At 40.9% G+C, this 72,089-nt stretch overlaps 1 protein-coding gene across 1 annotated transcript; it reads right to left on the bottom strand.

The window, feature by feature from the left end:
* Window positions 1-27,010: 27,010 nt before the first annotated feature.
* On the bottom strand, window positions 27,011-66,605 carry LOC139650191 (F-box-like/WD repeat-containing protein TBL1XR1). The gene is made up of 16 exons (XM_071526772.1): window positions 66,343-66,605; window positions 50,413-50,478; window positions 36,322-36,423; window positions 35,193-35,338; window positions 34,763-34,988; window positions 34,488-34,620; window positions 34,118-34,259; window positions 32,165-32,228; window positions 31,401-31,498; window positions 31,126-31,186; window positions 30,381-30,502; window positions 29,782-29,856; window positions 29,078-29,205; window positions 28,634-28,799; window positions 28,185-28,286; window positions 27,011-27,538 (listed from the first exon to the last, which is right to left on the bottom strand). Exons 3-16 carry the CDS (start codon window positions 36,377-36,379, stop codon window positions 27,512-27,514), a joined length of 1,548 nt encoding a protein of 515 aa, XP_071382873.1. The 5' UTR covers window positions 36,380-36,423; window positions 50,413-50,478; window positions 66,343-66,605; the 3' UTR covers window positions 27,011-27,511.
* Window positions 66,606-72,089: the final 5,484 nt, after the last annotated feature.

Raw genomic sequence — 72,089 nt, 5'->3', positions numbered from 1 at the left:
GAGGCAGGAGGCAGGAGAATGTTTTATTGTCCCACACTCTAGGCTGTTAAAGGAATAGTCCGCCCCAAAATGATGAAGTGTTGTGATGCTCAATGTCAGTGTCTCTCGCTCTGTCTTTCTCTCCCTCCCTCTCTCTTTCTGTCTCTCCTGTCTCTTTTCTTTCTTTCTTTGTCTGTCTCTCCTTTCTCTTTTCGTTCTTTCTTTCTCTCTGCCTCGCCTGTGTCTTTTCTTTCTTTCTTTCTGTCTCTTTTCTTTCTTTCTTCCTCCGTCTTGCTGTACACCTTTATGTCTCTCACCCTCTCCCTGACTCTCTCTCTCTTTAAGAGCTCCAACAGGTAGAATTCAATTCAACATTGTTTCTATTGTGGCTACACCAATATATTGGTTTGCTAATATATCTGGCCAATATTGACCATGTATTAATAATACAATAATAATAATAATAATAATACATATGTCTAAGTCAGTACAGTGATTTAAACTGCACATCTGAAGCTGTCATATTCAAATGCTGAGACCAATCTCATCCTGTCACTTTTCTTTTCTTTCTTTCTTTCTTTGTGACTCCTTTCTTTCTTTCTTTCTTTCTTCCTTTCTGTCTCTTTTATTTTCTTTCTTTCTTTCTCATCCACACACAAAAATGAAAATGGTGCTCAACGAGTCTCAAGTTTTCAATGCTGCCGGCTTGCAATGATGCTGGCTTGCTGCATCTCGTTGCTCCGCCATTTTTGAGCCCCTACTCTTTCCACACTACCTTTGGGTTATTTACGATGCTGCAATAAAGGCTCGGGCACACAGCGTGAGGTTTTGTACAGCGATTATTACTAACATAAAAAGGTTAAAAATTAAGGGTAAAACAACACAAAGAACTATGACTACTTGTAAAATAGATGAAAGCTTGATCTGCAAATCAGTAATGAAGAAGCATTCAGATCAAAAGTTCAGTTGATTATAGAGCCACTTTTCACACACGTCCCATTGGCATGCTGGGTAATACCAACAGAATCTCTATTTGTCTAGAAGCTGAGAACTAAAACTACACTTGTGATATTATCAAAACGATATAAAACTGGATGTATTCTTAGTCAGCTTGCCTGGGACAAGGACATGTTACTCTTTCAATCAGCTGCTCTGGTCTTTCTTGCGGCCAAATTTAGATTGCAGAGCATTGCACAAGGTTTCCTCTTTCTCTTTCTTTCTCTTTCTGCAGTGGATTATGCATATGCAGTAAGGCCACGGCCCTGCCTGATATTAACTCCCATACACAGGCACTCATTTGCATATTTTACTTTTTAAAGTAATGTGGCCCCACACAATATGCAGATGTTTCATATTAAATAAAAGCAGTCGCGTGCTTCGGTGTGTCTGGTGTTCTTTATTACACTGTGACCCCTCCACAAACTTGCATGAGCAGAGATTACACTAGTAAAACACTGGAGGCTTTCCAAAACTTGCTATTTTGTGTATACCTGATACATTACTGAAGAGACTTCAACCAGAGAGCTGGAACTAATCAGTGAGATCAGCTGCTGTAATGTGCGGTCTGAATGTAAACCTGCAGACTCTCAGGCCTTGATGGTACATAATTGAAAACCACTGATCTAGGACAAGACTTTATGTTGCTGGCAATCACTTCCTAATCCCCAGCTCATATTATGTTCCGCTTCCGCCAGTGTTTTGAGAATCAGTACGCATTTGCCAATAACATACTGTAACCTGTTGTCCTAAACCACTGTTGCTGAGTACTGGAACACATTTTTTCACCCTCATCCACTCTGAGTTTGTGAATTGAGAATGTAAACTTATAATGACACACATCTGATGGAGCAGCCGCCCCAGGACAAACCGGCTCGTGAGATAATGCTGGAGATCAGACAGCGGACTCCAAAAATGGATCCGTCACGGAGTCGAGTGAAAGGTTTCGAGGCTCGGAATGAATGATTTGAATTTGAATGAAATGGATGATTTCACATGGTGAAACAACACACTTCAAACAGCAGCAGGACAATGAGAACGCCTCACTGATGGCATCGTCCGCTCACACAGGAAGGGGAATAATTGGTAGAGGCAGAGTAGGCACAGTGCTAACCTTTTAACACATATATATATATATATGTGTGTGTGTGTGTATATAAATATATATATATAACATCATAACAGGATAACAAACTTACAACAGTTATTTCAATTTGGTTCATGGACCACGGATGGCTTGAGTTTGGTTTGATGGATGGTGTGTTTTTCTTTTTTCCACTTATCCACATCTCTCACTATGTATATTATTTATGATTTATTTTTATTTCTTGATAAAGAAAATATGCACTTTGTTCCTTGTGTGTTTATAATAATTCACCATGGGAGAAGAATAGAGTTGTGAAGATGCTGCTCTTGTCTTCAGTATATATTTTTTCTGTCTCAGGCTGTGGATTTTTTTTTTTTTTTTTTTTTCTGGTAATGAAAACTTATTCCCAGCCGTTTGGTTATGGCATTGGATGAGTTTCTGTGCAGCTTTGCCATAGACTTTATACTTGCTGAACTGTTGCTCATAAAGCAGTACAAGGCAACATGTCATTCTAAAGGCATTATAAGTACATTTATAATTATACATATATATATTTATTCAAACATGATAAACTGAACAACAAAATGCAAAGAAATGCAGTATAAATGCATATCATTTTAAGATATGGCCATAATGTAGGAATAGTGCATATAGTCTTATAAGGCAGTTACACAAAAAAGTTACAAAAAATGTCCATCTTAACAAGTCATTTAGTCTCAGCCTTCAAATCTTATTTTTCTTAAACCAAGAGAAAAATCCTGTCAGTGGGCTGAGATAACTGCATTGGAAACACTTGTTTCCAATGCAGCTTCACTTGTTTCAGGACTAGAAATGAGTGTCAGTATGTTGAAACCAGTCAGAATAAGGCAGATCACTACACTACTATCAAGAAAATGACACTTGATTCCACAAAATTCTTGAAACAAGTTGATTTGCACTGGAAACAAGTGAAAAAATTATATTATATTTTATTATATATTGTCATATTAACGCCACTGACCGAGTTTTTCACTTATTTTGAGAAAATTATGATTTTAGGACTCAATAATGTACCAAATGACTTGTTAAGATGGAGATTTTTTGCAGTGTATAATGTGCTTACAATAGCTCGCAATGCAATTCCCAAAAGAAGCAACTCACTTTACATAGAAAACATGTTTCTGTGAACGGAGTTGCCCCCATTCTAAATTCAAAAGACCTTATAATCTCCCACTGTCTATTTATAAATCAGTGTCCTCTTTATTAGAGTGGCATTTTGAAACGCTGTACTCCTCAGATACAAACAGAGCTCCACTCATCTCTTGGGAGGGACAGTTTTGAAACAGACACATATTGATTATTTTTGGAAAAGTCTCAAAACGCTTTCATCAGAAGTCATTTTATGGAGTTCAGGACTGTCAGTAATGGGGCCTGAATGATGATGTAGACTAAATCATCTTTAATTAACGTTCTTTTGTCCACATGTTTATTAGCTAAAAAAAAGGGTGAAACTGAAAAACAAAGCAGAAAATGTACATCTCAATGAATTAGCTGTAACCTGACAATAGACTTGTAAATGCCCAAAATGTAACGTTTAAGTATGAGTTTTTAATTTACAGTGTGTTATGAAATAAATTGGCAATGGAGTACTCTAATTTCCAGATCTTTAATCATTAATTTTCTCAATTAGATTAGCATAAGATGGTAGCTGGTATTACAGGTAAAATAGCATTAAACAACACTGATATTTGTTAAACTCAATCCAGCCAAACACTACAGCAGCTGATTAGCAAACCTTCAACCAGAGAGAACTAATCAGTGAAATCAGCTGCTGGACTGTTTGGCTGGATGGAAAACCTGCAGACTCTTGGCTCATGATGGACCGTGGTTGAGAACCACTGATGTAGGGTGTAATAACATCAAGTTGGCTGGCTCAGAGAAGCTGAAAGACGATTTCAGAATGCATATGAGCACTTTTAGAGAGTTTGGCAGGCGGTCTGTTATTTCAGGCCCTCTGCCTTCCCGCCGCCACGGTTCCCCCAGCTTAAGCCGCCGTCGCCAGCGACACATTTGGCTGAAATGCTGCTGTAACTCCGCTGATATCCCTTTTGTAGACAATTTTACTCTCTTCTGGAACAGACCGTCTCTATTTAAAACAGATGGAATCCACCCCATTGCGCTGCGTTCAAAACGTCTGGCGGCAAATATGGAGCGGATCCTTAAATCATGCAGTGTTTTCTGAAGACAAGCCAGTCCCAGCTGACTCAGGTTACTTCCAGTGTAGCAGTTTGTAATACAGCAAGGGGTGATTCAACAAGCTCTTGTTTTTATCCAAGTCTGTGCAGAGAAAAATTCAAACCCTTCCTGTACAGCATGGATCGTCAACTGGCGGCCCGCGGGCCACATCCGGCCCGCCAAAGCTTCCCATCCGGCCCGCAGAATATTAATGAATTCAGAAAATGTGAGGAGGAAAAAAAATGCGTTCCGGTATTTAGAATATCTAGCATTTTTTTTCTTCCAATATTGAAGCAACCCCAAAAACAATTTAGATGGAAATAATTTTATTAGGAATGATTTACCCAAATATGTGCGTTCGACCCGCGGGTTCTAAAGACGTTATAAATCCATCTGTCAGCTTATTATGAGCGAGTAGCCGACACAACCAGATGCAGGAGTCAGGCCAGCCTCACTCACAAACCTGTGCTTGCTTTGCTAGTTGTGCACTGAATAGCAGCAGCCTAGGATAGGTAAAGCTGAAACGAATTCATGTCTTTTATGAATGGAATGCGGTTGGATATAATGGATAAATAAATAAAACGGACAGGCCTTAGTTGCCAGAAATGTTGCTTTCAAGAGTCAGTCGAATGGAACGGTTCGAACGGTTCCTGCAAGGCATCTGTACATCAAATAAAACGTTAAGTAGACCATGTCATTTAACAGTGACATTTCTGCTTGCCATTGATGGACAACATGACAGCTCCCCTAAAGTGAAGCTAAAATATCTCGATCTCCCCCTGGTGGCTGGCTGCAGTATAGGTGTTAGGAGTCTGTTCACACTGATATAGGCTACTAAAAATAACATTAATTTTGTAAGAAAGTGAAAATATTAAACAATAATATGCTAATTAGGCCTAAATAAATGTATTTGTTTTTTATTTGAAAGTTCGGTCCCCACAGTGTCTGCTTAGAAAAATTCTGGCCCTTGGACAAATGTAGTTGATGACCCTTCCTCTATAGAGTCACAAGTCCTAGTCCTCCGTCAGGATATACATCAAAAGCTGGGCTTGATTTTTGTGAGGAAGAGGAATAAACATTGTTATCTTTCTTTGGTCTCAAAATCCATCAATGGGCATCAAATCATAATAAAAACTTCTATATCGGCCCTTTAACTATCATGCTTGGACATGCTGGGAGACAAAAAAGGCCAAAGTGAGATAAATAATGTGTCTAATTATAATGGGAAAAGCCTTTATTTAAAATCTGAAACAAATCGGCATTTAAACCTAGAACGTTTTGAAAGCTTTTTAAAGTATCAGTGGAAGTGAGAGAGCAATGTTACCAAAACAAAAGAATAAAACTTGAGATTTCAACATGGGTGAGATGCCATAGGCCAGAAGTTAGAAACATGAGCTTCTGACAGTCTTGGAAAGCTCCTTATCTTTTATTTATCAAGTGTCCAAGCACATAGTGCTGGAACCCTATTGTTCTTTCTCCTTTCTTTTTCTTTTTCTCCGCTAAAAGTGTCTGCAGATCAGAAACAGTCCTACAGCAGCCATATTTGGCAGGTGGGCTCCTACGGCCCCCCACTACTCAGTCAAGGCAGCGTACGCACATTGACCAGATGGTGGCGCTATAACAAGCAACTTTACATTTTGGCCAATTACTTCTGAACTGCGTGTCGTAGAGAGAAAATTCTTGTACCCATAGATTCTTTGGAAGGTGCTGAGTCCAATCCATGTATCACATGTTCTAGGGTCATGTCCAAGTCGATGTATGAAATTTGGTCATGATTGATGTAAGTGGGCGTGGCTGAACACCAAAGTGGTTAAGCTCATGTCTTTGGAGCATGAGATTGTGAGTTCAGGTCCCTGACAGGTTGTGATCCTTTTGAAGTTTCATGAAAAGTAAATCAACACTAAATCACATAAAACTCAAAGCAGGTGTTTGAAATCATCTGTCAATGGATCAGTTATTTTGCCAATAGAGAGCAGTGCAGCAGCAGTTTTCTGGCCCATGTGATTTAGTATTGATTTATTTGTTAATGGAGAGCACTACAAAGTTCTATAAAGTGGTTAAAGCTGTCTATCAGTGTCACAATACTTCTCCCTTTAGTTAGTTTCTCCTCAATAAAACCGTAACAGGAGTTTGGCTCAGTAGGTAAAATGTCAGCCTCTCTAGTCTAGTCTAGTCTAGTCTAGCACAATTTGTGTCTCAGTTGTCTGACAGTTTGAAATCCTTCTTTTACCCGTCTCCTGTCCGCCTTCATCTGCATCTCCCCTTGGGACTAACATGGATTTAATGGATGAAATCAATAAGAGATTAAAGCTTTCACCTGAATTCACCTAATTTCTACAGAGGCTATAGAGAAATAAATCCCTGCTAAAAGAGAAAACCAGTGTCCAGTGTAGTTTTTCTTGCAGTGATATTCCTGTATATCAACTTACAGTTTACCATGTGTTTGATATGGCCTGAATCCACAACAGGTACAGATATGAGAAAGGCTTTCCTGCAGAGATTGCATCTGTTGTTAAATGTCAAAGAAAGGTCTCGGTGCATTTTATTTCTGTTTGTTTCATAGTGGCAACGGCTGCTTTTGTGAATGCATTTTTGGAAACTTCTGAAATGCTTGGAGTGGGATAGAGAGAGACAGATGAAGACAGGGAGAGAAAGAGTGAGACAGAGAGAGAACAAAAAACAGTCTTCACAAACTACATGAGAATTGCAATCATGAAGCGCATCAAAGCACTGGAATAAACATTGTTAGTCTGGAGGGTGAGAAACTGTTCTAACAGCCTAAATCCAACAAATATGCCTGAACACATTATTGTACAAGGATCTGAACCTTCCACCCAACACTCTTACAGTAACTTAATAGCTCTCCCTAGTGGCTGTTTGGGCGCACTGCAGGTCATTTGTCAAAGGTGAATAATCTCCTCTATGCTGATGAATATATGGATGAGAACAAGCTCTGCCAGGGCTGAGAATGACTTTCCATACACAGAGACTTGTAGTGAGCACTGGACTTCTCACCTCTGTTGAACTCCAGTAACATGACCTTGATAGAGATTAAGGTTTGTTCTCTAAAGTGAAAAACAGAGCCTGTCATCCTCTCCGCTTGGTTACGAATGACATATTTAGTTGTTGTTGTTGTTGTTGTTTTTTTAACATTTATTAACCTGGCGAAGGTCGACTGCAACCTTCACACTGCTTCACACTCACACATGCATTCACGCTGGGAGCTGCCCAGCACTATCAGTTTGCTGCTGGCGGCCGCTGTGCAGCTCCACTGGAGCAGTCGGGGGCTAAAGTGCCTTTCACACGGGCATCACAGCGGTGGTTGTTGACGGAGGAGACTGGAACTCATTCGCTCCAACCCCCCAATCCAGATTTGTCCAAACACACCAGGGATTTTACCCTTATTGTTTTCCAGGTATAAACCCTAGCTAAAATGTAGCATTATAATGCTTTGGACAATAAATCTGTAATATAATCTGGTTACTTTTCCTCCTGAGCCTATAGAATATAAATTAAATTGAACATTCATCACAAGATCACAGTTAACCTCTATCTAATCCACTTTTTTCCATAGTAGTGTTTTATGAAGCAAGGCTCTTCACCAGAATATTTTGAGAAAAAAGAAATGCTATTAATGTATTATGTATGTATTAGTGCAACATTTTTACATTTTGCAAAAAAAGTCTTCTCCCTTAAAATATGGCATTTAAATCAATCTGTTTTGACACCAGAAAGGCCAAGCCACCGGCAATTGACTGCTAGAACTGAAATATCGCATCTTTCAAAATATCCCACCATGACTTTTTCTAGATCCACTTTACGTACAAACCAGTGTTGTTATATTTTCAGTTATGCAAGGAAATAGTGGTTATGAAATATTGCCAGTCTCCTCACTCTTCACTCCCAGGCTGCCGCTGACTCTTGTGTCCATGAAGAGAGAAAAATGGTCAACTGTCAACTTGCCACTGGGTTCGGAGAGACATTTTTAATTGATACTGTCACACAAAGGCAAAAGCCAGCGACAGCTCGGTGTGAGCGACTGAGAATAATTGCCTCAAAGTTTTTTTTGCTGCCCAGCCAAGGGCAACCAATACTAGCCATTAAGGATCGGTTCATCACAAGAGCAGTGACCATAAACCCCCCAATAAAATGTAAGTCAAATGTGACAATATTCTGATTAATTTCAGTGAGTGAGTCTAACATTATGATGATGATTATTATTATTGATGGAGGTTCCTCCCTGGCCACAGCTACAAAAAACAGTCTGTAAAACCTGCAATGACATTTTACTCTCTCAACACATTTTATTCATGTCATTGTTTGATAATGTTTTCTTGTAAATGAATAATTCATCTAAAGGCAGTAATGAATTCCAGAGTTTCACTCTGCCTTAAACGAGTTACTAACCTTAAACACATTGTTATTGTATATATACATTTGTATTGATTTCAATGGAAAGGCTTGCTCACCCTGACAAGAATAAAATTCATGGGGAAAACACTGAATACTTGTCATTTTGGGCCACAAAAGTGGTCAAACTGGTCATGCTGAATATGAACAAAATATTGGCTATTAGTGATTTTCAGTCTAAAAATATTGGTATCCATATCAACCTTCAAAAACCCCTATTGGTTGAACCATACTGACGAGTACAGAGATAAACTAAGGTTTTATGTTGTACTTGCATACATAATGTAATGATCAACTGATTCTTACATAATGTGTTTCTCTCTCTTTCTCCCCCCTCCCCTCCCCATCCATCTAGATTATCAATGAGCGCTACAGGACCTACTCCTGGGTGGCTGAGCTGATCCAAGTGTTTATAGCCATCAGCATCACCGTGTCCTTCCTAGTGATGGGGTCTGCCATGAAACACACCAGTAGGTTTATTCCTGGTTATGTGTCATACAGTGCTGTACTCTATGCTACCAAACACTCTAGGCTTAACCTTGATGCCACAGAAGCAGGGAGGGTAAAGAGGTTATTATTAATGTTATTAGTATTAGCAGCAGGAGAAGGAGAAGTACTACTAGTAGTAGTAGAAATAGTAGTAACAGTAGTGGTTGTAGTAATGGTATTGCAGAGGAATCTGAGTACTCAAGACTGTGACTAAAACTAAAAGGTAAAACTAGTTTTTCTCTTAATCAGATTCATAAATGTTGAAGTAGTCAGGTGTTTTATTGACTGACTGGCTGGCTGACTGTTTCTTCCAGTTGACGGCCTGGTGAGCTCTTTGTGGACCAGCAGACTGGAGTTGCTGTGTAAAGCCTGGGAGAGGCGTCTGCCAAACGCACTACACATCTGCTCAGCTAGAAGGTAAATCAGTCAGAACCAATGTAGGCCATGGGCCAAAGCCCAAAATTTCACTTTTCAGTACTAATCAAAGTGGCAAATTCTAATCAAAAATGTTGAAATGGTATATGTCTGTAGATTATATTTTGGTATGATAACCATTGCCACAGCTTTGTCACAGTAATCAGCACATAAAGTTAACCACCCTCTAAGCTAACTACCCTCTTTTCTGTTGGAGAGATATTTCTCCAGCTTAGTAGCAATTTCAGCCTTGTTGGTCATCCGTAGAGAACCATCATTGTTTGCCAATGCCCATGGTAGAGGCTCCAGTGGGTGGGCCAAGACATTCTTAATGTGCAGCTTTCTACTCTACGCATCACGGATGGGATGAGCCTGGTGCAGAAGACGAATGGCAACAACAAAACTTTCTCACAGTTGGCAGAATCTGCCGTGCACCTGGTCTTGAATGAGGGCAACAGTCAAAGAATTTATGTGGTTTTCGGTGTTTGTGAGATATCAATCAAAGATGCAGAGAGATGTAACCAGGGAGCTGCAAGCGAAACCCTTCAGTCTAAGAACCTTGCAGGAGGACACCACATCCAACAGTGGAGAAAGTTCTTGTGCAAGACCAGCCTCATCAAATTCTTGGTACAACAGCGGAAACTGCCAAGAGAAAGAGAGAAGCCAGGTGAAAATGCACTGTATGTCACCTGGTGAGGAAACCTGCTACAAGATAACAGAGGATGACTGTGTGGAAGTCTACCAGAGTACCAGGTCTACCAGAAGCGTGGCACACAGAACCGCTAACGGTTTGTCGACATCACCAATCTAGGAAGCACAATAGGAGAAAGCACCTGTCACAGCCTGATAGGATTACATGCCTTTACCCGCTGTGACATCATGAGCGCCTTTGCTGGTCGCAGGAAGCTAGGTGCCCTGAAGCTGCTGCTGAAGTCCATCAGCAGCAACAGGAGACCTTCAACCAACTTGGCTAGTCATGGGACATCTTAACAGAAATGTCTGAGAAGGTGCAGCAGCTCACTTGCCATATGTATGCTTCTTTAGAGTGTACATTCTAAAAGGGTTTGTCATTGTGCCAGAAAGGGTTCTGCAAGCCTAAAGAATCATTTTCTGATACCATGTCCTGAAAAGGTCTTGAAGACGTCTAACATCTAAACTCCAGGACTTAAAAACTCTTGAATACATTTAAATAAAGCATTTTTAAGTCTTAAATTCAGTTTTAGATGTCACCATGCCAGGCCTACATCATTATTTATTCAATGTCCATTGTGATCTATCACATAATTCTTTATCAGCAAAAAGTTTTTTCCGCTTCAAGCAAGTGTAAACTTTTTTTGCAATTGTGACAAAATTTAGTCAAGGCAGCATGTAAGACTAGACTTTCAAAGTAGCTTCCCCAACACTGTCTGGCTCTCTTTCCACTGTTCTTATGCTGTTTCTCTAGCCGTCAGCCAAAGCTATGGTCATTTCACAGGCTATTTACTGTTGGTTTCTCCCTCTCTCTCTTTCTCTCCCATTCTCTCTCTTTGCTTTTGTTTTCTTGCTGGTTTATTATTTTATCTATATTTTCTGTCTCCCTGTCTCTGGCTATTTGCTCAGCCACATAAACGAGAAGGAGGAGGACTATTTCTCCCCCGTGGCAGTGTAATAGGAAAGTTCTTGGAGCATTCAGGATGCTTACTTTGACTAATTAAGTTGATTTCATGGTACTGAACCAAAGTCTCTCTCTCTCTCTGTCTGTCTCTCTCTCTGTCTCTCACTCTGTCTGTCTCTCTGTCTCTCTGTCCCTCTCTCAGCATGGCCAATGGATTGATGTCATTGCTTGCATTCGGTGTCATCTTTATCGTGTCGGTTTGTGATCCCAGGGTAAATGGCTCATTCTTCAATTGCACACACACACACACACATAAACACATCACTGCTACTACTACTGCTACCGCAACTAGTACTATTACTACTACTACTACTGCTACTACTACTACTACTACTATTACTATTACCATGACTGCTACTCCTACTCTTGGCAGATCTTCCTAGTCTGCTACTCAGTCACTAAAGGTGTTTCTTTGTTTCCTCAGGGTTTTGTTGTGATGTTGGATAAAGTTGTGTCTTTCTCTCTCAACACTGAAGTGGGACTGTTTGTCTTCATTATGCTGAGAGCTTCCAGAGCGAACAGATTCCAGTGAGTACCCTGTGTTTTTCCAGATATATCTGGGATGTCTAGGGTTTGACCGATATATGGGTTGTTGATGTCTGATACTCAGTTTTTGGATTTTTGGCATTTTAAGCTGATATGCATTATCTGTCATTCGATTTTGTTATTTTCAGTTTTAATTTTTAAAGTATACTATTACTCCTACTACTACTACTATCGCAACTGCTATTACTTCTGCTACTACTACTCTTCCCTCAACAACAACTGTCAAGATGCCCTAAAGCAAGGCAGTGAAACCCCAGAAAAGGATAATGTACAGGGTCTGTCATTATTAGGTGCTTAGGGGGAGCATCTCTTTTAGAGCCAAGCTCTGTGTGTTTGTCATTGTGCCAAAAAGGGTTTTGTTTGTTCATGTGTAATGGTTTTTTGCAATGCACACTGCTTAGGGGAATTACAGTATACACTGTTTAGGATGCCCAGAGCCCCAGGAGCCCTGCAAAAGGAGAATAAAGTCTGCCTTCATATACCTGGCAGTCAACGCATTCATTAAATATCTTGCTACACTGTAGCAGAACAGTAACCATGGAAATGTATGTTGCTAGCATCCATGGGATACACTGTAGGAGAACTGTAAACTAGAAACTTGTGCTCTGTGAATAAATTAAAAGTAATATTGGAAAAATCTTCAATGTTCCTAACTTAAGTTAGTCGAGTGTTTGTCTGCAGTAACCAAGGAGTAACATCCTTTACCACAAGGTGTCGCTAGTTAATTTGATTAGAAATTAACAAAATAGCCCAGACTTATAGACCTTTTTCACAGCAGCAATTTTGACGTGTCATAGCAGGTAAACACAGGTGTAACTAATGACATTAATGATGGTTCCATACCATTTAGGCCTGGTATTGTGCATGCTGGCTCATTGGAATGGCTGTGGAACACCTAATTGGAATGGAACCATCATTAATGTTATTAGTTACAGCTGTTTACCCTGCCGTGACATGTCAAAATGGCTGCTGTGAAAAAGGTCTATTGACTGACATGAGATGTGAAACAACGGCCTCTTATTCAGAAAGACCTCAGAATGCCCTCATTGGCCAGTCATCACTGAGTATTCAACAAAGCTGTGTAATGAAACATGTTCATGCATACATGAGTGGAATATGATCAAAATGTCACTTTAGAATCAATTCAGGTTAAGGGTTTCCTGTAGTCAACAGTGTAGTATTGATCAATTCTACAATAAATATGTAATCGATCAAACTGCATCATACCCATCATATCAGAGGTGAACCACACTGATACTGGACCCATATAATGATATACAAGTCTAAACCTAGTGATGTCCCAAGGTGGTGCTTGGTCACTGTTGATGTTTGATGATACCTCTCTGATCCTCTCTCTCTCTCTCTCTCTCTCTGTCCATCCAGACACCTCTCCATCCCTCTGCCAGTCTGTGGGCGTGTCTTCAGCCTCAGTTGGCTTCTCCCTATCTACTTCCTGTTTGCAGTAGCCTATGATGTGCTGCAGACCCTGGTGGAGGCAGCTCATAACCTGCCCATCTACCACCACAGCAGTGGGCCAACCAATCACAGCCTACCTGAGAGCCTACCAGCAACCAATCCCTCCTCTCTGCTATGATCTGCAGGCTGCCAGATAGAGATGGACCACTAGGAGTCTACAATGCCAAGACTGAGAAGCTTGGCAAGTGCTTTTCTCTTGTATTCAGACTTATCGGGTTTATTTTAGGATATTTAAAGGTGTAATCTACAATATCCGTGTATTTTATTTTATTTTTTTAATCTTTGGCTCTAAGCGCTCATTGCTGTGGTGTTTCTTCACTGCACTTCCCAGAATTCACCTGTCAATCAAACAGTGTGTCCAGTACTGTGACAATTTACTTTTGATGAAGTGTGAGTTTCTGTAGGTGGCGCTCTTTTCTTTGTCTGTTCGGCCATGGTGGCTATCACTGCTCATGCTAACTACCCAGTTCTTCTTCTGTTTATTCCAAACAAACTGGAAACATAAAACGCATCACATGTGCACAAAGACTGGCAAAGACCTACCAGACACCGGGTGTTTAGAATAGCAAATGTAAAAGCCAAGTGTGTGAGTGCTGGTCTGCCACTGTCTGTTACGAAGTGGCACCTCCACATCACAGATGTTTCTTTGAATTAGGCCCATGACACCTGCAGAAGGCTCAACAGTGATTTCTGGCATCCTTGGTCCCACCTTTACCTCTAAGCTAACAAAAATCAGATCTGACTGTCCAGACAAATTGCATGACCCAAGTCCAGTCTCTACTGTTGTGTCTTCCTCTTGCATGACACCCTGAAGAACACTGCAGCACAACACATAGCAAAGGCAAACGGTGAGACAGTTGAGTCATCACTGGAGTTGAGAGTTGACCTGAAGATTAGGCTCAAACATACGCAGAAAACATTATTTCTACACAACATAAATGCAATTGGACACATCATGTTAGCTGGGGTCACTGGTGGTTTCACGTCTTCGGATCCCCATGGCCAGGCCCAGCCCATTGCTGTAATGTAATTGGGCCACAATGGTTTCTGGACTCAATAAAGACAGAACTCTCACTATCTGTACTGAACTTGAGCAAAGCACATGATGCTTTTACAACAGCTCAGGAACTTGGCTGGAAAGTGCACTTGGTTTAAAGGGACACCTTGACAGTTGAATTTTTAGTCATAGTGGCCCTCATTTACGAAACAAACGTACGACAGAAAACTGGGCGTACGGTCATTTCCACGCAAAGCTCGGCATTTATCAATTTGGACGTGAGTGGAGGCTACGATCAAATCTCACGTCAAGTCTCAACTCGTGTAGCAAGTTTTCCAGTCAGCGTGGACTTGCGGTGCAGCAGAGTAAATCTGGCTGAGTCGGAGAATTGTTATTAGACCATATATTCTGACTGGCATCTAAGCATATGCAGCCACATATGCATCACTTAAAAATATGTAGCCTATGGCAAAATATTCTATTTTATAAAGGCCTACATCGACTATGTGTCATATAGCCTATCCCTAACATAAATAGGTATTTTCAAATTGTTTGCAATTAACAGGGTTAACAGTTTTCTGGTGTAAGATTAATTTCTCTTTCATTTTGAGATAGCCTACTTGTTTGAGGTCTGGCCATTTTTTCTTCACCTAAATGTAAAGAATTGCGATACAAGCTTTATATTAGGCTACTATTATATATATAGGCTATATCACGGATGTATAAATTAAATATTCAAACCTCAGCTGGAGTTCGATTGTCAACGGCAACGCTGTTGACCGCGGCAGTGATTTCTTTCCATGCTGCATTTTTCCAACTTCCTTTGATGCCAATTTTCAGGCTGCCAAATAGAACTAATTGGTTCAATTGGACTTGGGACGTTAGAGTTTCTATTTCGAGGTCGGAGAAGTTTCTCTTCTTGGGCGTCTCCATGTCGTAAACTCTGGGGGCGAGGCCTCTAAACCGAGAATATTTAGAGGCGTGATATTTAAATGACGATTGTTTTCAGTCGCCACATTTATCAACGCCCGATCATTCTTACGCTGTGATTGGCGAGATACGAACGTTTCATGAATCACACGTGAACCCTGTCGTAAGATGATTTCTGCGCTCGGATCTGCGCTGGTTTCTACGTTAGATTGATAAATGAGGGCCATTGTGAGGAAAATGCTGTCCTGATATTCAGACTGAATAGCTATTTCGTTACCACTCCACCATTCAGCCTGAGATTGCCTCCTAGTTTTTCTGTGTGGGGACTGATTTTCCCCTTTGACTTTACTTCAGTCACACTGCTGAAATGCCAGTGAAAAAACGTTGCACAAACGGTTCAAACTTTAGTCCCGGACACAAAGGTGCTGATTTGCTTGATTGTTTCCCCGAGCGAGAACAAGCCGTTGACTACAGCAACACCAGACTCTCTGAATCACTTGACAAAATCTGAACAGTGGGTGGGACAACGATTCATGAGTCTGGAACCAGACTATAGGCAATAGGTGCTCTAACCATAAGATAGCTCACCTGCTACCTATTGGTTTCAATTAAGAAAGCCCAAAATCCTAACACAGTTTGTCGGAAAGCTGACGGACAAACTTCCTATCATCATGCAAGTAAACGTACAAATCCATGTCAAGGCATCCCTTTTTCCACGTTGAATAACTTCAGCCATGAAAACATCCAATGCAAATGAAGCATACCTCCTTACGTCCACAATGTATTCTGCTCGCTGCTGTGCACCATAGAAAGCACCAGCATGAGGACCTCAGCATGAGAGGTTCAAGGTCTTTTGAGTCAAACAATATTTTATTGGTTTATTAAAGCCATTAAAGCTTGTCATTTTGATTCACTGACATTAATAAAGATGTTAACATGGATTTGTCATTGACCGTGTTATGAGTACTCCTACTCCATGGTGTCCTGGTGATTTCAGCACTGACACAGCATTTCTTTCGCATGGAGCAAATGCATTCGCATTATTCAATTAGGGGGAGCAAAGTTATGGTTTTGCTACCCCACTTTTTGTCTTTTTAAAAGTAAACGTATCATCATACAGTCCCCGCAATCAGGTGATTATATCTAAGCAGCCTATATCAGTGATCATTTTACTATTTTCAGCAACTGACAAAAACAAGTAATAAAAAAATCACACATCGAACCCGTCGCTGATCGCCACAGCATGCTTTGGCTGTCAATCACAGTCTGTCAATGAATCCACACAGGAGTCTGTTACAAAGGTAAGAAACATGCCATTTAGCTTAACTGTGATCATTGACTGAAAATAGAACAGAGGAAAAGATAGGCTAGCATATGTTGAATGAACCTGCTTGGCCCACTGACTTTAAACTAGCTAAAAGTAGGATTGTACTGTCGCCAAAATGCCGAACCGATTTGCGAGTCAACATTAGCTAACTTTGCCAGCCAATCAAACATGTTTAATATTATCAGAAGGTAGGTGCGCTCTCTCCAGCACCAAACAGGAAGCAGCAAACCAGGTAGTTACTTTGGTAACGGCCGAAAAAACTCCTCAAATACCGTCTCACACACATGATAGACGGTGAATTAACAGTGTTATGAGTCGGTGTTTAATTCGGCGTGTATCTGATCCCCCAACCAGCACTTATTTCAGTGAGTAATCTAATTTTTGAAACGGTTCGCCTCTCATTCCCACGGTCTTTTCCCACTAAAATAGTGCAGCTAACCAACGAAGGCTGGTAGCGTGTTGAGGCAACAAAATCCAAAATGTAAAGTTTGTATGTAAATACAGTTTATCTTTATGGATTATATTGATGCCGCATTGACAAGAAGACTGTCTACATATGATGCCTTTTATCTTGTGTTTCTAGAGTTATGTGTTTTTACGGACACGTAATGAATTGTTAATATGTCATATTTCTTAAATTAGTTTGGCGTATTATTTTCCCCAGAGAGTGCAGGGAGCTTCAGTTCAATTCAAACTGCTAATATGTATAGTTTTTTAATGTTTTGTCACCACTACTACGGAAGCCGAGAACGGCCGTGCTTGCAATTATTTTTTTTAATGCCGTTATCTCGAGATCACAAGTTAGTTATCTCGAGATAACGAGATAATCAACCCGTTATCACGAGAAAACAAAATGTTGTTTCCTCTTATTACTTATAATTTTTATCAGAGATCAGGGAGTGCCATGCCAGCATGCATAGATGGCGTCTTGACAACTGACAACGTAACTGCAGCAAACAAAACTACACATTTATGCCTTGACTTACTGTTCAGTTATGAATCCTCCCCGACAGTCATGACAGTGATCTTGAAGGCTGAAATCAGGTGTGATCAAATGAACCAGACACTCATTTTCCAGTTCTCCATAATTATCCCGTGATCTCGAGAAAACAAAAGTCGTTTTCTCGTGATAAATTATCTCGTTATCTTGAGAAATCTGCCTTTTGTTTTCTCAGGATAACGAGATAAATTAACCCGTTATCTCGAGAAAACAAGCTTTGTTATCTCAAGATAACGAAACAATTAACTTGTGATCTCGAGATAACGGCATAAAAAAAATAATTGCAAGCACGGCCGTTCTCGGCTTCCGTACCACTACAGAAACACTAGGTAACTGCTAAAGTATGATAAGCAGGGGTGGACAGGCCATCTGCATCTTTGGGCCGCTATTTTTATTTTTTTAAATTTTTTTTTTAGTCCCGCCTTGGCTGACCGGCCAGCCCATACAGTAGGGAGATCAGTCCATCGGCGCATCATCAGCCCATTGGTTTGTTTCACACAACTGTCACTGGGCTGGCCCAATTACATCCTCCTATGGTCCTCCACGCCACGCCCCCAGCTCACGTTGTGAGCCGAAGGCGCCGCGCAAAAGGTCAGAGAGGAGAAGGTGAAAAAGATGGAGAAGCTGAAAAAACACCCAGGTGGCGCAGATAAGTTGCGGGCGAAAAAGTTCAGATCTCTTGAGGCGGAGGTCGCCAAATGTGCCAAACTCACTGATTTATTTGGGGCTGCAGCAGCAGTACCGGTGCAACAACAAAACATGGGCCGTGAGGGCAGCCACGGATTGTCCACCGGGCCGATTGGGCCGGTGCCCGGGGGCCTCCGACCTCTAGGGGCCTCCAAAACCCCACCAACTGTGGCCTCATCCTGTCTTTGCTTTTTTTTTTTTTTTTTTTTTTAAATCAAATCAAATAAATTATTTGAGTGCGTGTGTGTTGAAATACGAACCAATTAATGCAGAGTTACTTTATTTGCTAATAAAAAAAAAATATTATGATTGGTTTGCTGGCTGTGTCTGTATCATGATGATGACGATGACGAGAGCCGGTGACACGTGACCGTGGGAATCTTAGCTAAGACAGAACAGACGACGTTAAAGTTAGCTGCTAAGTAACAAACATGGATAAAAAACGATGGAGCAGTGGAGCAGCAAAGCGAAAGGCTGAAAAACAAAAGGTTAGCAGAGAATTGTACTTCGGAAAAACATACCGACTATCTAAACTCTTTTCAAAAGTCGGCTCGCTAGCAAAGAGCCTGACTAGGACGATGCTAATATTGATGGTGGTGATGGAGGAGGACTGTAACCCAGCAGCCACTACTAGTTCAGCTGTCCCACCTCGACTTGAATCAGACCAGCAACCAAGAGGACCTGACCATCAGCATGACACTGAGGCAGAGAACCAGAGCCCTGCGACAGCCACCTGTTCAACTGCCCCATCCCCATCTCCACTTGAGCCCTTCTACACCGACGCGGAGGCCCAGCCCGACACCGAAGCGGATGGCAGAGACCCGGTGGTGGGTACTAGATTAGCAGCCCCACCTCAACTTGAACCTGACAAACCGCAACCAGGACCTAAGCATGGATCACCAATGCAGGATTGGTTCAACAGTCAAGGAAGTACAGGTAACATATATTATTATTACGCATAGCAGTATGAATCGATCGCAGTGTGTGTGTGTGTGTGTGTGTGTGTATGTGTGTGTGTGATTGATGGAATAATCTGAATCATAGAACTGTATTGGTGGAGGTGGGGCAGTATGTGCTTGCGTATGCCATTGAGCTGCACACTGTAGGGTAATTCGTTAATATTGTTGCCGCTGGCCCAGGAAAGTATTGTTGCAATCATGTGGTGTAAATCCTGTATGATAGAAGATATCTACAGGTGTTGATATTGTCCTTAAGGTTGTGATCAAAGGCAAATCCTGTATAAACTACAGGTATTTCCAACAGATAGTACGCTACTACTGGGGGGGGGGGCCTCCAAGAGTTTGTGCCCAGGGGCCTCTGCATTCTTAATCCGTGCTTGCGTGAGGGAGAGCGAGAGGGACAGCAGGACTGTGTGACAGAGGGTGAGCCAGCTGAGGAGAGTGTAGGAGTTGTTGAAGTGGTAAGCAGTAACATAAGTATATAGGCTATTAAGGCTAACCAGGGAGTGTGATTGTATTGCACTAAGTAGTGGGACTGAACTGCTAGCTTAACAAGTTAGCCTTCTAAATTAAGCACTGCTAGGCGGCTAGCACCACTTATGCAGATAGCCAACTCTCACGCTTTCAGGTTCAATCTCACGCTCCACCTCACGTCAGTTTGAGTTTAACATATTATAGCAAGCATTTAAAATCTTACTTTTAAAATGTAGCAATATTCAGTGTGAGCAAAGTGAGCACACTATTTTAAACACGTCGGCTAGCACACAATATCATTTCCCTACATGATGAGATAATTTTTCTGAGAAGCTAAATAATTTCTAAAATGTAGCCTAATAATTGGCAAATATGTTTACATTCCGGACAAAATAGATAAATTTATATGGGAGAAAATAAATATTTGGCCTATTTTGTGGGCTACTATTTAGGATATTCAAGATGTAATTGTAACAGTAACCGTTTTGTTGTTTTTACCAAGTTCAGCAAATAAATTGAAGATGTTTTATTTTGAACCCGTTGTGTTCTTCTTAATTACAAAAGTAGAATTGAGGTGTACATGACACACACTTAAAACATACCTGAAATGAGTTCAGTATATTGGTGATAGTAAGTGTCTAATGGAATTCTACAAAACACCTAGGATATAAGGCTAAATACATGGCTCTAACTCAATGGGGGGGGACTGTGTTTTTGAACAAAAAATAATTCATTGAGATGTAAAGCAGCAGTATTTCACTTTTTTGTGAAAATTCCTTGCACTATTAATGTAATTGAGCTAAAAAAAAAACAATGTTTCATGTTAATCCCTCACCCAATAGTAATAAACTCTCTCCTCATGTCCGGTCCAGCCAGGTTCAGGTTAAGTCCAGGACAACTCAGGGAGTCAGAGAGAGCAAGAAGAGATTCAGCCCAAATACAGCATCACCAGCAGAGGAGAGAGTCAGGAAGAGCCAGGAGAGTTTCAGCCTAAGCCCAACTATAGATTACTTTGCCCGTCCTGAGCCTGCTAACCTTCAGTCATTTTTTGAATTATCACCCTCAACAGAAAACCCAGTGGTGCAGAAATTGTTTTGTTGTAAAGACGGCACGAGTAGAAAGTGGTTGACATATAGCGAGGAACGTCACACGTTTTGCTTTGTCTGCATGGCGTTCGGGAAGAAAACTGACAGTAGTATATACATAACTGGAATGTCAGATTGCAGGCATGTACACCAGCGCACAGAGGAGCATGAAAAAAGCATTGCACACCGAAACTGTGCCAAAGCTTACTTCTTGAAGTCTTCCAACGCTGATATAAACAGTTTGCTGGGTGGCAGTCAGATGTCGGCTCACAGAGAACAGGTCCGAAAGAGACGTCAGGTTTTGGAGCGTATAGTGGATGTCGTGAAAGTTCTAGGAAGAATGAGGCGGCATATACCCTCGAAGACAACAGCATAGACCATGGCAATTGTTTAGAGCTCATACTTTTACTGGGAAAGTATGATGTCTGCTTGAAAGGGCATCTTAATAGTTGCATTGAGATGAGCAAAAAATTGCATCAGTCTGGTGGGAAAAGAGGCAGAGGTTCCCTCGTCACCCTACTCTCAAAAACTACAGTAAACTCAGTAATAGATACAATTCGGCATGTAATTCAAGAAAGCATTTCCGCTGACATCCAGAAAGCTGGAATGTTCTCGGTTCAGCTGGACACAACGCAGGACATCACCTCTCAGGACCAGTGCTCTGTAATTCTCAGGTATGTCACTGATGTTATTGAGAGGCTTGTCACAGTGGTCAAGTGTAATGCATCCACTGGACAGTCCTTTGTCAATTTGCTGTCAGAAGTCCTGGAAAATCTGAAACTTGACAAGACAATGTGCATTGGAAATGCAACAGATGGGGCGTCTAACATGCAGGGTCAATACAAAGGCTTCTCTGCACTGATGTCTGCGCAGTCCCCCAACCAAGTGCACGTATGGTGCTATGCACACGTACTCAATCTGGTGCTGGCAGACACAACCCAGATCGTCATTGAAAGTGGGTCACTGTTTGCTCTACCAACGAGACACAGACGCCTTGCTCCAATCGGTGAGACACGGTGGTGGGCCAAGCACGAAGCCCTGAAGAAAGTGTTTGGCTCTTTTGGAAAACCTGAAGATGGTCTGTACATTGATGTACTGTTCACTCTGTCAGCCATACAAGAACAGGCAACAGTGAAACCAATTGTGCGTGTCAAAGCCAGGGGATACGCAGAGGCCTTGCTCAGGTACGAGACTATCCTGACAGTTCAAACATTCCCCCGGATATTTGAGCATACTTCTCCATTGTCCAAATACCTGCAGACAGGAGGGATGGAATGGTTGAGACAACACAAAGCAACCTCAAAAGCTTGGGAAGAGAGTTTCCGACAGTCAAGAAAGCAGCAGACAAATTTGTCCAGTGGACAAATGAAAAAATCCAAGAGCAGGACCAGGAGACAGAGAAGTTTATCAAAAGCAGACTCAGGAGCAGCCTCTCACCCGACAAACTGGAGGCTTTCATGTTGACGGCCACTGAGAAAGACACTCTTATGGCCTTGGACTCCGACACTGTGACTGACAGACTTGCAGAGAAGAGTGAGCTGCTGAAAAAGCTGCTCTTCTAATAAGGTAAGACAAAAATTATTATTATGCAATTAGTAATTAATTATCTAGCAACTTTCTGATTTTCTAGATTTGTGATCATGTGGGACTCAATCATTTATCAATCTCTCTCTCTCCCTTTCCCATCCTCCCTCTTTCTCTCTCTCTATTACAGGTTGCCCACACTTGTTTGAGGAGTTGTTTGTTCCAGTGTGCCTCATCCACCATACCTCTTGGGCCAAGAAGCCTTTTTTTGACTTAATGAGTATACAATCTATGCAACTTTCTCTGTTTTTGTCTCAGATTTAAGATTGTGTGATCATGCGGGACTCAATCATTTATCAATCTCTCTCTCTCCCTTTCCCATCCTCTCTCTCTCTCTCTATTACAGGTTGCCCACACTTGTTTGAGGAGTTGTTCTCCCTCTGATTTGTTCCAGTGTGCCTCATCCACCATACCTCTTGGGCCAAGAAGCCCTTTTTGGCAAGGTAAGACATAACAGTTAACACCACATGCATTGAAGGCGTGTGCAAGGATGGGTAATGTCCGGCTGTTTGTCGTGGGCTGGTCTGGGCCAATTTTTTTGTCCCAGTCCACCCCTGATGATAAGGTTGTCTGACATTGACTGCTGTTAGTTATTGGTTTGATTAATGTTTTAATAATGTGTGTTTGTATTGATTACTGACGGTGGCTGATCAGGCTAATTATCAGCTAATTGTACTCAGCTGTTTCTTGATTTAATCCAAGAGGTTAGGTGGTGTTGAAATGCAGGAAATTTGTTTTAAATTACAATTTTTTTGTAAAAAGACTCCCCTGCCAATTATGTATCTTTCCAAGTGTGCTCCCCCATTTTAAAACATAACCAGGCGCCCATGCACACACACAAAAACTCCAAATTCTTAATATCAAAATATATTTTATTCTGGACTTTTGTGTCACTGATCTGATTGAAATGATAACAGATCGATGTGATGCAAGTTGCAAAAACCAACAACAAAAAAAAAAAAAAAAAAGGCTTTGACCCCATCAGAGAGACGCTGCTGGGCTGACATGATGCTCTTTATTATGGGGGCACAGGTAAAGGTCGACTCTGCAATGTCATGTCAACACTCAGCAACTTTGGCCGTATTTACACAGGTGAAACAAAAGATTGTTTTTTAACTCTGGGGCACAGATAAGATGTTTTTTTCTGTTTGTCTGCTATGGGGAGAAACTTCTGCGATTTGACCTACGTAGACAGCCATGAAAACATCTGATTTGTGCGACAGAGTTAAAAAAAAAAAAGAGGATTTTGTCTTCCTGTGTGCATGCAGCCATTGAGATGTTTTCATTAATTTGCGATGTTTCATAAACTGTTGGCTCAAGTGCTTTGGATTCAGGGATGTAACCAGGTAAACATTAGAAAAATAATGAAATATTAACGCTGGAAATATAAAGGAGAATAGGAACACAGGAATCTCCATTAGAAATTTGTTGGAGATGGGTGCCACAGGGGAAACTAATGTCCAATAAGCGGATTAGACTTTTAGTTCTGCAAACATTTCCTGGAGGCAGAAATAATCTCATTGGTTGAGTTAAACCTCGGCCAATTTAGGTAAGTGGCAAAGAATGAGGAACTACAAGGAAAAGGTCAAAATATAAATGGAATGACTTTTTTACTCAGTCATGACCGTGGCATTCATGATGGAAGGTCAGCTAGGCTAACTAGTATCCCAGCTAACTTAGTATGGCTAGACTGTATTTTTCAGTTGGTACCAAGAACGCTAGTATTCATAATATTGGCTTCCTTCTGTCTTACCTCTTGTTTTTTTCACTGGGTTTCAGTCTAATACTACTTGTGGTAGTGTTTCTGCAAATTAAATGCCAGTCTCCATTTAGCAATGTAGAATGAGGGGTAAAAAATTCCCCATACACCGTCTAAATTTGCTTGAAAATATACAATTCCATTCAATTATGTGTTCTGTTGTTCTTGAACTAAACTGTGTATTAGCTAAGAGGAGCTGCTGAAGAAAAAAAACTCTCCCTGCACATTCTGGGACTAGGCTTCCCAAAAGATTTAAGCAAAAGATCAACTTTTTTTCTCCATTAAAACACAGACAAATTTAGTGGTAATTTGCTTCTGAGAAACCCATCCCAGGCAAGGTGCCTTCAGAGTGACACATCCCAGCTGAGCCTGACATCACAGGGTCAACCTTTACCATCTGCTGAAGCATCAAAGAAACAAAATCTTTCAACTTAAAGAACATGTAAATTATCGCCGCCAATAAATCATCAATTGACTTTTTTTCTTTTTTTTTAATCTACAAAGAAATTACAAAAATGTAACTTTTTAATCTTTCTTTAAAAGAGTATAAAATGTCTTGTCAGTAGGGAACCTCATAATAAAATGTGAGAAGAATTCAGGTAGTGAAAAGAACCGAGAATGAAGGCGAGAGGGCAGATCAACTAAAATGACATTAAAGTTATAGCTTGACATTTTCTGTTTCACTCTGGTGTTTTTATTCACCGAGACCTTGTCACATTATGGGAAAAAGTCTCTACATTTGACCTTCAGCTACCTAATAACAGTCTGTTAGCACTGGCACCGCTGAAACCAATGGGTACTGCTAGCCTTAAGCTAATGCCTCATTGGTTTCAATGAATATTTCCTCAATGCTTAACAAACTAGGTTACAGGCAGCACAGGCGTGATGCAGAAGGCTTTTTGCCACACTGTGTGCCTGGCAAAGAAAAACCACAAACAAAAATTCAAAATGTCCAGATATTGCTTTAATGCTGGATCTGCTCTGGGGCTGGTTTCCCCGACAGCATCCTAGTGCCAGAATCATCCATTCAGATTCAACAGAAGAAAGACAATCTCGGTGCCAAGATCCTCTTTGGCTGCGTTTACACAGGCACGAGATTGGATTTTTAGCTCTAGACGCAGGTGTGATCTTCTCACAGCCGTCTGGACAGGGAGAAAACACACACAGAATCTGACGTCTCTCTCTCTTCCTATGTAAAGGCAGCCGTCTGACAAACTGCAACAGATCAGTCCAGGTTCACTGATGGCTGGTCCTAGAAGTGCTGGAGAACACACTGAAGCCCTCCACTCCGTCAGGTAAATTCAGGATGGCTTTGCCTTGTTTTATTCATAAGAAAAAAAAAACTAAGCCTATTGGAGTTTTAGTTGTACAAACATTTCTCGGAGGCAGAGCTGCTCTGGGAGCAGAAATAATCTGACTGGTTGAGTTAAACCTTAAAGGGCGGAGCCAAAGAACCACAGCTTTTAGGAGCACAAGTTGGCTTATTGGCAAACTTGAATGGCAAAGGAACTCTGGTCAAAATATAAATGGTAAAGACTTCTTTTCATTTATGACCATGGCATTCACAATGTTGGAAGGTCAGCAGCTTAACTAGTTTACCTCCAGTTATAGACTAGTAAAGACAGTTTGAACTTGGAAGGTGAGCTAGGCTAACTAGCTAACCTGGATACTTAGTATGGCTAGATTGCATTTTTTCAGTTAGCAGAATACTAGGCTTCATAATGTTAGCTTCCTCCTCTTACCTTTTTAATTGGGCTTCAGCCTAAAAACTGTGGTTCTTTGGCTCCACCCACTGAAGTTAAACTCAACCAGTGAGATTATTTCTGCCTCCAGAGAAGCTCTGCCTCCAAGAAATATTTGTGTAACTAAAACTCCAATCTGCAAAAACTAAAATTAGCACAATACCTAGAATGAATCTGCGACTGTAGAAGTTGATCCGATCTTTGAATGGGATGATCAGCTTACGTTTTACCGGTTAACACCACACTTTGGGCATCATCATGTCTGATGATCTGAAGAGGCCTTTTTTGAAAACGGCACATGGACTGTCTGTATTTAAAGGGGGAGTGTCACAATGCCTCAAAGTGGACATGTTTGAACTAACCGTTTGTTTTGTGTTTGCTCAGTTCTACAAACCCAATCTCAAACCAAGCACTTCAACTCAGCCACTTCACAGTGCACTCTTGTTGCTGTATGTAGAACTAGGAGAGAGTCTCAACTGCTTGTTGACAAATGGCTGAGTGGATTCACTAGACCCTCTATCCATACCAAATGATTATCAGCCTCAGCCACCTATCTAGCAACATTCCAGCAAAGTAAGATAGCACGCTATTCAGTGTGGTGTTCAGTTAAAGTTGTGTGTGTTCAGAAAGGTGCAAACTGTCGGGAATTCTAGTGGCTGAGTTCTTGGCTTGAGGTTGGAGCTCATTTTCTGTTGCGTCATTATCTAAAAGACAACAGCCTCGGTCAATCAGACAAGAGGAGACAACAAACAAACAAATTTCTCCACGAGCCAATCGGCTTCTTGACCATTCGCCCTTTGAGGGAACTGTGGGTTAAAAATATCTAGATCCATCAAATAGTGCACAAAGGAACAATGGTTCTTAAAGCATCTAGATGTACAATGCGTCATCTGTCTTGTGCCCAGGTGGATTTACATAGATCCATAGTATGTCACACATCAACTACTGCATTTAGATGTTAACCGTACAACCCATTAACAGCTATTACGACTGAAAAATATAGGGGAAAAATAAAAATAGAAATGGTTTGAAGTCATGATGAGGACACCATCTGTTCGGTGTGCATGTGTCTGTACTTGTGTGTATGTACTTAATATAACTCTGATCTGACCCGACCCTGCCCCCTCCCCAAAGATAAAAAATATAAAAACATTGAAATAAGAGATTTGAAATTAAAAAAAAAAAAAAAAACTAACTGCCATCCTGTTTTATGGTGAAGTTGATATGTCTGCACATTGAGATCCAACTACTAACAAAGATCAACACTTTTTTCAATGTTTTTCGTTTTGATGATGACAATGATGAGCATGGTTTAAAGATCAAAAAAGCAAAATAGCTTCCAAATTTTGGTACATATACGGATCTGTTTTTTTTTTTCTTTTGTCTTTTTTTTTGTCTTTTTCAGTTTTTTCTTTTTTTGACTGCGTCCCTTCTGCATCTCTGTAGGAGTCTCTGCACAGATAGAGAACGAGGGGCGCTTCCGTCCTTCCATTTATCTGTCCATCCGTTCGTCCGTCCATTCATCCCCGTGTCTGGACCTGCTGTGTCGGGTGCTTGCTTCCTGTTCCTGTTTCCTGCTTCCTGTCTGTCGGTGGGCGGGGCCATGGTCGTGAGCGTGAGCAGTACGCGGGGCAGGCAGGGACAGTCATTTGGCTATGTACACATTCATGGTCGGTCCATGGCTTCCAACAAGCAGCAGTCACTATTTCCGAAGGTCTAATACACACACCTGGGACAGAGAGGTAAGACGTTAAATCTCTAGAACCCGAGAGAAAATTTAACAATAAAACCTCAAGACTAAGGCCAGATTGGACACCAAGGAAAGAGTAAATATCAGAGGTGGGGACTGGAGTCACATGACTTGAACTCGATTCAGACTCAAGTCACAGTTTTAATAGCTTGAGACTTGACTTGATGCATGAAGAGAAGACTTGAGAATTGACTTGGGTTCTGGTGACTTGGGACTTGGATGACTTAAAAAGGTTTATAAAGTTTTGACAAAAGCTCTTGTGTTTGTGTAAATGACTTGTTCCAGCAGACGACTGAATTTAAATTCTGTTTTCTGAATTTTTATGGAATGATTGAATTTATTGAAGCTGAAACTGATTATAGAAATCAAACTCATATTGCATTGAAAAGGCCTAGATATTTCGTTTTCTTTAAGATATTAAATTGATACTGGACTCTTGATTTGTTCTGACTTGACTTGCTGTTCTACATTTAGACTTGAGACTTGACATGAATGACATGGACTTGATTTGCTAATCTACATTTAGACTTGGGACTTGATTTGAGACTGACTTGGGGCAAAGTTGACTCGGTCACACCTCTAGACATGCATCAAAATATCCACCCAGAGCACTGTGTTGACTTACAGATCCATCTGACGCGCTGGCTCCCACTTTGTCCCCTGCTGCGTTCCAGCAAACCTCAAAGATCCCCCCCGTCCCTCTGTAACTGTGGACTAATGCGCCCGTCTGCAGAGAGGAGAGGTGGAAGCGGACAGAGAGTTGAAGGGAGAAAGAGAAGTTGAAGGGAGAGAAAATACCAAACAGGTCAGTCAATCATGGTTAGACACTTACATGCTACCAGGACTCTATTAAACATTACAAAGTTGTGAGAATCACTTTCCACAAATCACGTCTTTTCTTTATTGAGCAGTATCTAATTAATAAAAAGGACGTAAAAGTAAAAAAGTGAGTAAAAAACAAAGTCTTCTCATACTGAATGCAAGGTAACGGTGCATTTGTCATCACCACAAATGCACCATGAGCTCAAGAATATACCTTTCCCTTGATGGCACATAGACATATCCTCTTCCTACCTGTGTATTCCAGATGTGGACACATTTGTCGAAGGAGCCGCTGGCCAGATGCCGGCCGTCGGGGCTGAAGGCCACGCTGTAGACCGGCTCCTGGTGCTTGGTCAGCGTGTGGATACAGATGCCTCGCTCCACGTCCCAAAGACGAACTGTGGAGTCAAACGACGCACTGTGGAGGGAGGAAAGGAATACAGGAGAGGGTTACAGAGGTTAGCTGCATCGCAAATGGCGATCTATCACAACCAGGCTAGAAAAAGACAGATATCTGAAAATGCTAGTTGTGATCTAGATGTAGGTGCATTCATTAATGTTGCAACTAAAAGTGGACATTCAATATGGTAGATATGTTTCCACATTTAGGTTACTGTGACAAAGTAAGTGGTCTTGTCTTTGTGCCGAGTTAGTAGTAGTCTGTTGTGATGTAGTTTGTTCCAGCAATACACACACCTGGCTAGCATGAGGTTAGCACTGGGGTTGTTGGTTCCAGGGCCAGTGGGGCTCCATTTGATGGTGTAGATCTCTTTACTATGGGCCTGCAGGTCGTGGACACACGAGTCCTGCTTCATACTCCAGATCTGAAAACACACGGCACACCAAAGCAGAAATAAACGTCATTCAGATGTGATTGGCATTTATTACCAGTGCAGAAATGGGTCTGAAAACCATTTCTAAATAGTTAACGACACTCTAAAAAAGCTTTTGATAGATAGATGAAACTTTAATGATCGCTGTGGGGAAGTGGATCGTTGCAGCAGGAAACAGTAATAGATAAGGCGAAGACAAATAGAATATAAATAAGGATGTGCAAATGAGGGGTATTAAACATAATATAAAGACAATTACAACACTTGGACTTGGAAGTATTAAGTAGAAATATAAGAATGGAAAGTATGAGATATATGATTTACGGCATGTATGTAGAGTATGCAAAATACCAGCAGTAGAGCATACTAACAAAAAGAAATGAATGAAAAGGATATATGATCTGAAAATATACAAAAAGTATGAAATGTGTGCAGTATGAAAATAAATTACATACATGTGAACAACTTTCAGAGTGATAAAAATGTCTTCAATCCAAAAAAAATGGCGGATGTAATTATTGTCAGTGTTTCAACAGGGGGCGCCATAGATTTGGCTTTTCAGCTCACCTTCAACGTCATATCATCTGAGCAGGAGGCTAGCAGGTTCCCTGTGGGATCCCACTTGATTGCATTAACTTCATTCTGGAGAGAGAGAGAAGAGAAGGATGAAGTGGTGTACACACACACATACTACTGTTACACCTGTGAAGACATTCTACCGGCTTGCATTCGTGGCTATGCTATGCCCACCCCGAACGACCTCACGTTGTTGCTGCAATTCATTTACATTTTGTTGCGAGTCTCGAGTCTGAACGCAACCCGCTTGGAGGAAATCCTGACCACATACCGTGCAGAAAAAAAGGAAGCATGCAGACCAGATAGAATGTTGAAATCAACTTGATACATCTGCTGGAGGCGGTGCTGGGTCAGTGAGGACATCACTTGTTTAGAAGGGCAAATGGTAGACTTGGAGCTTTCCATTTCTGAGTCATTCTAGCTTATTTTAACAACTAAAATGAACCTCAGAGTGTCTAATTTTTACATACATCTGTTGTGTGTATACTCAAGGAGGCTCTTTTAACAGATTCTGCCTCCAACCCCCTATTCTTAAAGGTGCTTTGGACCCTACAAGATAGCACACACATACACACTCACAACATACTTACTGTGTGTCCCTGGAATGTTTTAATGGGTCTGTCCTGTCCCAGTTTACAGACATGGATACACATGTCTGTACTGCAAGAGGCGAACGTGTTGTTGCTCTGCCAGTCCACGTCTAGTGCTGGAGCTGCGGGGGACGGAGAGAGAGAGCGATGTAAGCCAGATGAAAAATAAACCATGAGACACGACAGCCTGGTAAATAGTTAATGCGACGCCTTGTAAGAACAAGCACATCAACCGGCTTTCCTTGAGCCTGTTTGGGGTTTTAAACCATTTATCCACAAGGGGGCAGCAAAACCACTAGTCTGGAGCCAGTGACTCCGAGCAGGCTGTTTGAAAACCTTTACATTACATATTATTCTCTCATTTTGCCCATTTGAAGACATGCATTTACAATATTCAGATGTCAGCATCAAAATTTGACAACCTCCATCTTATTTTTTTTTCATCATTTGTACTTGTCTTTGTGCCATGTATTTGCATTCAGTGCATCCACCAAATATCCATGATGTGTTAAAATGTGATAATGCAAGGTGTTAGTGTCTCTTTACAAACTGTGGAAAAAACATTTTGCTATGCAAATACCAAAATAAATGCATTTCCCTTTGTGCTCTTGCATGTGTTGCTTGCGTATGTTATGTAACCGGCCTACAACTCTCCATTAAAACCAGCACAAATACAATTCTGAAGCGTTTAGACCATGGGACAATAACACTCAGGGAAATACTGGTGTATTAGACGCCTTTGTACCTGAGTGGAAGGGAAACTGTTGTTTGGCTTCTCCTGTATGGGCATCCCATATGATTGTTGTCTGGAGGAGGAGGAGGAGGAGAGGAAGCGGCGGAGGAGGAAGAGAGAGTGGACAGTTAGGGCGTACAATGACTAATTAGAACAACAATCATTTGCGGTTATTCACTAATGTTACTGAGGTTGGATGCAGCATCATGCCAAAAGACTTTTGAAGAAAATTCACTTCCCAAGTTGACAAACTGAGAGCAAAATGAGCTGAAAAGATCCTGGCTTACCTTGTCTACTCCTGCACTGAGGATGAAATTGCCTTTCTTATTCCACTTGAGGGCAAAGATGGGACCTTTGTGTTGGCCGAGTGTGCTGGCCAGGTTACCTACAGGACACAACACACACACAGAAAGGGAACAAACTCTGTATAAATAAAATGAGGTATGACAACAGCCCATTTTGGGATTGGAGGTAACAACATGACAGAGAAAACAATGCAATTCACACAAGACTCATTGATCAAAAGCATGCAAATGTTAAACAATGCTGCCTCTAGATGGCAGCATTGTTTAAGTATAAAGCAAGCCCAGTGGCATAAAAGCTCAAGTGCAGAAGTAGAAGAATATTTACATATTTACATCAAGAAAAACTCCACCACAATCGGTGTTAGGATTCCTGCTGTGACCTGATGTAAAATTTCATAACTTTTCCATGACTTTCCATAACTAGGTCAGAGTGCTTCTGTGATTCAATTTTTTCCATCCTGTTTTTTTAATATTGATTTCTAAGTGGGTGAATAGTCTGGTTTTCCCTCCAGTTGGGCTGAAATCCAAGTAATGCCATGAATGTGTGAAACAAATCGTACAATTTTTGCTGTATTCCTGTAAAGTGATCGATGTGTAAAATTCCCCTGATATTCCCTGACTTCCCCAGAAAATTCCCCTGAATTACAAATACAAATAGCAGCTGGTTGTGTGGGTTAATGTGATAAAACCAAATGAAATCAGTTCCTTTGCGTTTGTGTTCGATCCAAGAGGCGTCTGCATCTTACCGTCCTTAGTCCATATTCTGGCAAAGCCGTCATAGGAGCCTGTCGCTAGCAGCGTGCCCTCGCTCTGTCAGACAGAGAGAGAGAGAGTGAGAGAGAAAGAGAGAAAGGTCAGAATGGCACGAAGTTTGTGTATCAGAGTGTGGACTGCGCTGTCACTCACTAGGTGCATGTGTGTGGAGTGTGAAAACACTGAAAATAACTCTCAACCAAGGTCTACAGAAAAATGTAATCACAGCGTTTGACAGCTTCAAATGAGTCAGAATGCACGATCACTTCCGAATATTTCCACAACGCAGAATACATCAAGGTACGTCAAGTCCTTGGCTAAATATTCCCATGTCACGTGAATGCAGCATAAACTACAGCCACATTCACAAAGGGAGGGTTAGGGTTAGTCGTAAGTCGTAACTGACTGTAACATGGAGGGAGTAAGAAAATATGTGGAAGAAATATACAGAAACCAATATTCACAATTTTACTGCTGATTGAGGTTTCTCATTCAAAAGGCAGCTCATATTAAGGGATAATGTAAAGTGAGCCGGTCATTATAACAATTCAGTCCCAAGAGGGTGAATCGACACCGACATGAAGCAGAGGTTCACTGCTCATTATCCCACATACACATACCTACATAGCTACTTACCAAAGACATTAATCATTTGACATGAAATATTGATTTTAAATTATTTTATTGCAAGCCTAAGTAATTTGCAAGCGTGCGCCAAAAAAAACAGTCCAGCAGGACGATATATCGTAGTACGATAATTTGCGATGTAAAATCATGACGATGTACATAGTGGAATATAACGATGTGCATCGGACATACAGTACACCCTGTGACCTACATTGCCATTTACTGTAATCTGCTGCCTCTGCCCCTCCTTCTCCTTCCATTACACAGTTTGACCAGCACAGGGTGCAAACACTTTGCAAAACCACAAAGCCAAGTGGCAGACATGGCGGACAAGGAAGAGGATGATGAAGCAACAGCTTCAGAAAGTGATTTCGTCATGTTTACATGACAAAATAATGGCAATGTTGTATTTTGTATGTATTCATCTAACTTTTACCACATTGAATCATGGCTGAATGGAATCGTGAACCCCACATCATGAATCGAATCGTGAGATTACCACATCGTCCCATCCCTACTGTCTACAGTAACCAGCAATGCCTTTTCCCCACAATGTGTTACTATTAGTTTGATTAGCAATCAGCACAACTGAGAGGACTCCTTGACTATGAAGTGATATGATTAGATGTGAAACAGTGGTATGTTATCCAGAAATGTTCAGAATTAACAGACCTCAGAATAGGGCTGAACAATTAATCGAAATTTTATCGAAATCGCAATATGGCCTACTGCAATTTTCAAATCACAGGAAGCACAATATTTGTTAAAGGCGAAATGTGTGTCAAAATACCATTTTAAATGAAATATTGTCATGCTGCAGAGATGTCCTGGCCTACACATCATATGCTACAGACTTAAGAAAACATCTTTGTTTGGTACAGATGCCCGTTTTTCAATGAAAATGAGAATAATGATGTAAAAATTATCATTCCCTCTAATATCGCAAATCATATCGCAATTGCAATATCAGTCAAAATAATCGCAATTAGAAATCGTTCAGCCCTACCTCAGAATGCCTTTATTGGTTAGTCATAATTATTCAACAAAGCTGTGTAATTAACTTTCCCCGCAACCACAAAACTTGACTGGATAGAACAGTCATTTCTAGCTGGAAATGCTAGCTTCCATATGAGCCGACTTAAGGCAAGTCGCTGAGGTGAGAGGTTTTGCAGCAATGACAAAAGCAGTGGAATTAAGTTGACACTCATGTCACCACTAGGTGCTGCTCTTTGCTGCTGTGTTTTTAAGTAGCAGTTTTGACATCTGTGCCAGCCCGGTTGCATAACATGTTACGTTTGTGTGCACATTTATGTCCTTACATTCCAGTCTAGCGAGGTGACGTCTTTGTTGCTGGGGACGTCCTGTCCTCCCTCTCGTATGCAGTGTCTGAGCACCAGCTGTGTGGAGCTGCTTGTACTGTTCTCACTCAGGTTCCAGATACGAGCCGTCGAGTCGCCAGACCTGAGAGAGAGAGAGAGAGAGAGAGAGTGAGTGAGAGAGAGAGTGAGAGGGAGGACAGGCAACACACTGAGCATGAGGATTTCACATCTAGTTGGAAAACAAGAATACATTTTTTTTTTTAGATTGGCCAACAAGACACTCACAGCTGGCGAGCATGGAACTAACACTAGGATAGATTTCACTTGTGTCATTTAGACAGAGGGAGAGACAGGAGGAGAGGACACTAACCCGGACGCCAGCAGATCGCTGACGGGGTTCCAGGCACAGATGAAGACCTCCGACTCGTGGCCCCTCAGGACCATGGCCTTGTTCTGAGGGATCTCCACGTCTCCGTCCACCTCCATCAGGTCTGCATGGTTGTCTAAGCAGAGAGGTTGGTGGGGAAAACACAGCGAGGCAGGGTTAAATCAACGAACCCAGACTCTCCATAAAAATACATGAGGAGCTATGAAAAATCTCACTCCTGTTACCAATAGAGACGACGTCTGTCTCCGTCTACTTACTAGCTAAGGCATGGGCTCCGTTCTCCTCCCCGTTGGCGGTATTCTCTCCGTTCTTGGCGTTGCCGGCGATGCTGCCCCCGGTGGCCGAGGCCGGCGTGGCGGCGGCCGCCTGCTGCTGGGCCATTTTGTCCCGGTAGGCCTGCTGCCGAGTCTGAACCACGTCCGGCATCACCGCGTCGATCAGAGACAGAGACTCGATGGGCCGCCCGTCAAACAACGTGCCGTCCTGCAGAGCGGGAGGAATCAGTCAGGACGGAAGGACGGGAAAAAACAGTTGTATAAAGAAAATGAAATGCATGGAATAGACCAGTGTTAATTAGAGGAGAAGAGAATACACACAGGAATAGATTTTCTATGTATTATCTTAATAGAACTGACTTGAATAGTTAAGTGTGTGTGTGTGTGTGTGTGTGTGTGTGTGTAGTCCCACCTCATTGATGCTGACTTCGGCCTCGACGTACTGCAGACCCTTCTGGATGATACTGATGAGGGCAGCAGGGGGAACCAGAGCACCGTTGATGTTGGACTGGCTGATGTGACTCTCTATACCAAATGTAAACGCTGAGTGGGAGAACCCTGGAGAGGAGGAGCGCGGGGGGGGGGGGGGGGGGGGGAAGAGAGAGTGAGGGATGGAAAGATGAAAAGGAAGGTGAGAGGAGGAAGGAGGGATACCATCTTAATTCTTGAAGTCCTTTTGTGTTTTTTTTAACCCATCATAACTCAAATACAGATCAGAAATATATCAAAACTTTTACAGGCTCCAAATACATGTAAAATACAACTGTCATCATCTGTCAATTATTTCACAGAGTTTCTACAAGTCAAATGTGTTAAGACTTTTGGATGGCAGACCAAAGACCAATTTCACCACAATTACGTCGGTTACGCCACACTAGTCGCAATTTCAGTCAGTTTCAGTTTCTCAGTTTCAGAAAGTCTTCCTGCGGTTAACATTACCTGAAGTACCCTCAAATATTTTAGCTGCTAACTTCAGCTGTGGCACACTAAACATTTAACCAGTGTTAGCTTGCCAGCCTAACTATCCCATCACATCCAAATAGCTGTAGCCACTTAGCTAGCTCGCTTGCTAGCGTAAGCGTCATTTCAAGATTAGGTTTACCAGCCATTTGATTATAGACATGTTGATGATTATTAAGTAGCCTCAAATATATTAGCTGCTAACTTTAGCTCTGGCACACTGAACAAATTAGTCTACTAGCCTAACTATCCCATCGCATCCAAATAGCTGTAGCTATGCTAACTGTATGCTAACAAACTAGCATAATTTCAAGATTCCATTTTTCAGACATTTGATTATGGATTGTATTTGGGCAAAATGAAATGAAGACAAAGTAAGTCTATATACACAAATAATGTTAACCAGAGAATTTACTCCAATGCTTGACCCCAGAACACACCCAGTGAAAAGGCCAGGTCATGACTTCTGATAGAGCGAAGCGATGTAAAGCAAAGTGGTCGTGCTCCGTCTGCATGTACTGCTACACACAGCTGCATACTGCAATTACAGCCAGATGAATAAAATGACTTGGGAGGGATACCTGACTCCTGTAGGTATCTGTAGACCAGGAAATTGACCTCATCACTGCTAATGCTCATCTTTACTCCTGTTACACCATGAGGTCAGCACACACACACCTAGCCTGGAGGAGGGAGAGAGAGAGCGAGACATTAATCAGTGAAGGGAAACACTTGTCATTACTCCTATTACTCATGTGCACAAAAATGCTGTAATGCAATTTAGACAGTAATGCGAATACGGCAGAATCCGCGTAAACACCGTAATCTGATTATCAGGGCGTCTGCAAGTCGCTCTTACAACTGAAATTTGTCAGACTTTTTTTTTAATGCCTTTTAGAATGACAAATAAGATCTATTTCACTATTGAGTGGGCTGAATTCTCACAGGAAAAACAGCATGCAAAGAAACCACATTTTGAAACCTGGAAAATTGAATTCAAGACTTAAAATGCTATATGTAACTATATGCTAAAGCCTTGAGATAATAGGATTTAAGACATTTTAAGAATTTTTCAGGACTTGCAGACACCTTGATTATGTCAGTGGCATTATGCTCTAAGTATGGAGTAAACGTAATCGTAGTAACATAAGTGGAGCGCTCTCATTTTACTGCCATCAATAGAGACCAGGCAGAACATGGATACACCTTCATCACATTTCTTTAAGTGTGATTTTACTGCCATCAATAGAGACCAGGCAGAACATGGATACACCTTCATCACATTTCTTTAAGTGTGATTTTACTGCCATTAATAGAGACCAGGCATAACATGAATACACCTTCATCACATTTCTTTAAGTGTGATCAACTTGCTCATGTGTAGTTGGTGACGTAGCTCATGTTGTTCAGTCAGTTTTTTTTTTGTCATATCCATCTGAATACTCGCAATAACCACATATAACATGTACACTGGATTATTAGGGGAGGTGTCACTTCATAAAACCATGTCTCATTATTGTGCGAGGAGCCTGGCTATTGGTCATACTCTGGGTAAAGTCTTATTCAGGTTAAGCTGTTTACATTAACCTTTGATACCCTGCAAATGAGTCTCCCTGTTGAGAATAAACCATTTAATAAAATTTTCCTGTCCACCTGTGGTTGTTGGATAACTTGTTTCAGTGCTCATATTATTCCTGTCTTTCACAATTGAAAGGTAAAATTCAGTTTCTTCATCTCTTCAGAAATGAGAGCTTATTGCTCACCACCCCACCATGTATTTTGTTGACATCAAAATGTACCCATAATGTGCAAAGTTTGATCAAAATGCAAACAGGGAGGAATAAGATGTTTCCATGCCACAGTAACTCTTTAATATGGCAGTAAACCAAAATATCTTAACCAGGTTTCTCAGAATCAGAGTATGATCTTACCAGGTTATTCTAACCCAGTTATGATTTTTACATGCATCGACCCAAAACCAGGTTACTTGAATAAAAAAGGGAATTCTGCATGCATATTTAACGAAGCCATTGAGGTCAGCATGGGGAAGAGAGGGATGACTGAGAAAAACAGAGACAGACAGAAAAACAGAAAGTGAGACGCAACCATCAGGTTTAACAGGTTTCATATTCTATTACACCCGGAGCTTAACAAGTGAAACAACTGGTCTAATAGGTTTGCTAAAAAAAACTCAGACTATGGAATGGGAAAACATTCATGTGTATTTTATATTTTAATTAGAGCTACAAATGATTATTTTGTTATTAGTGGTTCTGTGGATTTATTTTATCCAATAATCTAAATGGGTTATTTACACAAAAAAAAAAAAAAAGATCGCAACTGAACATCTGAAAATTTATTTTCATGGTATATGGCATTATAACCCAACTACATATTAGCACATTACGTTACATTCCAGCATATAGACCAACCAACTTGTAGCTTGTATTGTAGTAGAGTTGTCAAAAGTATCGACACTTTGATAAGTATCGATACTAAAAATTTGAAATGGATACAATACCCATTTGCAACAGTATCGATACCAGCAGTGCTTTCTCTTAATGAAAAATCAAACATATTAGTTCTCTGCCTCCACTAGCCACACACACACCCTGCACCGCTGCCCACAGCCCCTCCTCTCTCTAGTAGCAGTCAGCTGGGTTGTTGCCTCAGTCAGCAAACAATGCTACAGAGTGGTGCCGACGAAGGGAGGAACACGTCAAACTTGGCAAAGCACCTTAAGGACCGACACGCCAGTCGATATATTGGAACATATATAATTTATATATACACACACTATACACTATATATATATATACTGGAATTTCGAGAGGTTAGCGAAAGCTCCCGTTTCAACATGACTGAAGCATTAAACATTTATCATAACCGTTAACGTCCCCTGCACATCATCCGTTTTAGTTTAGCTAGCAAACCAAATATTAGCTACAGAGCTAGCTAACATTATCAAATAGGTCTGCCAGATGGCCGGTTTTCGACTGGACTGTCCGGTTTGCATTGTCCGGGCCCAGTCAGAAGGCTCGACCGGACGTTGAAATGTCTGATTTAAAATCAATAATAATCCACTAACTCTAGCCCTGCTGATTTTTCCCTATCATTGGTGGGTATCTGTTGCTTCAACAAGCTAAAAGTGTTCTGATAGGCTGATGACTAGAGCGGGGTAATCTGGTGTGTAAGTGCAAAGTTTTGAATGAGTTTTATCGGGCCTACGTTATGGAGAAGCGTGCGTCTGTCTGTCCGTTCGTCCATCTGTCTCGTTTGCACCTGGACTTCCCCCTGCGTTGTCGGATATTAAGGGACTAGTTTGGGTCTCTGTGTCTGTGTTTTTTGCTTAGTTGCTTACAGTCAATGCTGCAGAGGCCAGGAGGCAATATGATGTTTCACATGCTTGTGCAGTATAAGCTCACTCCCCTCAATAAAAAAGAGCAAATCATGAGGGATCATGATTATATTTTAACATGAAAACAATATTTAAAAAAAAAAAAAAAGATCGATTTTTTTTTTTTTTTTTCCCGTGGTATCGAAAATTGTATCACATAACGATATTTTCCTGGGTATTGTATCGAAGTTAGAAATTCTAGTATCGTGACAACCCTATATTGTAGCACACAATCTGATTTCTAGGGGAAGAATCCTGGGATCCTGGAGAACCTACATTTATCAATTATCAAGGTTTCAAGTATCAAGTTAGGTATCGGGTGACCTAGCTTAAACAAGACTTCCCATGCTACTGTGCTGTCCTGTGCATCATTTTGTGGGATAATAAGGCATCATATTATCAGGTATCTGTTTGCAGCATTTGCATACTCTGGTTGCTCTCATTCTGCACACTTGGGCTTACAGCAGCCACGCTCAAAACAAAACGTGTTGATTATAAATCTGCGAAATCGACAATTGTACACATCCATTGTGATTAATCATATCAAAGAATCATTGCAACCTAAATTCCAACATATAAATATTTTATTACCATATACGGCACACTGCTTAGAGGAATTACCGTATGCACACAGAGCTCTAAAACTCAATCACAGTTGAATCTGAATCGGAGACACTGCGGCGCCATTTTGACCTCCATTACATTTCCACGTGAAATATGAACCAGCTTTAAGAGCCCTGCATAAGGGAGATAGTGTGCACTCGTACACCAGGCAGTGCGGTAGAAGTCACGCAAGCAGCTCTACGATGGTGTGCACAAACATCTTGTTCTCTTAGAGTCTCCTAGTTCCAACAAGACTGTGCTACCACAGCACTTTGGTGTTAACAGGTGGAGTTTTTAAAATCAACGTAGTTTCACTCAATCCAATAATGCAAACCGCCTGCCCACCTCCACCTTAGCACCCAGAAAGCTCTAGCACACTTGTTATGTTTCTAATCTTTGTAATAAAGCCTTTTTATCCTGGAGAAATAATGACTATTTGCAGCCTCTATGCTTCCTCCAGTAACTAATCAACTGAAATAATCTGGAAGGGGGGAAAAAACACTTGGTGTCACAGTCCTCCGGTCTCTGCATGCAAGGCCACGTTAGGGGATCATGAGTCGGGATTGCTTCTTGTCTATGGTTTCACGGGCCAAAAAGGTTGGGAACCACGGCTCTAAAGCCCTCTGAGAGCCAGAGAGCCGACTCCAAATAAGGGCCAGCTCAAAGCCCATTTCCCCTGAGAATAATCAAGCATGTAATGCCTAGAGCTCGGTGACTGCAGCCCCCTTCTCCCCAGAGAAGTACACGTTTCCCTGCATTTAATGGCATTTGGGTGGATGAAACACTGTCTCCTGGGTGCTGTGAGCGCTAGGTTACATTTCACTTCCCAGGATGCTGGATTTTCTTTGTCTGGTGCAGCAAAACATTGAGCATGGCCTGTGGCTTTAACTGTGGTTACTACCAAACCCCGGGGAGACAGCAGCAGTCGGCATTAGACCTTCTTAACGGCCATTTGTTGCCTTTTCTCAACACCTGACATGAATCCAAGTCCTAAAATTTCACACTGATCCTATCATCCTATAGATTGTCCAACGGTAATTAGAAGAGAAAGATGAGATGACATAAAACTTTAATGATACCTGTGGGGAAACTGGGTCACTGGTATTTGCAACAGCAACGGGAACAGCAAAGAAAATATAGAATATATAAGAGAAGAAGAGATGAAAAGTATTATAAAAAAAAAAGTATGGATCACAGCATTATGGCGGTATTCAAAATAACATCAGTAGAACATACTGAGACAAAAAAAACCCCAGATGTATATTATTCTCATATTGCTCATTATCCACGCTTATTTGATAACCAAAGCACCGAAGCAAATGTGAATCACATAGCACTATTGATCCCATATTGTCTGAGACAGACCCCCTTCCACTCCTGTCATTGCCATGCTGGATTTGAGCTACCAATAACTGATATTTTGTGGCAATATTCAACATCTTGACATTTTAAGTGCTCAGTGTTTCCCTCAGAATTTTACTCTCAGCAGGGAGGAAAAGCCTCTGAAACAGCATGTAGACCGTGAAACTCAAGATACTACTACTACTACTACTACTACTACTAATAATAATAGAGCAGATTCATGTATCCAATAATATACAATTAATATGTAATCGATAAACTGATATAGTGGTCTAGCCCATTGTTTCTCAACCAAGTACCTTTAAAAGGGCCAAGAGTCTGCAGGTTTTCATTCCAACCAAACACTACAACAGCTGATTTCACTGATTAACACCAGAGAGGCGGAGCTAATCATTGAAATGAGCTGCTGTAGTGTGGTGTTAGCCTGTAGTAACTCTTGGGTCACAATGGTTGAGAACCACTGCTTTAACCCCAGTTGACAGTAGCGCTGCTTGCTCTGACCGCAGGCTTTGCAAACAACAAGCTGCAGTTCCCCCCCGCCGCCGTCCCACTGCAGTGGCGCTGCGGAGCCGCCAGCCGGAGCCAGCAGCCTCTGTGTTGACAGTGTGGGAGAGTGGGGGGATGGGAGAGGAGAAGGGAATCTCTCTCTGCATTTCTTCCCTCCTCTCTCTCTCTCTCTCTCTCTCGCTCTCTCTCCCCTTGTGTTTGCTGCCAGCGGGCGAACTGGCCTGTACAGTACATCTTAAATCAAGTCACAGCCGGGAGAGAGAGCGAGAGGGGGAGAGAGAGAGAGAGAGAGAGAGAGGGGACTGTAGATGCACCCACACAGAAAATCAGTCAAGGCCAAAACAAAACAAGGACACTCCAAATGGAGACTCGCAGCTTATAACCATACTCAGACAGGCCTGTTTCCTGACCATCATTTGTTACTGAGAATGCAAGATTGGAACGATATTGATGGGAGTATAGGCAGAGCCCGTCTCGGACAATATGGAATCAATAGCGCTAAGTGAATCACATTTGCTTTGGTTTATCAGCTAGGCATGCATAATTCAATGACAACTCAAACACCGGCTGATGAAAGATCAATTAAAAGATTTTAGCTCACTCGAAGGGGTGTGATAAAAAAAAAAATAACCACAATGTATCAATATATGGTAATAGGCTACTTGCTCTCACAACAATGTGGCCTATATATCAATCTCGACATATGTAGTCTTTGGTCAGTAGCCTTTCACATGCTGTGGTTCATTTGCCACCACAGAAGGTAATACTGTCTCCAGCTCAGGTTTTATCATACTGGTCTAGACTGGTGGACCATTCAGAATGAACATTAATCCAGGTCTTTAAGACTTAAACCAACCAACTCACTATGTAGGATGGGTAGGCTTGCTATGTCTTGCTAAAACTTGTTTCTTGTGCTTTGTTGTGCTTCCTTGAGTTTGTGTTACATCAGTCTGTTCTGTGATTGACTGTAGGTAAGTTAGATCTAGCTAGGCTCTTTCTCTGTACAGTGCTTTGAGACATGCTTGAGATGAGAGGCTATAGAAATATATGAACCTGAACTTGAGTTGTGTTTCACTGAGAAGTTTAGATCAGTGGTTCTCAACGTGGGGTCCAGGGACCACCAGGGGTCCTTGAGGGGGTTCCAGGGGGTGCCGAGCAAATTGATGAATTGTTAAACTTCACTTTATTACTTCATTTACAAGACTATATGAAAAAGGTTGAGGATCACTGGTTTAGATAACCAACATAAGCAGACTTGGGTTGAGACTTGACTGTCGAAATGAAGCTGAAGGCTGAACACCAATGGGAGATGAGGTATGAAGGATAAATGACCTTTGCCTCTAGACGCACAACTGAACATTGCAGAACCACAGCAGACTGATTTAGGAATGCTTGGATGCATGTTTGAACAGCAAAATAGCCTGTAGCTTATGACAATATTTCATGAGTCACAAGCTAGTTTTCCCTAGTCACTCCCCACACGACACCAGACTTAACACTTTGCTGTTAACAGGTGGAGTTTTTAAAGTCAACATAGTTTCACTCGCTCCAGTCACGCGTAGCTCCCTCCCCTCCCTCCACCAGAGAAGCTAGAGAGCGTTGGTGCACTTGTTTAACAAAATGTGTTACAATGATCCATTATTGACACAAAAGAAGGGACTACAATAGATATCAGGTACAAGAAACCCTCTATCCAAGTTATAATGTTATGCTAATTTTACCACCAAAGTGGAACATATTATCTAACAACAAAAGAATTGCTTACTATCTGTGCATCAGGCAGTTTGTTTCCTTTATTTATCCTTTTTCCAAATTCTGCAAAAATAGTTCTAAGTAGGGCTGCAACAAGTCATCGTTTATGTTTATTTAAATTACACATTACAACTAATTTGTATTAGTTATATATATATATATATATATTTTATTTTTTATTTTAACTGCTTATGAAAGGGTTATAGTAGCCCTCTCAAGTGGAATTAAATTTCATTCAGAATGGGCCTGTTTATTCTGACTGAGGTGGTTATATGAGGTATTTTCATTCATCCCACATCATCCCATCCATACTAAATATTAAGTCGAGGGACAGAAAATCCCAGGTTTACTTCAAATTGTCAACAAACTTATCCAGCTAAGTCAGTTATCCACATACGAAGGCCGAGGCCCAGGACTGTGACAACGTTGTCCACCATTTAGGTTTCACACAAATGCCCTTTGAAGGCTTTGTTGTGTCTGAGAGACTAAAGCGAGTCCCAAGCTGTGATGGCTGCTGCTCTGATACCACTCTGCCAGTGGAAATGGTGCTCATTGCTATTTAATGGTTGTATCTGAGACATGACGGCTCGGGTCTATTTTCAGAAGGCAGCAGAACGAAAGGCGGGGAGCTGAGAGAAGAGAGGAGAGAGAAAGTGAGGGCAAAAGACACTATTTTCATTTTCTTTCCCTGCAAAGCACATCCTTTTCCTCTGCCTCCGCCTGGTTTCACACATCACAAACAGAGGCTCTCATACAGAATCATCACAGCTAGGGGAAAATACATTGTGAACATCGGCCAGCATTGGTTCACCCTCAGCCTGCATCAGCTCATGACTACGGCTGTGATCAGAATGACACAAAGCAGCAGGCGATCCTTGGGTTGGAGCGAGAGAATACAGGAATCTCCATTAGAAATGAATGGGAGATGTGAAAACCTTGAAAATTAATATGAATATAAAATAGAATAATATATATAATATAAATATGTTTGCCCTTGCACATTACCTCCAACTCAACCTCACAAGCAGGACAAGAGAGAGCACAAAACAGTGTGTGTACCATTATGTTTTTGATAGCAGAATATTTATAATTATTATACAATTTTGTGATTTCCAATGAAGCAGTCTGGTTTAATCTTTAGTGTTTTCAAGCCTTCTCTAACCCACACTACATGGTCAAAAGTATGCGAACACCCCTTGTAATTAGTGGATTTGACTATTATTATTATTGACTATATATTAGGCCTACAACTAACGATTCTTTTCATTGTCGATTAATCTGTCGATTATTTTCTCGATTAATCGATTAGTTGTTTGGTCTATAAAATGTTGGAAAAATGTAGATCAGTGTTTCCCAAAGCCCAAGATGACGTCCTCAAACGTCTTGTTTTGTCCACAACCCAAAGATATTCAGTTTACTGTCATAGAGGAGTAAAGAAACCAGAAAATATTCACATTTAAGAAGCTGGAATCAGAGAATTTTGACTTATTTTTCTTTAAAAATTACTCCAACCGATTAATTGATTATCAAAATAGTTGACGATTAATTGAATAGTTGACAACTAATCGATTAATCGTTGCGGCTCTAATATATATACCTTGAATATTGCATTAAACTGTCATTAAACATTAAACTTGTTGCACTGTTTTGTCTTGTATCGTCGGTGCTTGCACCATTTTGTTCCTGTTGGAGCACACTGTGACCCAGAGAAAAAAGCTTTTTGTTCCACTGTGCAGTTGTGTAAGATGGAGTGACAGAGTTGAACTGAACTGAAAGCTGCGTCAGTGGTTCCCCACCCCCCTCCACAGGGCTGGGGGTCTCTTGGAGTGACAGATTGCAACGGCGAACCTAGCTCTGCCTCACATGGCCTATCTGTGGTCAGTATGGCTAGCTGTCTGCCGGTGACAGATGGCGGCGTGTAGGCCTAGCCAGCTACCCTAGCCTGGCGTGCGGTTCAACCTGCTCTAGGCGGCTCGTGTCCATCTGAATGCGGCAGGTCAGCGGGGGCCACTGAATCAGCGGTGGTTATCTCACTGCTAGCTGCCGTGAATCCCAATCACCATCACAGAATCCCCTTAACAGGTCAAGTCTGTTACATACGAGGAACTTGACGCGGTTGGACTAGACCTCACATACAGTACAAGAGGTACAATTGGACAGGGACTAATGATAAGGGGTACAATAGCTATGTCCAGGCTTAACGGTAAATACCGGTCAACGTCAGTGGTCCTACATGTTCCTACAGTCTAACACAGTCCAATCATATTTGTGATCATGAAAGACTCTCTGTAATTTGCACTCATTCAACCTAAGGTATGGCGAGTGTCACACCTTGTCACACCCAATTGACACCCCTGAATTCATTCTCTATGGAACAGCTCCAGGTTTTATATCTTGATTGCATCACAGATTAAAGTCTTGGTTCCCTGATTTTTGGCTTTGGCAGAAATTAAATTCCGTTTGGGCCGTCCAGCACCATAGGAATTCTTAAATTGAGTGGTTTTCTGTATTAAGCTGTTTACCCACATACCCTTACCTAAGAATTAGGAAACCATTTGCAGCAACAGACTGTGGAAGAGGAGTTAGCGCTGCAGACAAACAGGATGAGCCACTCTATTGACAGTTGGGGGTGATTAGGTGGCCATGGTTAGGTGTGGACGAGACTGGGGACTTGGGTTAAAATAAGATGTGGTGAACTCCGTCACCCCGTCTAAGCACCCTGGCCCCAATGACCTGCCAGAGCTAGATGGATAGAGCTGCTACATTTATACTGAGGAAAAACAATTCGGCTCACCTTTTCACCTGCTCAATTCTGTGTGTGGTGAAAAAACAGCTCTAGCAGCCTGTTGGTGTTCCATACTTTTTCCATACCTTGATTTATTTTGATTTGATTTGAAGATTTTTATTGGTGTTCAATATGATTTACGCCAATTGTCGTCTTTCCCCTACTTCCTATGTCAGGTCACTCCCCAGATATTTCTTTTTCGGAAGATTATTCTCCACAGCGATAAATATCAGAATACGTAGTTGTATAGTATCAGTACAACAATATTTTTCCATACTTTTTCACGACTTATCGAGACATAGATATTACCAAAATATTTTTCCAGACTTTGCTTCGGCCTGAAATACTGCTTCAGAATACTGAAGACAAAATAAACTAGAGGGCACTCAGAGAACGAAAACCTCCGCCAACAGCTGAACAATGCTCCAACTTACTGTCACACCGGACGATATCACTCCTATCACTTAGATTTGAAGTTACATTTATTTCTTGAAAACATGCAAACATACTGCAAATGTTAAGATGTGGAATCGAGTCTGTATCCCCATTACTTTCATAGTTATGGCTAAAAAATTATAAATCGACTAATGGCGGGCATTCCCAGATCACCACCAAAATCGAATCAATTGTTCCTTCGCCCAAGGCCTATCTGCCCACCAAATTCAATGGAAATGAGTTAATTGGTTTTTGAGATATCCTGCTGACAGACAGACAAACAAACTAACAGGGGCAATAACATAATGTCCTTGGCGGAGGTAATACGCATTAATGAAAAATCAATATGTGGATCTTAAAGTAGCTGTTTGCACAGAATTGTTGGCAATTTTGTGTTTCTCTTAAAATGTCCAGTGCAACTAGAATTGCATTTCTCAATTTCATGGTATAGTTTAACAAAGGACCTGTTGACTGAGTTGAACTTGTTGCAGTGGATCTTTAAGCCATTTCACACGATTGAGGTTGAGTTCAAAGGACCGCTGACAGGTTGGCTGGCGCTCAAGGGACGACTGAGGCTAGCATGATACCACAAACTCATACTTTCTGTGTGCTCTGTGGGACGGTGCCTTTTCACGTGGTGGAACAGGTTGGTGGCGTTTCCCGCTGTGATCAACACAGGTCGTCGGCATTTTCGTACAGCATTGCTCGAGCCAAACCATTTCCATATGATAGAGGCTGTGTGACCTTTCTGTGCTTCTGTGCTTCTGTGCTTGTGGTCACTGTCACTTTCCTTCTCCGGGCCTGCTCACTTGTACATCTTGCTGATCTAGATCCACTTATCGCCGCTTATTGTATTATCTTCTCCGGTAAGTCAACAAGCGCCTTGATTGGTTGTTTGTATTGCAAGTTTCTGTGTAGACTGAGAAAAACAGATGCTGAAAACTAAATCTAAATCCCAAGAGCGTATCATCACTATTGCTGCAAATTTTAGCGTAATAAAAAAGATTGCTTTATTGCCCGGCTGTGATTAAGATCCAGAGAGTTTCATTCTGTATCTCTGCCAGAGATGCGGACCAAAAAAAGAGGCAAGATGAAAGAAAATGCAGCAGAGTGGCAAATCTAATCACTCTTTCTATCATCCATTTGCCTCTGCCTCTCATTCATTTGTTCCTGTTCCTGTCACACTCTCTCTCTGTCTTTGTGTCTTTCTCTCTGTCTGTCGCTTCATTCCTCTCCCATTCGCCCTCTCTCCCAGACTAAAAAGGTCATGAGCATCAGGGTTACCCAGGGACAAGCCCCCTTGAAGGAGGTGTGGAATTTCTGGCTTCCTTGAGGACACATTGGATGTGAAGCGTCTGGCATATTTGCGGTGTATTTTGAGAACGGGGGCACATTCTGGAAGAGGCGTAGCATACAGGCCACTTTCTAGGCAAAATCACTGCACTGAATCAATACTGTGGGCCAAATCATTTTAAGACAAAGAGTCTTTTCTTCTCCCGTTTCATACGGCAGCCTTGTGGGAGCAACAAAGGTTTCCACAAGACTGCAACAACAAAAATCCACCCTACAGTCAGAACTCCTGTTGTCCAAAGACTTTGCACAATTCAGTCTAGATCTGAGACCTTGATACCTGTCACCTAAATCTAGAAACAGGAGAGCCACAACTCTGTGATCCTGTTCTGTCATTCATATCATTTCCCACTGCATTAACAATGATTTGTCTTGCTGCCGGGGTCATGAAACATTTTTTTTCATCTATTGAAAGATGATAAACAATAATACTGAATTATTGTACAGCCCTACCTGAGACTAAATTCAGTATCTCTATTGTAACAATGTATACTGCATAAAGTCTCATCTGTCAGTATTACTCGGGTGTCTTTATGACGTGAACTGAATCGCCAAGGCAAATTCATGGTGTCAACTCACCTGGCAATTAAACTTAGTACACGCTACTTCCTGTTATAGCAGGAAATGCTGCTTCCTTAAATAGATTAACCATCATACGAAGCTTCCTCCGTTATGACAGTTTATGCTGTGATTTAATCCTACGAGCTGCTTGTAAGCCTCCACTGCCTCTATAACCTTGTGCTAGGGTAGATGCTATGTTGTACTTCATATAACCACCAGCATTGGTGAAGATAAGTAAGCTACATGTGGGCTAATAACAAACAGTGAAATTGGTTGACTAAAGACTACAATGTTTAGTTACAACATGGTGGATGAAATTAACAAGCAGAGCTGAGAGTTGACAACAAAGCTCTACAATGAGGAAAACAAAAGCTTCCAACCAAGCCAACCTGACATTAACACAGCTAGTTGCCAACAGGGGGGAAAGCAGTAGCATGGCTGTCACAGCAACGCATCATGACTAGGCCAGAGCACCAAGTGAGCAACAGAAAGTAAACTGTTTGCCTCGGGTATCCTTGTGGTTTCACTGGTACAGCCGCATGCCATGTAATCAGGGCTTTTGGGGTTCAATTCAAACTTGTAACGCTCATCAAGTCACCGTCTCTCTTTACTGTCTCTCTTCACTGTATACAAACTAATTAGATAAAAATACATGAAACAATAATTTAAAGGGTATTATGTGTAGCATTTTAACATCAGTAAAATTATTACCACATTCATTTTGAGACATTTGTATTATATATCCTCTTCAGTAAAACCAAAGACACCAGGGAGGGGGAACAGGAAGCAAAGGGGTTTATGAGAAATATAGTCTGAATTTTGAGAAACACTAGCACTAATAATACTACTGCCGTGACACATTGGCTACTAATCATCTCCACCATTATTATCCACAATTAATTATACCACCGTATCACAATTAAGTATTTATGTTTAAAAATGGTACCAGTAGCACTTTGAACAATTTGGTGTGAAGGACTCCAAAGCATAAAAGGTGTATGGCTGTCCTACCAAGCATAATAATAAGCATAATAAGCATAATTGAGTGAATTTTCAGTCAAAAGGACATCATCATCATGATTTTTTGACTAAGCAAATGTCAGTTGGTGAGAAAAACTGCCATGCGTGCAATCTTTACTAGTGACAGGCACGACCGTTGCAGTCTTCTCATGCCACAATTTCGTTCCATAACTTTTCCATCACTATTCATAACTAAGTCTGAGTACTTCCATAACCTAAAAAATGTCTTTTTCCCTTGTTTGTTCATGTTGTTATTCAGCTCAGGAAAGCTCTTCAGGGCTGTGCAGTTTAGTTTCCACTACAGTTGGGTTGAAAACCATCATCTAATGCAATAAATGTGTGAAATAAAATACATTCTGGTATATCCCTGTAAAGTGACCCATTTGTAAAATTCCCTAATATTCCCTGACTTTCCCTGTCTGGAATACACCTTCAGACTTCATATTCTAGAAAATCCACGACCAGTGGAACCCCTGTCATTTGACTGAGATGGATAGTCCTATTTCAGCAACTGTTCAATAAATGCAACAAATGAACCAATCACCAACAACACATGATGCAAGCAATTCAAAATTAAAGTATTTCAACGTTTTCCCAGTAGAGAGACTTGGTGGTAACATCACCAACAGCGTGGGTTTTGCACCAGGGAAGGAGGTGTTGAGGATTGTCAGAGTGAACAGCAACCTTTAGTAACACCAAGCCACTGAAACCCACACAGCAAATAATGAGAAAAAGACGTGAACTCATTCAGGGGCCATATATGTGAAAGAAAAAATACACAAAATCCAGAATACCTTGCGTATACTGACAGTTCTGAGATATTTTAGATTTTCAATTACGGGGTCAGAAAATAAAATGTGGGTGGACCGGTGGTAAAAGCCTGGTATGTAGCTCACTCACCACAGTTGTAAGTCTGTTTCCACCGCCGGTATGTTCACTCAGGGCCTTGTCCCAGAGGCTCAGCACCTGCACCGCAAAAGAAGGCAGAAGGGTGAGGAATAGACTTTTAAATAGACTTGCGATATTCAATATTATTGCTACGATCGAATATCGCGATATTTCGTGAATAACGACCCCCCCCCCACCCGCGATAATACTGTATATCGCAATGTTTTGGCTGGGCAGTATCGTGATATTAAATTTTGGATATCGCCCAAGCCTACTTTTAAACTGGCAGGAAATATCCTTTAGAGACAAAACAGGATTGTTGTGTCCTAAACTCATATCATGTCATCTCAAACTGGCTAGAATACATTATTTAGCCAAATTGCATCCAAACAAGACAAAATGTTTGGTGGAGTTTCTACAGTGGTTGTCTATAGAGGACATGTAAACAGACCTGTGAACTATAATGATCCTAATTATAGACCCACATTCTCAAGGTAAACCCAAAGGAAACAGAGGGGTTTGCTTTCACCAAACATTTCACTCCTGAATGTTTGGATGAGTGAAACTCAATATACATAGCAGTTTATGTTATTCATAGTACTTCACACACGACCCAAAATGCATTGTAGGGTATTTTTTTATATTTGGATTATTTTAATTGCAACATTTTCCCAAGAAGACTGCCAAAAAGAGATTGCAAGAGAAGATTGCATTTGTTCACAATTACGCAGAACCTTGTCCATTTTGCACCTTATGACCTTATCCTCTCAGGCTGAAAGTAAAAAAAAAGATGCCTGACAGTTTCAATAGGGTTAGGCCGATAAATCAGGCCAATATTGGCGTTTTAATACAATGTACCACCGTTTATTGTCCCTTGATGATATCATGCATATGATTTAACTCAACAGCCTTAAGGAGCTGCTAACCGACCTCAAAGAATTTCATTAGTATAGCATTCAATGCAGAGCTGCAGCCCAAAGCCGCAGCCAGCAGCACATGGGGACTGAATGGTCTTACCATGTGACTGACACTCATTCACAAGTCTTAACAATGGTTCACCTCTTCAGTCTGGGGACAGAGGGAGACAACAACACACCGTTAAAGTATGTTCTCTGCCAACATGTCCCTAGAATATTTTGTAGAAGTCGGGGAAAAGGGGGATTTTGGTCCGGGATCAAGTTATCGTCCCATTACCAGTTTCAGTTGTGCTTGCTCTTCCAAAGCACTATGTATTTGGATTCTAATGTTGTGATTCAAGAACAGATTTTAATCGTTGGCCCTTTATTTGATTGTTTTCTAGATGGGCAAATAAGACTAGGTGAAGTTGAAGTCAATTTTTTAAACAATGGCAAGAATGTTCAAGTGAAGGGTTTGAGGACTCAGCAGGGTTATGCAGCGGTACAATTTTAGCAGCATATGCTTCTAAAAATAAATAGAACAAAGACTGACACTGCTGCTAAATTAATGTAGGGGAAACACAATAACAATGTTAGAGCCTGTTCAGCAGGGTGAGAAAGTAACACCAGCCTACAGCTAAATGCTGGTAAGTTGGATTGGACCTTTTATTTCATCCACTAGCCATTTCCCATGACATGGTTTTCTTATTACAATCTGGAGCAAGGCCCATTTAACTCATATGTTTCACCATTTCTTTTTTGAGACAAAGGTTTTAAAAAACGCTATGGGCCGGCCGCTTATTCGGCAGTCTTCAGCTGATACCCAGTAGGTGTTACACACATCCTTATAGATCTCAATTTCAGTGTAAAGTCTAGGCAGTCCAAAGAAACTGAATAATTACATCCACGGTCAACTTAATCAACCTACACTTCAAAAGACTTCTGACATCAATGAACTGTTGTGTCTCTCCTACTTAAAAACCCTCTATACCCCAGAGTTGCTGTACTGTATATTACTGGAACGCTTCTTAAGCTTATTTCAGCATGAAAACCGCATTGATCATGAATCTTGTTCTTCATGCAGTTTGGTGTGCTACTCCCTGGTGAAGGACGCAGCATGGCAGAAAAGCATGGGCGTCGGTTTTGATCTGCTCTTTTAAAACTAACCTTGAAATAAAGTCTTTTTCATTTTTTGGTTGAAGGGTGTCTTGGAACGCTTTTCATTAAGCAACAATCCCAAACCAGAGAGCACTCAACAAATGCCTCTACACACCAAAACCCAATAGAAGCTATCTATCCACTCTTCTTTGAATGAAAAATGAATTGCTCACAAAAATAACACCCACTAAAAGGTCAGACTCAAAATTCTAGGTGTAGCTTAATGAAAACGAGACAACACACCAGCGCTACAGTCGTGAAAAACACCGATGGAGATCACAGCAAATCTGCAAACCTTAGCGTGGATGACAACAGAGCGGAATGCGTAACATGGGATTTAGACAAGCAAATCCTACCTTTTACCTTACTGTTGCAAGCCTCAAATAATCAATTTCACTGAAAAATTATTTCTTAACACATAGATGTGAAAATACCACCGAAATGAATGACAAATATGGCCGTAAATTGTGATGAAGGTGTCTGACATTTTGGTGGAGGCATCCAATGTTGTATCCAAACAAAAGAGGTGGGACGTTTCTTCTGACATTGTTGACATAGTAAATTTGGATGCTAGCCAGCTATAAAACCATGACTGCAGTTGCCGGATTGGGTTTGCAAAGTTACTTAGTTGTAGCAATTAATTGCAGCTTGAAAACAGGCAAATTCATAAGTAACAAGTGCAACTGTATACACCTTCAGTGCATTTGTGGCGATGATGTATAGCCTAGTTCTTTTAAATACAGTGGGATTGTGGGAGTTGTGTGAAAATTCACAGCGAAGATTCATAATTGAAGTGAAATTTTCACAATAATAGAATCTTAACCTACTTTCACTAATTTGATTCAGTACATAAAAGAAAAGACATGATATGTAGAAACTAGTGTAGTTTCTGAGTGTTTAGGTATAGAGGGATAAACCGTCTCAACCAGCGGACTGACCTGAATTTGACTTTGTTAGAAAAATGTATTTCCTTTTTTTATGTGCAAGGTTATTCTAATTGTGTCTCAATAATCCAAACAGAGGCTTCATCTCAGAGTCGGCAAGTGTTTACATCGGGGAATTTGATATCTTGACTTTCAAAGTAATGAAATTACTGACAATTCCAGGCAAAATTTGAGGAAGTTGTGGGTGTTGTTCTGGAGGGTTAAAGACAAGTCTCGTAAAAGACAATTTGGACAGTGTTTAGAGCTCATTCAGTCCCATGCATGGCCTTGGTCATGTGCTTTTCTTTCGTGGGAAGCCCCGTTATAATTATACTTGCAGCCAGCTGACTGGTGTTAGCTGGCCGTTTCAAGGAAAAGTCCTGAGGCTGGGAAACTCTGCGCTGGGGTGAAGAACCGTTTTCCCCCCGTTCTACCTCCCAGCTCGCTGCTTCTCTCCCTCTTATTTCCCCAAGTCTCGATTCCCTCCTCCTCTGCCTCTTTCCCTCCCTTCTCTTCTTCCCTCCCTCCCCCTATGCTGTCGGTGAAAATCTCCAGGCTGTAGCAGAGGCTCGCAGAATGAGGGGAGATAGTGTTACAGCGGACAAGGCCAGACTAGCCTGGGTGTGGACAGAGAAACCCTGGAAGTGTTCAAGGTCAGAGAGGGCTTGTTAGAGGACGAGGCCTTGGCTTCGCGGGAATGAGATTTGTGGGAACCGCGAGGCTGTCGAGATCCCTATTTATTTGATAAAACATGAAATATGGAACGGTGACCCGTGTTTTCGGTTCTCACTTCATCATTGGCCCTTTAACCGGGCAAGTTGAACAACAACATATTGTTATTTACAGCAGCAGCCTGAGGGAGTAGTTGTAGGGGGGGCTGCACACACATAACATTCACTCATTTCTAGATCCTCTATTCATTAGGCTACTGCCATTGATTCGTAATTCAGGCAAGGTGCTCCAAAATCCAATCAGATCATCTATTCTATAGGGGGAACCTGTGGTCTAAGTATGAGGTTTCAGTCATGTATTGTTACTCACCAGGGCCAGAATAAAAGATTTCATAGGAGAGAGTGGAGGAGAGACTAGCAGAGGTAGAAGCATTTGGGAATGAATTACGATCCCTTACACAGAGTCCAAAAAGTCTGGAATCATATGGGCTAAGTAACACAGTGTTTTCCATATAATGTTAATATTTGGGCAGCCCGCCCAGGTAAATTAACTGCCGTCCAAGTAAATTAGTGTTTTAAATTCATTTCAGGCCCTGTGACGCACAAAGCTGGTGATCAAACCTGGCTTTCCTCGTCAAAAAACTTTGTGAACACTTTGGCCTTTATTTTATTTACCTGTATTCCTGCAATACCTGCTCCAAAAATGTGGCCTGATCAAAGTCACATTTTAAGCCATGCAAGTCACAATAACAGATTAACACAATCTGAATAAACAAATAACACATAAACAATAAAAACTTTTTTCATGTCTCTGTGGTGTCCTTCCATGAAAACAGACATTAGCAAGTGCCTCCAGATCTTTAGCTGTTACCCTAAAGTTCTTCTGTCACAAGATTTGTACTGTGCTCTTGCGGTGATCTTTGCATAATACTTTTACATACTACATAATACTACTGAATTTCCTCTATTTGTGCACTGCCTGGCTGTCGATTGATGGAGGCCCAAGTCTTTAGAGATGCTTTAGTGGCCCTTTTCAGCTTCATATCAGCTTCAACAACTCTTCTTTTGAGGTCCTGTGAAATCATTTTTGATCAGGGCATGTTTCATTTAAACAGATCTCTATTGTGAAGAGCAGACTGTTGGTAACCATTGACTTTGTGGGGTTTTAATAGAGCAGGGCACCTCCAACCCATATCTGAATATCATCACATTGATTGGATTACCTGACTCCAATTAGCCCCTTTCATAGAAGTCATTATCCTGGAGGCTCACATACTTTTTCCATCCTACACTGTGAATGCTTAAACAATGTCTTCAGTAAAGACATGAAAAAATACACAACAATAACCTTCCCCCATTCTAATTTCTGCTCTTCCTTCAATACTAACCCAGTTTGCATTAAAGCGGAACAGGTCATTAGGCCTTGACTAATCTCCCATCATTCCCATCAACAGTCACTGTAATCCATCTCACACACAACCACCAGGATCATGAGTCAGCCACAACCGTAAACCCTTCCAAAAGACAAAACAATCGCTGCTCCCCTGTTTTAAAAAACAAAACAAAAAGGAGGGTTATGGACCATAAGCTTATCACTCAACAATAGTAACACCACATCGTAAACATTGGTCACATCAATAAGAACATGTTAAGGCCACAAATCCACCAAAGGTTTTCCAGATCAAGGTCTTCTTTTAATGCGGGCCGACCCAAGGCTCTAGGAAACAAGCCCGACCAAAGCTATAGATCCTTGAGATTTAACCCTGCATTACAGATAAACACGCCGACTTTTGAAGCAGCGCTGAGCTTCGGCTATCCCTGATAATAATCCCAATACATCAGCGCAGTGCAACGATCCCATGACATTTAGCTGGAGCTAAATAGACCTCGGCTTTCTCTCTCTCATAAAGTACACAAGCTAAGCCTCGTCGGAGAGAGGCCTCCTAGGACACCCTGCCTTGTAAAATACAAAATCAAATGAAAGTCACTGAAGGCTTGCCAAGGGGTGGGTTAGAAGTGAATGAGCCAAGATATTTTGAACCTAATGTGCAAACTACCCTATGCATATTTATTTTTTGGGATTTAAAGTGGGGGCTTTTGATACAAATAGTGATGCAGCTACACATTAGTAAACAGGCCTGTATTGAGTTATGAAAGATGACTTAAAATATTTCCCATGTTTGAGTCAAACCTTTCTAGGACCTGGGTCTTTCCTGGTTTAAAACGGCTCTTTATTGCCCCTCATGAGGACCAGATGACATAATATGTTGATTTGTACGTTGTGGCATCAACTGTACTGGTTGTCGGCCAGTTTCATAAAGTTTAATCTAAGACTTTTCAAGACCTTTTGAATGCCAGTTGGAATGAACTATGAGACCATTTTCGCCAGAGTACTACATGACCGGGCAAGTTCTCTGACGAATGTTGAAAGCCATTCTGGGAAACGTAGAAAGTGACTAAAGTAGAAGTATATGAGGCAGGTGAAGGGCAGATTACAATACTTCACAAAATAACTCCTGGAATATACTGAACAACAAAGACATATAATGATATATAGGAATTTTCCTTTGAAGGCTGTATTAAACAGGATTCAGGGACTTGAATTTTGAGGCCTTCAATGAAGCTAATCAAGTTAAAGACATTTTTAGATTTTTTAAGATGCTGGTTGCACTCAGATGAAGGTCAATTGTAACGCAGCTGCAAGAATCAAAATATTGTAAACTAGAAAAATCTGAAAATAATTCTGCACACTGCAAGTTAGAGCTGAAGCCGAAGCTTTTAGAGCATCATCAGTACTGATCATCAGTGATCACTGAGTTTGTTTGCTCCTTAGTTGTTTTGTATATATAGTTTTTTCACATGCACTTTTAAGTTGAGCACTTATAAAAAATAGTTTTTCTGAACTAAAGATTAATTTTTAGCCTTTTCTAGCCTTTTACTTGCAGTGTGCAGAATTATTTTCAGATTTTTCAAGATTTTTTCAGAACCTGCAGACACCCTGAAATTGCTGCCAAATGCTTTGGGAGTCAACAATAAAATTTTTCTACATCTAAAAAAAAAAAAAGCAGCTAGATTTGTCATTAGGTTTTGAGAAATAAAGTTGTCACTAAATCAAAAAAAAAAAAAATAAACCAGGAACTGACAGCAATGATATAGGCTACCAAATGTATTAACTGCTGATTGCAATGGCTTATAGAATTAAAAATAACAAAATTGTAAATTATGTGTTAATGGAGAGAAGTACTCATTGTGATTTTCATCCATGTTGTTTTATAGCGTGGCCAGGTCATGTGACGTACTGTTTGAGTATACTGCAATCTGAACGTTTGCTGGTAATCATATACTGAATCATCACTTCAGCGTACAGTATGCAGTTCATACTAATTAGAATGTAGTAGGTTAGTATCTGGTTGCACACACAGTGCTGGTCCTTCTGCAGCCTGAGCTGCAGGCTTGTAAACTTCAAAGCCTTGTGGTTAAAGGAGGGGGAGGGGCACTGAGCACAGAGGCATTCTTCACAATGCTGAACTTGACCCCTGGGGTCAACACACACACCATGTGACTGCTGTCAACTGTGTGTGTGTGTGTGTGTGTGTGTGTGTGTGTGTGTGTGTGTGTGTGTGTGTGTGTGTGTGTGCGTGCGTGCGTGTGTGTGTAAAAAGACAATATTGTCATGCAACCCTTATAACCCAGCTGATATTTTGTGCCATTATTCTTAAAGTCTTCATATTTGACCAATGTAATGCCAACAAGTTACAAAAATCAAAAAGGGTTCAGAATTGTATTCTAGTCTGGGTGGAAAAGCATCTGAAACAGCATTTAGACCATCATGGGACACTAACACTCTCCATTGAAAGCTACTTATACATTTTTTTAAGGTGGGTTAGCAGCTTCTTAAGGCAGGTGAGGCAGGTTTCTGTGCAGGTTTCACAGACTGACACCTCTGAAGCTGTTGAGGAAGAGCCTATCCTCACCTCCAACATATCGGAGGTGGACAACAGTGACTGGCCAATGTAACTGGATGTTGACAAGTGTGAAACCAAGACCGCTTGCAAAAATAGTCTACCCGGCTAAGGTTTCCACCAAACCATCAGAAGTGTGTCAAAGGCGGCTGCTATCAGTCATAGACAGAGCCTGTAGGCTAACTGACTGACAATGCCAGGCCAAAGGTCAGCTGTGCGTCCAAACTAATGGTGACTTACAGTATATAGCATAGCGACTAAAGTTATGTTCAGACAGGCAGGTCAGATCTGATTTTATTAGGCGACATATCCGATACAAGACGGATATTTTTTCTCAAGTCTGAACAGCCACATGGAATCCAATCAGATGAGATTGAAACCACATCTGTAGGTGGTTTGAAATGGAAGTTGATTGGCATCCTTGAAAATCCTACTCACTCCGATTGGATTTCAAGTGTTTTTTTCCCACAATTCACTTCCCATGCGACACATACTGACGTCGTTTACAGCCAAGAGCAGAGAACAACAAACATGGAGGAGAACCAGCAAGAGATCAGCCTTGCCTGAAGAGGTTTCAAGCCTCTTCTCACAGCACCGTGACTAGAAAACGCCATACAAACTGAATAGAGATGGGACGATATGCATATCTCACGATGCAATTCAATACGCGATATGGGGTTCATGATTCAATACAACCACGATATGATGTAATGAATAAAAGTTATATGACAACAAAGTCTGACTGTGCAGAATGATGTTTATTTTTTTTATTTATTTATTTTTTTTTTTAAGATTTATTTTTGGCATTTTATGCTTTATTAGACAGTTACAGTGAGAGAGAGACAGGAAGGTATGGGAGAGAGAGTGAGGGGAGGACATGCAGCAAAGGACCGCAGGCTGGATTCGAACCCAGGTCGCTGCGGGAAGGACTGAGCCTTATGGTACGCACCCTACTCGGTGAGCCCGTTTATTTCTGAGCCATAAATCATTCTAGCGATGGCATTGGCTTGCTAGAATGTAAACGATTTAAAAATGTCATTACAAAGAACAAATAATATAATTTAGATGGAGAACTTGTGATTTGCACATTAGGTTCTCGTTTGTGATTACTACAGCAGAATAAAATGTGGCTAATATCAAGAATCTTTTTTCTGCCCCACGATATTGTCATATTTTTATATTGTGATATATTGAATTTCTATATATTGTCCCATCCCTAAAACTGCAATCGTGAAACTTACTATGACAACCAATGTTGTAATGACAGCAAATGATAATACTGAAAAAATTACAATGTGGACAGTCTGCCTTAAACATCAGATTTGAAAAACCAAATCATATTTGCCTGCTCTCCGAACACAGCATAAGAGACTTCCAATATGAGATAGCCTAAGTGTTGACTTGAATGTGTAGACACAATTTGAATGCTGGGGGAAATAGTGAGCTGATTTTACATTTAACTAACACACATATATTTCTCCACATTTTGCCCAAGTACAGGATCCAGAGCTTTTCCACACTTGTGCATCTCTCCATCTCTCTCTTTAGCAATTTTCAGCCAAAATGTCCGACCTTATTTCTGCAGCTTCTACGTCAGGCTGACGACTAATTGGCAAAAGGAAGAGGATTTCACTCGCTGCACTTCTCCATTCATTCTGTGTTCTGATCCCTCCTTCCCTCCCTCCACACAGCCAATTCAACAACACTGACGAGCACTGCTTACATAACAGTCTCTCTTCCTCTCCTCTGATTTAATAAGGCCAACTGATCAATGTGTCCTGTGTAGATAACATGACTCAGCTTCCTAGTCTTTAACAAACCATATTGGTATCATCACAAAATTTAGACAATTTGTGGAACAAGGTTTTCTGCTTGATTTGTACTATTCTGATTCAGGAAGAATCTGTTCTATTCCTGATCCCGACTTGGCCCTAGATCACTTCTCTAATGTTTTTAATTCTATTGCTCCTTATAAGAACATTGGAATCATAAATAGGTGCAACCCATGGCTTTCTCCAGAAATCTCTGCTGCTGTTCATATCAGACACAAGAAATGGTCCAGAGCTAGAACTACAGGCTCTCAGGTTCACTGGCAGAGCTTTAGACAAGTGAGAAACTAGTGCATTAGCCTCATAAGAAAAGCGAAATCTGGCTATTAGCGGAGTTGACCCCTCTCAACACAAATGCGTCTAGCTTTTTGGAAGAATGTGAATTAATTGAAAAACAAATCTGCCACCTCTCTCCCTTCCCAAATGAACTGTGAATATGGTCATATCACAACAAATGCATTAATTAATATAAATGTTAAGAAGGAGAGGACATCCTTGATCCTTGTCTTCTGCATCTTAGTGATCCCTTAATTGCCACTCCGCTTGCTCACATTTTTAATCAAACATTTATCTCAGGCAGCATCCCCAAGGTTTGGAAAGCCGCACAGGTTTTTCCCCTGCATAAAGGTGGCAATACCGGTGGTCTGAACAATCATCGTCCTATTTCCAAGCTTTCCTGTGTTGCCAAAATTTTAGAATCATTAGTTAATGCACAAGTAAGAGCCTTTTGGGGCAGGTATAGCATTTTACAGTCACAGCAATCAGGGTTTGGACCTGGTCACAGCACGGTAACAGCTTCAACTCTAGTCACAGATGATACTGTCAACTCTCCAGATAAAAAACAACATTGTGCCGCACTCTCTGTCGATTTATGGAAGGCATTTGACACCATGGATCATAGCATTTTACTGTATAAATTGTCTTCCATTGGGTTTGATGATGTTTCTCTTGACTGGTTTTCTGCATTCTGGGAGAACTCATGTTATTGTTGCCGATGGGCTTTGATCAAACTCACTTGAAATGAGTAAAGGGTCTGTTCTTGGCCCACTACTTTTCACAATTTATATAAATAATATAATCCTTCCAACACCATGCTGCAATGTCCATTTTTATGCTGACGACACAATCTTGTATGCCTCTGGCTCCTCACCTGACCTAGCTATCTCGAACTTGCAGTCTGCCTTTGATACTTTTCAAATATCGTCAATCAATCACTCACTTGCCCTAAACTCTGATAAAACTAAATGTATGTTTTTTTCAAGGTCTCACTCTGTGAATAGCATTATACCTAATATTGGTATTCACACTTTCAATGGGACCCAAACTGAAATTGTAGATTCTTATAAATACTTTGGAATTTGGCTGGATACTAAACTATCCTTTAAGACCCATGTAGAACATCTCTCACGCAGGCTAAAAGTTAAAAGTGGGATGGTCTTCTTTGACAAAAAGAAGGGACATGCATTGTATTTTGTTCATTTATAAGGCTCTGCTAGGAAAATTACCCCATTACCTCTCTTCTCTCTTCTAAAGTCTTGTAATCACAATTAAATCCGGATTAAATCCTCAGGATTACCTAATGTTAGATATTCCACATGTACAGAGCTTGGCAAAAATGGTTTTCAATACTATGCGCCTTACAAATGGAATGACTTGCAAAGGTCGTTGAAATTAGAATCCCTTGTTTCTTTAGAAAAGTTCAAATTCTTAAACCGTGATTTTCCTAACTTTGACTGTAACTGTTTCTATTGATTTGTCTTTGTTTGGTATGTGGCAATGTATAAATGAACTTGTATGTCTTTTTTATAACTGTACGTTTGTTTGTTAGCAGGTCTCTCTTGAAAAAGAGATCTTGATCTCAATGAGACTTCCTGCTTAAATAAAGGGGAAACAAATAAATAAATAAAATATTCTTGGGTCCAGTGCTTAACATTTACTCTGAGAAAGCAACATTAAAGACAAATTAACAAGTCCAGTGTTTGCCAACAGTCTTATCAGTCAGCTTCCTACTTAGAAGACCCTTCTGGAGGGTCACAGTAATGCCCACAATAGACTGGATAATAACAACTCCCATCCAAGTTAAAGCTGCACTATGCAGCACTTTGCCCTATTTGCCCAAATTAAATTCTGGTATTGGGTATGGTCACTGATGGGAGCCATATGTCCACACTGCAAGCAACACAATCAGTGCTGCTTGCAACTAGCGATACTTGGACAGTGTGTGGACGCTCAACAAGCTTGTCGGCCAAGAAAAGTTGTCCACGGCTGAAATTTTTGCAGTCATTGGCTGTTAACAGCCAATCAGATTTCAGTACTTCCTTGTTTTCCTGCCAATGTGAATTAGTTTCATTGACAATTTAGCCTGGAAAGTGCAAAATGGACAAGAAGTTGATTACAATCATTCAAATTTTCCCAGTTGTCTACCACTTTTATTTGAAAGACTACAGGTATAAATGTCTCAATAACGATTCTTAGAGAACGGCTGCACCTATCGTTTTCTATCTATGCAATTAATTACCTAATTAGCACTTGCAAGCTTGCTACATTAACTTATCAAAACATTGTGACATCATGGAAGACAATACCAAAGCAGTGAAAACTACAACATTTGCGCTCCATCCAGAGAAAGCTGGACTCAGCAACGTTAGATCTGCCTCTCTCGCCCACATGTTTTCACGTTCAAATTGCCTCAACCAGGCAATACAAGCCAACCTATAACAACATACTATATTAGTCAACAAAAATAGGAATGCAAGTAAAACAAAGGGAGGAAATTAGCTGCTACAGTGTGACTCCTGTCACATCTAAACACCTCGGTTTCAAACATCTCTCCCCTGTTTGTTGGGGTAGAATATGGAGGACAAGATAAACTGGAGTGCACTCAGAGTGAAAACCTCCGACAGCTGAACAAGTCAACAACTTGTTGTTACACCCAAAGACATCGTCCCTACTACGGGTGAGGCCAACACGTCATAGTCAGAATCTGATCTGCATCCATAAAATAAGCCCCAATACTCGTAATCGTATGATCGGATTCTGAAAAACCAAAAGTTGTCTTAATAGGCAACTTCACGCTGCTGACTGGAGCTACCTTGGTGAAAAAAAAGAAGCAGCTAACTATGTGTTGTACAGCTGGATCGGATCACAGATGTAAGCCCAAAATGATTAAATGACAATGATACATAATATCCGTACCTGATACTCGTTTTGCCCAATCAATCAGCCCAGCCTTAATGCCTATCACTTGAAAGTTGATTTCTTGACCCTGCAAACATACCAATTTGGAATCAAGTCTCTATCCCTTTTAGCTTCATAGCTAAAGGGCAAAAAAAACATTGTCTAATGGCTGAAATCCCACATCCGGATCACTACCAAATCTAATCAATTGTTCCTTGGCCCAAAGCCCATCTGTCCACCAAATTTAATGGAAATCCACTCATAAGTTTTTGAGATATCCTGTTGACAGAGACGGACAAACTAACAAATAGTGGCAATAACATAACCTCAGTGCTTCAGTGCCCCAAGACTGACAATTTTTTAGCTTATCATTGTTATCGTTGGAAATTTTATTGTAACAATTAGACATTTTTATTGTCCAGCTCTAGCGTGCTGTGCGCAGTTTACTGATGTCACCTTACAGGATTTCTGGGTATTATTCAGTTTTCAAACAGTTACCTCTCGCTGCCAACATGTTAAGTTGCCTGTGCAGCTTTACGTCTTACTAAGGATAAACTATATTCATATCCCACTCACGCATATCCTCACATAAATTAATCACATTACTATAGAAAACACGCTAACACCGAACATGTAAACCAACAGTAAATGAGTTAAGGTGCATACAGCTCAGTGTTGCATCTAATATCACCATGTGCCAGCTGTCTTATCCAGGTGTTTCATACCTGGGAGCTTATCCTGGTTATTCTGAATAAGGTACAGGGCTTAAATAGAGAAACTGCATCCCAACACCCCAGGAGACAGTGAAAATGCATTTGGGATGCTCAGCACTGTTTTCTGGGACGTCGTCAGGACATCCCAAGCATTCAGGTCTTGTGCTTAACACCAACAATACTGTGCCAGAACTTCAACGTTTAAATGGACACAGCACAGATTAAACCTAGAGAAATAAAAGTCATCACATACTTGAGCTAACTCAAAAATGCAACACCTCAGTGTCAGGGATGGGACGATATATCAAAATTCGATATATCGCAATACAAAAATGGTAATATTAGCTACATTTTATTCTGCTGTAAAAACAATAAACAATTAAACAATAGCCTAATTATTACTTTAATAACCCAGTGATAACTGTAATAATCCTGTGACATAATAACAACAGTAAAAATCCCCTTCGTAAATGTGGAACTGGTCCACTATGCAGAATTAACTTCTATTCACAGCTGTATTTTATGTTTAGATCAGGCTTTTAGCCGACATGAAAGGAAAACCAGCGAGGAATGTGATCCTGACAACACAAAAACACAAATGATGGAGGGAAAAGACAGGAAAACAGATAATCTCCAATACCAATGATGGGAGTTTTTGTCTCCAAAAAAATCCTAAAAGAACCTGAAAAATCACAACCTACAATAACCTTCCTTAAAAATAAGATGTGATGCAGGCCCAAGCTTATGTGAATACAGCACAAGGCTGTGATCAGCACAACACCAGGCAGACTGGACATAATGGGTAAAACAAGACAACAGGAAGCCATTACAAATGAAAGGGAGTTGTGTGTTCAAAAACAACTAATATGATTTTTTTTATATATAAAAAATGCACCCTTCTCATAATGAATGAACCTAATAATAAACCTGTGTATCTTAACTCTTCCTAAAGCCTAGGTCACACTACAAGACTACTCCAGTCTTGCCAAACTGGGGCAGTTCAAACTAAGCCATCTGGGAAACTGTTCACACTACATGATGAGACAAAGATGGGTGTCACACATGAAAAAGAGGGATCACACACTACCCGATTCTGTCATTGAAAAATGTGACACTATTACAAAGTTAATACTGGTGAAGAATTTAGTATGAGACTTTTTTGACTTAATTTGTAATTGCGTACTTATGTGGATTGATTAAGGCACATTGCCATTTTAAGAGATTTATTCCTCCAAATGAAATTGTATAGTAACATATCAAGGGTTGAGCAAGCAGAATGGGAAATCTTGCCAATGTACACTACCTACGTGAATGGGCATTGTTGTTATTAGACATGCTTCTCGTCCAGTATCTAAACTTCCATTGGTGGTTACCAGTGTCACTCTCTGATTTCAGTCTTGGTGAGACTTGGACCGCTTCACACTACACAAGCCCAACCAGGACTGACAGCATGTTCGAAAAAAAAAATGTGTCAAAAAAACGACAAGAATTGGTAGTCTTGAACCCGTTCACACTACAGGATCATCAGTGCCGACCCTCGGGCCCCAGCGCCCCCACACCATCAGCCCTGGACTACCCCAGATTGAAATGGAACTTTAGAATCAGTGTTAAAATCGCATAGTGTGACCCAGGCTTAAATAGAGTAGGCATCACTAGCCTTTACCTTGCTGAAGGCTTATCTGGAACTGGTACATTGTGTCATTGAGTTGAGCTTCACAAGGTTGGCAAGTGGCCCTCCTAAGTGTGTGTGTGTGTGTGTGTTTTCACCCCTCCCCCACACCGCCCATGGCTTTGGAGCAACCAGCTGCATGGCACTCTAGTAAGCTTTGATTAATGTTGTGACATGAATACTGAAAAAAAAAAAGCTCTGTAGTAGATTTTTGTATCTACTGTATAGCGTTACAGACATCCCACGCTAAATAGCTAGGTTAGCTTAAACTGTAGCAATAACAACTATGGGCCTGTAAAGCACAACACCTCAGGTTTTGTGAGTAAAATTATGGGACAAAATGCTGTCAGCACTCTAGCCAACTACAGGTTGAGTTAAAAAATTGTTGCTGTTGTTACTGTTAATAAAAAAAAAAAACAATTTTATAGGGTACTTATCAAAACAGGTACAAGTGTTTTACAATATAAATCAAAATAAGCAAGAATTAAAAGCATGTTTTTGACAACATATAAAAAGGTAAATAAATAAAAAATTAAATAAATTTAAAATAACAAAAAAAAAAATACAATAGAATTTCTAATATGACTGGAGTCATAATTATTTATAATGTAATTTAATTTCATTGTTAAAATTAAAATACATAGTAAATGATCAATTGGTTCTACTTCAAAACTAGCAGAAGTTGCAGGAAGGAAGGGCGCGCTCACAAACACACACACACCACGCACGCTCACTGCCCCACGAACACACGCATTGTGTGCGCGCGCGCCTACTCACGCGCTGACGCTGCCCATCCCCCACCCCCAGAGAAAACATCAAAATAAACGTCCAAAACGGCGCAATAACCGGCCCAGACTTTCTATATACGGTCATATTTCATCACTGTACGAGGGGGTATAATTTATAACCGCAATAATAACGTAAAAAGGTGAAAAAACACTCACCGGAGGCTCCAAATCACACAAGGGGGGTGCCTTCTCCTCTGTGCTCCTAATATGGAATCTCCTCCTCCTCCACCGTTGTTTTCTAGCTCTAATTTAACCTCGAAAAAAGCGTTATAACGGCCTTCCGACCCGACGAGCCGCTGCTTACAATCCCCAATGACCGCCGTGTTTTGGATACGCGGGCGTATATACTGATAAATCCCCTTAAAACGAGCTGGATGGACAGTTGGGTCTAGATTGTAGGTTTGCTCGCTAGTAGAGAAAAGAGCCAAACGGTTCAGTAGCAGCCAACGGCTTCAGACTGAAACACAGAGCAGCTGACCTGCCAGGCGAAAATTAGGCAGGCCTAGGTCCTCTCTGCAGGAAGCACACTCCAGTCACATAAACATCAAAATGGGTGTCGCAGTATGGAAAAGGAGGGGGGTAGGGGGGCCGGGGTCGGCTGTAAGCCTAAAAAAAAAATCTTACAAATATTAAGTTGGGAGTAGCCTCAGACCGATATGAGTTTTTAAAGGCCTATACCGATACCGATGTTTTTGGGCCGAGGCTGCTGATAGCCAATATTTAGTGGTGATATTCTTTGAAATACACACTAAATACACTGTTTTTTGTAGTGGCTATGAAAAAAGCAATGCATAGGCCTACTAGGGTTCAACCAGTAGGGGCTTTTGAAGGCCAATACCAATACAGATATTTTTGCATTGAAGCTGTTGATAGCCGATATTTTGAGCGCATATTAATTTAATCACCAAAAGATATCCCAAAAAGTATTCAGTGTTGGACAAATGTGCGGACAAATAACTCTGGGGAAGAAGAAATTCCAGAAACACTTGCAGTTTATCAGGTTTTACAGACTAACACACTAAAAAAAATACAACAATGATTTCTCTGGTCAGACATCTGATATAAAAGTAGTAATAATAAAAATATATTGACTAGTATTTAGGGAGGAACCTCCATCATATCAGAAGTGAACCACACTGATATCGGATTTTTAATTTTTTTTTAAATGCAAATTTTTAATATCGGCCTCATATATCGGTCTAACTAATAATATCAATAATAATATCTTGCTAGTCATCAGTCATTGCTCCACTTGATCACCAGAAAATGGTTTGGAAGTTTTGGTGGTAAATACTATTAGACGCAGCGACTTTGCCATAGGCTTTAGTGAAATGAGGACTTCTTTCCGCAAGATTACACCACATTACAGTGGGTGACGTATGCATATGTTTATATTATAGTATATTACAGTATATTTCACCGGCAGGAGGAAACTATAGGTTTTCAACAGCTATAAAGGAAAAGCAAGCCAAACAAGTCTAGATTGGTAGTGGGGAGGGGAGGGGCAGCCGTCAGTCGTTGGCTGAGGGGGGGTGGGGGGGACGCAGAGGGTGCTAGAGAGATGCTACATAGGGCACACACACACACACACACACACACACACACACACACGCAAGCAAATTCAGCAAACGATGTAAAAAAGAGACAAATGCACAGACGCACGCATGCATGCACGTATTAACTGTAAACATATTGCACACACAGCTGTCACACACACACACACACACACACACACACAGACTGAAAGCCCTGGGGTGGTGTGTAGAGTGAGCGCGAGTGTGGCAGTAAGAGCAGAGTGGAGGATGGGTAATGGCTTTTATACAGAGGGACAGTAATGTATTTCCTCAGCCTGGGGAGGTGTGTGCTACAATGGGGGCCCGACAATTTCATATAGCAGGGTGGGAATCATTTTTAAATTGTGCTCATTTGAACATCTCAATCTCCCCGTACTTGTTTGTGTTTTGGGTGGGAATGTGAATGAATAAAGGGAAAACAGCGATGTGGAATCGGGCTCCAGAGTGGCAATTGTGGAGTGAGCCACCGCAGGGCGAGGCAGACCGCTGCCAGCGTAATGGCTTTCATACAGGGGCAACCAGAACACACAATCTATATGCAGCACTCAGCCACGGTGAGGATACAAATATAGCAGTGTTTTCTCTCTGTTCATTCAGCAGCAAAAACTCCAGCACAACACAACGGCATTACTTGGCCAAATTCCCCTAGAAAACTGAAAAAAAAAACTGTGGTTCTAATGTTTCTAACTATGATTAAGTATCTAAAGACAAATGACGATATATTGAAATTCAATATATCGCAAAAAAACTGAAAGATTTGCACCTATTACTACCATTATGATAACTCAAATGATGATTCTGAGAAGTAATTTAATTAATGTTGACTAGTTATTTTATTGTCCATAAATTATATCAGAACCACCAAAATTCAACACTATTTATAATTGAACAACTGTAGACTGCTTAGCCTATCAAAATCTTCAATAATGTGTATATAAACTTTCATGGCTAGACCATGGACATGAAACTAAAAGTCAGAACCAAAGATGGCAAAACAATAAGCTGTCTTCCTGTGCCAAACCAGCATCCAGTTGCTGTCTGTTCTACCACTGTGATGTCATTTGAGTGTGTGTGTGAGTGTGTGTGCAGTTGGATGTTTGTTTTGCAGTAATGAATGGAAGGAATGCGGTGAAACTAGTTATAAAGTGTTGACAAAATACCATCTAATCTTTTTGTCATCTGTCCCATCTCTTGATGAGTTACCTCTCTATGGCCTCTGTCACACCCAACACACAGCATGGGACTCTTGTCATCCAATAAAGCCAGGTGGCATCTCTGCACACACAACAAAGAGATTATGTGTTTCTCACCGACATATTTACCCATTTATCAGGGTGGAAAGGCCTTTGCAACAGGATTTAGACCATGTGACCCATGCTTATGAAATTCTCTGAAATAGCATTTACTCAAAGTCAAACTATATTTGTAGCACAAGGAAACTCAATGTGTTTGACATGGCTAGTTGAGGTGAGTCTGGGCTAGTTGGGGTGAGTCTGGGCTAGGGTTAGGGTCTCATGGTTCCAGACTACCTTTTTTCATGTCTATGTGACCAGTTGTGTTTTCATGAGATCTGCAAATTTTGAGACAAAATGCTGAGAAAATCTGTGTGATCCCTCATCTTCAGCATGTTTGACGCCCCATCTTTTCCCTATCACCTAGGTCAGTGATTCTCAACCTTTTTCATATCGAGGACCCCTAATTTAGTCCACATTAGAGCCACAGACCCCCATTTGATGAGATTTTGTCTCTCCCAAATCTGAGAATATTGTTCTTGTCAGATATGATTTTGTCCAGAATTCCATGACAATCTTTATTGTAGGTAGAGAGATAACACATATAGAAACTATGACCTGACATAGTGAAACTATGACCAAAATAATCATTTTTCTACATTTTCTAATTGTGTTAACTTCTTGTAAATGAAATAATGCTTATAAGTTTAATAAGTTTAACAATACATCAATTTGCTGGGGACCCCCTGGAAACCCCTCAAGGACCCCTGGTGGTCCCCGGACCCCACGTTGAGAACCGCTGACCTAGGTTGATGGACAAAGGCAAGGACAGCAAGGAAAAGGCACTTAAGACCAATCATTTAGTGTGAACTGTCCCTCATCAGGCGAGGTTTGAGGTAGATCTTGTAGTGTGACTTAGGCTTTAAAAGCGCGCGGTATTGCTTCCCCATTCCTCGGCAGCCTCGCCATCTGCTAAGCATTAAACGAATGAGGGAAGTTTACCGTTGAGGCTGAAAGCGGTTACATCACCGCACCCAGCCTCTAGACAGGTATCATTTGACCCGCAGCATGGAGCAGTAGTGTCTGAACAACAGTAACAGTTAGTTAGCAGGACTCCACCCCTTCTCTTTCATCCACCTCCTCCTCCTGCTTTCTCTCATTATAGTTAGCTAGCAGAGACCCCATAGATACACACACACACACACACACACACACCTCCCACAGTCACTTCTTCAGCCGTTGCACATTCACAAAGACCACTAACCATTAATTGTCAGTCTACTCATCCTGTCATGTCTGCCACCCCCTGACCTCTGTGTGTTGACTGGGGTTTGAACGTTAGGGGTTTTTGAAGGCCGATACTGATTCTGGTATTTTTTTTGATTGAAGCTGTTGATAGACAATATTTTGTGGCAGCATTCAATATCTAAATTGGACCATTTTCGTGCCCAAAATTCCAAAGATTTTCAAGTATTCAGTGTTTCTGCCAGAACTGTATTGTTGTCGGGTTGGAAAAGCCTCAAACAGCATTAAGACCATCATGGGACACTAAAACTCTAAAACACTTAAGATCAATATATCGGTCAAACCCTAGTCCTTATACATCTGCATTTTGGCGTGTGGTAGAAATGTTTCTGAATGAGAAACTTGTCTTTGTGTGTCGAACATACGGTCACTCTTCCATGAAGGTGATTTTATGAGAGAGCAAATGTACATAATTGACCTATTTTTGTTGTGTGGACAATGCCACATTCACCAAATGAAATGAGAGTGATATGAGCCCCAAATAAAAAGAAATTTCAAGCATCGCTTCCTAGAGTGTCTCTCAAGGCACTCTACCTTTGTGCGCAAAAGTTAAAAAAGCCTTTCTTTTTTCCAGCCATAGAAAAATAAAAGCTTTTACATTTTTACCTTGACTTCCTTTATTCAAGCCCCTTTTTAGTTATTGTGACTATGAAGACTTTACCTGTGATAACACATTTTGCGTAGTGTAATAGTCCTTTGTATTTACATATGTTTGACATGTACTGTGTTGTATTTCTATAATTGAAAACATTGAAACATTGGCTTATTTTTGTTATTAAATAGCAGATTCAAATGCATTTTTTTCTATTCATATTTGAAGATACTGAATATCCAAAATATTTCATCCAAATATATTGGCATCAGTATCGGCCTTCAAAACCCATATCAGTCTAACCCTAGTAATGACATTCAAAAAACAAGTGTTCAATCTCCATGTCACCACAACCCCCCCCTTCTTCTTCTTGCCTGTTCTCTTCCACCCCTCCTCCCTTCTGCTGCTCTTTCTTAGTTACTTCTAATCCTCGCTCAACCTCCAGAGTGAGAGAGAGAGGGAGAGAGAGAGAGAGAGCCTGCCTTCGTGCCCTGTAATGACAATATATGGGTTCCAGATGGGTATTGTCCTTTTATTAAACATCAGATAAGGTCCAGTCAGTGTCACCCACCTCTGATATGATGGATATGATGTGATTTGATTGATTACATACATTTAGAATTGAGACATTTTGATCAAATTCCACACGAGTATGCGTAAATATTTTTATTTTTACCATTATTATGATGGTCTCAGTGCTGTTTCAGAGGCTTTTCCACACTGATAAGAAAAAAGTAGGTCGCTAAAAAAGTAAATTACAACACTTCACATCACAAAATAATTTGAAAATGTAAAATATGGCAATATGTTTCAAAATGTGTATGAAAATGTTACATAGTGGATCTTTAAAGATATTGAATATCGGCACAAAATATCAGCTATTGGCACCATTAAACAAAAAAATAACAGTATCGGCCTTCAAAAACCCATATCAGTCTAACCCTATACACCACCAGCAGAATTATATTATACTATGTCCACTTCAAAGGAGATGTAATACCTCACTATACCTCTGACATATTTAGTGCTTTGAAAATGACAAGGTCCTAACAAAGCATGACTCCATAATACATCTTCATAAGACCTCACAGTAATGGCTGTGTGCACCTACTGCGCTATAATTTAACCTGCATGGTGGAGACTGGAATAGCATGGTTGGCTGTTGCAGTTAAGCGATTAAATTATTTAGCGAGGCGAGAG

Source organism: Centroberyx affinis, unplaced genomic scaffold (assembly GCF_046629955.1).
Source record: "Centroberyx affinis isolate AG114_WGS23_722 - 3 ecotype Tasmania unplaced genomic scaffold, CSIRO-AGI_Caff_v1 ptg001456l_1, whole genome shotgun sequence".
NCBI classification, from domain to species: domain Eukaryota; kingdom Metazoa; phylum Chordata; class Actinopteri; order Beryciformes; family Berycidae; genus Centroberyx; species Centroberyx affinis.
The sequence above is the reverse complement of the archived record's forward strand: the minus strand, read 5'-3'. Positions and strand labels throughout refer to the sequence as shown.

What these genes read in the sequence shown, in the direction of transcription:
- LOC139650191 (XM_071526772.1), bottom strand. Translation starts at nt 36,379, where the DNA reads ATGAGCATTAGCAGTGATGAGGTCAATTTCCTGGTCTACAGATACCTA. An exon ending in CAGATACCTACAGGAGTCAG is followed by an intron (nt 35,339 to 36,321) that starts GTATCCCTCCCA and finishes CCTCCTCTCCAG; the next exon opens with GGTTCTCCCACTCAGCGTTT. An exon ending in CAGAATATGGACTAAGGACG is followed by an intron (nt 31,499 to 32,164) that starts GTAAGATGCAGA and finishes TGTGTCCTGTAG; the next exon opens with GTAACCTGGCCAGCACACTC.